The sequence below is a fragment of the Taudactylus pleione genome, unplaced genomic scaffold (genome assembly GCF_031769625.1).
Source record: "Taudactylus pleione unplaced genomic scaffold, aTauple2 ptg000378l, whole genome shotgun sequence".
Classification (NCBI taxonomy): Eukaryota; Metazoa; Chordata; class Amphibia; order Anura; family Myobatrachidae; genus Taudactylus; species Taudactylus pleione.
Window position 1 is genome coordinate 8,780,001 of NW_028284779.1, and position 59,957 is coordinate 8,839,957.

General features: G+C 48.5%; 1 protein-coding gene across 2 annotated transcripts; it reads left to right on the top strand.

Annotated features, from left to right (window-relative positions):
- Nucleotides 1-20,875: 20,875 nt before the first annotated feature.
- NFKBIE (NFKB inhibitor epsilon) lies at nt 20,876-59,516 on the top strand. Of its 2 annotated transcripts, XM_088445385.1 has the most exons (7): nt 20,876-22,166; nt 23,331-23,705; nt 39,170-39,272; nt 40,716-40,917; nt 50,339-50,427; nt 51,004-51,252; nt 58,246-59,516. In XM_088445385.1, the coding sequence occupies exons 2-7, from the start codon at nt 23,353-23,355 to the stop codon at nt 58,309-58,311; spliced, it is 1,062 nt and encodes a 353-aa protein (XP_088301511.1). In that variant the 5' UTR covers nt 20,876-22,166; nt 23,331-23,352; the 3' UTR covers nt 58,312-59,516. The 2 variants fall into 2 exon arrangements, with proteins under 2 accessions (XP_088301511.1, XP_088301512.1); XM_088445386.1 differs by lacking the exon at nt 20,876-22,166 and having other exon boundaries at nt 22,173-23,705.
- Nucleotides 59,517-59,957: the final 441 nt, after the last annotated feature.

Consider the following 59,957-nt stretch of genomic DNA (forward strand, 5'->3'; position numbering starts at 1 on the left):
GGGCGATAAGCCCCATTCGGTTTCTGAACCAGAAATAGATTGGAATAATAACCCCTTCCCTGTTGCAACACAGGAACCAGGATCATTACCCCCGCCTGCAGCAGGGAGTGAATGGCTTCCTGAAGGGCCAAAGCCTTTACTGCATCTGGTGGAGGATCTGAGCGCTCACAACCGACTCAATGTTGCCCCACAGCGCATGCGCACGATGGAGCTGACTACGACGGGCGCTCTGTCGTTAGGGGTCTCATAGCAGACGGGGCGAGCTGTCAATGTTGAGTGACAGCTCGCCCCGTTTTGCTGGGCGGGCCGGGGGCGTGCCCGGCCAAACGGAGGAGTTCCAGACGGAACTCTTGCCGTTTGGGGGCGGTCCCACTGACGACATTGCTGATGTCAGTGGGGAACTTCCAGCTCAAACAGAGCAGGAAGCTCCCTGGGGCTTACGAGTGCCCAGACCCTACCCTAGGGTCTGGTCGTAAGCCCCGATGGTCGCGATGGTCTTGACCATCGTGACCATCACCCATGTCAGTCGTTAGAGCTGTGGGTGTTAACCCACAGCTTAACGATCGGCAAGGAGGCGGCCGTTCAGGATGCAAGCGGCTGCCCTGATTTAGAGCGACCACTTGCATCTAACGACCACCTCTGAATGAGGCCCTATATACCTTAACCAAGGGAGAGGTATACAGGGAGAATGACCCAAACCCTCCTAAAACCAACAGCTACAGGGCGCACTGAGCGTGGACTGCAAGCGACTCATACATGTGGAAGGTAGGCGGAGCAACTTAAACCAAAATACTGGCTAATTTCACTAAACTATAGGGTGCAATTACTTAAAATATTGATGTAGACTAGAACAATTATGCGCACCTAAGCAGTAGGGCGGATCGGTCGAAGGGTTCATTGGTAGATGTATGTGTTTTGGCCAACATGTAACAGGAATTGGGCAGCAAGGGTCCAAAAAGCGAGCGCTTGCTCTGAATCAGGGTGGCCGTATGTATTTTTTAGTTCAGCCTCCTGGCCACTCGCTAAGCTGTGGATGACTACCCACAGTTTTAGCGAGCGGCCAGATGATGGTCGCGATAGTCACGAACATCGGGATTGCGACGAGACCCTTGTGGCAGGGTCTATTAGAGCCGGAAGGTCACCACTGACATCATTCGTGATGTCAATGGGGCCGTCCCCAAACGGCAGGCGTTCCTTCAGGAACGCCTCCGTTTGGCCAGCCACACACCCCGACATGCCTACCAAACGGGACAAGCTGTCAATCAACAGCTGCCACTTTTGGATGCAAGCGCTGGAGTGAGTGATTTCTCGCTCGTTCCGGGGCTCACGCGTGCGCACTGCCCTGCCATCGACCCACTTGCGAGCGGGTCTGAATCAGGTCCCAAGTCCACAGACACTCAAGCATGGTGATCTCCCATGCTGTTCTCCACAGTGTCTGTAGGACACGGGCTATGACCAGAGAGCTGTTCCATGAGCTTGTCATCCAGAAGTGATCAAACTACAAGTCTGGGGTGCTATGTATGTACATTATGGTGTACTATATGGCTTCACCATGATGCTCAATGCACTGTATGACATTCAATGGATGCTGTCTGTTCATTAGGGCAGTCACTGGGATGTTCTTAGTGCTGTATGGTGATCATGGGATACAGTCTTTGCTGAATTTGGTATTAAATGCTGGCGGCTGAATAGCCGCCGGGTCAAATATTGACAGCGGAACCCAAATGGACATAATTCCTGACTGGGGCTGGTAAGTAACCTAACCCTCCCTTCTCCCCTCCTTTAATGGTGCCTAACCCTAACCTCCCCCCCCATTAGTGCCTAAACCTAACCCCCCCCTCTCCGCACCCCAAACCTAACCCTCCCGGGGGGGTGCCTGACCCTAACCCCCGCTAGTGGTGCATAACCCTAACCCCCACTTTCACTGCCCTAAACCTCCAGGGGGGTGCCTAACCCTAAATCCCCACCCCCCTTTCAAATAATTTTGCGGTTTATCCATTATGATTGTAAATCATATTTGCACTATCTGCTTACTTAGCTGACATGCAGGCTTCAGTGAATGGTGATTAGCATATAGTCGTTTTTTTCTTTTTACGTTTTTTTCTTTTTAAATTATATAGTCTCCCTATTTGCATGAGTCCTACCGGGGGGCAGATGGCTCAGCGCTGCGTACTGGATCTGTAACTCACCGCACGTAAGCAGCAGGTGTAACAGACCAGAGACCTTAAGATGCAGTGGATTTCTGGTCTCCTCGTTGCGGTTGCTTTCGGCATCGGCTGGATTGCCAGTGGGTCACCTCACAATGCCGGATGGATGTTTAGCAGAGCTTGTACACACAAAGGGGTATATTTACTAAAGTGCGGGTTTTTAGAAATGGAGATCTTGCCCATAGCAACCAATCAGATTCTAGTTATTATCTTCTAGAATGTGCTAGACAAATGATTAGAATAATCTGATTGGTTGCTATGGGCAACATCTCCATTTCTAAAATCCTGCACTTTACTAAATATACCCCAAAAAGTCAATGCGTTCCGTTCTATATACAATGGGAACTTTTTCAAGACTAGTAACAAGTTGTCCAGATACTGAATTTATACCCTGCAGGATCTCCACCCCAAGTGCTCTGATTAATGGATCTGTCGCACATGATTATACTTATTCTGTAAGTTAAATAGTAACATTAAAAAAAAAAAACTAAAATAATATAAAATACTTACATATACATCATTATAATAATAGTTTTTACTAATAATTGAGCCTTGAAAATAAGTGTAGGTAAGCGAAAGGAAAAACACCAAACGATAGCATGAAACAATTCACCAATTAGGCTGAGCTTACCAAATCTGATACAAATTAACATAACATATTAGAAAGGATACAAAGGAATACAAGAAATAAAAATGTGCCTAGCATAGCTATAGGTCACATCAACCATAACCATCGCTGATATCTTAAATAAATGTCTTGAATTTTAATTAACTTTTTTTATTACAGTAAGCAAGGGAAAGGGGGAAAGAATGTATACAGGTAGCTGATACTTCATCATATATATCGCTGACAATGAGCTAAATGACAAAAAAGAATATCTCACTAAAGTTACAAAGAATTGATGGGTTGGGGTTAGTAGAAATAGTTAATTGTCACAGCGATTGTGCCGATTAGCGCCAGAGTGGTAGTAACTGAGGGCCTAATTCAGACCCGCTCGCAAGCAGGTCGATGTTGGCCAAGTGCGCATGCGCACGACGGAGGCGGCTCGGTCGTGTGCATGCGCGAGAGCCGAATGATGACGGCCAAGCCGTTGTTATGGGTCTCGCATCAAAGGGGGCTTGTTGTCAATGGTGAGTGACAGCACGCCCCCTTTGGTGGGCGTGCCGGGGGAGTGGTCACTCCAGGGCTTGCGGCAGACGAGACCCTACCACAAGGGTCTCGTTGCAAGCCCGATGGTCGCGATGGTCTTGACCATCGCGACCATCATTTTGGCTGCGCGCTATAGCTGTGGGTGGTCACCCACAGCTATGCGAGCGGCCAGGAGGCCGCTCTTAAATTCAGAGGGAGGGCCCTGAGTCATCCCGCTATTACATATGTTGTTGTATTCATCATATTAGATTCAGAATTTGCTTTACCCATTGTTTCTAAATTAAAAACTGCAGACAAACTGGAGGGAGGGGTATGAAGGGATAAGGGTGACATACCAACATCTGATATATACAGTAGTCCTTACCTGAAGGTGATATGCAGATTCTGTTTCTGAAGATGTTGCTGTTCAGGACCTTATTGGAAGATATAATCCAAAATCCATATCAGTAGTGTTATCCAAAGTCGCCTACATAAAGCAGCAACTACTCAGAGAGTATCAATGTAGGTCAAAATGTCAGCACAAAATGGCTGCCAGTAGCTGGGCCTCCTTTATATAGGGCTGTGACCTGCACTGTGACATCACAATGCATTCAGGCAGCAGCTAGAGATGGCTGTAGCTTGGATTAGCTCTGGGCCCACTCTGGTGAGAACAGAAATGCCGGGCTCAGGAGATGGCAGTGTAACTTGCTGCACCTGTTATAGCTACGCCCTTGACTGGGATATTGTTTGTGCTGTATGGCAGGCACAAAGATGCTCTCTGTATTGTATGGCTCTCAAGTTTGCTAGCACCACTTATGTTGGGGTGTCTACAGTTTAAATTTGATTGAGGCCACTCACAGAAGTTTTTCCAGGGTCACTTTAAGTTCCCAATCTGCCCCTGCTACCAGCTATATTCAGCTCTATCACCCTCACTGCCAGCTATAATCAGCTCTATGTCACTCTCACTGCCAGCTATATTCAGCTCTATGTCACGCTCACTGCCAGCTATATTCAGCTCTATGTCACTCTCACTGCCAGCTATATTCAGCTCTGTCACCCTCACTGCCAGCTATATTCAGCTCTATGTCACTCTCACTGCCAGCTATATTCAGCTCTGTCACCCTCACTGCCGGCTATATTCAGCTCTATGTCACCCTCACTGCCAGCTATATTCAGCTCTATGTCACCCTCACTGCCGGCTATACTCAGCTCTATGTCACCCTCACTGCCAGCTATACTCAGCTCTATGTCACCCTCACTGCAGCTATATTCAGCTCTATGTCACCCTCACTGCCACCTATAATCAGCTCTATGTCCCCCTCACTGCAGCTATATTCAGCTCTATGTCGCCCGCACTGCCAGCTATATTCAGCTCTATGTCGCCCTCACTGCCAGCTATATTCAGCTCTGTCACCATCACTGCCAGCTATATTCAGCTCTGTCACCCTCACTGGCAGCTATATTCAGCTCTATGTCACCTTCACTGCCAGCTATAATCAGCTCTATGTCACCCTCACTGCCAGCTATAATCAGCTCTATGTCACCCTCACTGCCAGCTATATTCAGCTCTATGTCACCCTCACTGCCAGCTATAATCAGCTCTATGTCACCCTCACTACCGTCTATATTCAGCTCTGTCACCCTCACTGCCAGCTACATTCAGCTTTGTCACCCTCACTGCCAGCTATATTCAGCTCTATGTCACCCTCACTGCCAGCTATATTCAGCTCTATGTCACCCTCACTGCCACCTATAGTCAGCTCTATATCACCCTCACTGCCAGCTACATTCAGCTTTGTCACCCTCACTGCCAGCTATATTCAGCTCTATGTCACCCTCACTGCCAGCTATATTCAGCTCTATGTTGCCCTCACTGCCAGCTATATTCAGCTCTATGTCACCCTTACTGCCGGCTATATTCGGCTCTATGTCACCCTCACTGCCAACTATATTAAGCTCTGTCACCCTCAGGGCCAGCTATATTCAGTTCTATGTCACCTTCACTACCAGCTATAATCAGCTCTATATCACCCTCACTGCCAGCTATATTCAGCTCTATGTCACCCTCACTGCCAGCTATATTCAGCTCTATGTCACCTTCACTGCAGCTATATTCAGCTTTGTCACCCTCACTACCAGCTCTATGTCACCTTCACTGCCAGCTATATTCAGCTCTATGTCACCGTCACTACCAGCTATAATCAGCTCTTTGTCACCCTCACTGCCAGCTATATTCAGCTCTATGTCACCTTCACTACCAGCTATAATCAGCTCTATATCACCCTCACTGCCAGCTATATTCAGCTCTATGTCACCCTCACTGCCAGCTATATTCAGCTCTATGTCACCTTCACTGCAGCTATATTCAGCTTTGTCACCCTCACTACCAGCTCTATGTCACCTTCACTGCCAGCTATATTCAGCTCTATGTCACCTTCACTACCAGCTATATTCAGCTTTGTCACCCTCACTGCCAGCTATATTCTGCTCTATGTCACATTCACTGTCAGCTATATTCAGCTTTGTCACCCTCACTGCCAGCTATATTCAGCTCTATGTCACCCTCACTGCAAGCTATACTCAGCTCTATGTCACCCTCACTGCCAGCTATATTCATCTCTATGTCACCCTTACTGCCGGCTATATTCGGCTCTATGTCACCTTCACTGCCAGCTATATTCAGCTTTGTCACCCTCACTGCCAGCTATATTCTGCTCTATGTCACCTTCACTGCCAGCTATATTCAGCTTTGTCACTCTCACTGCCAGCTATATTCAGCTATGTCACCCTCACTGCAAGCTATACTCAGCTCTATGTTGCCCTCACTGCCAGCTATATTCAGCTCTATGTCACCCGTACTGCCGGCTATATTCGGCTCTATATCACCATCACTGCCAGCTATATTCAGCTCTGTCACCCTCACTGCCAGCTATATTCAGTTCTATGTCACCCTCACTGCCAGCTATATATAGCTCTATGTCACCTTCACTGCCAGCTATATTCAGCTCTCTGTCACCATCACTACCAGCTATAATCAGCTCTATGTCACCCTCACTGCCAGCTATATTCAGCTCTATATCACCCTCACTGCCAGCTATATTCAGCTCTATGTCACCTTCACTGCAGCTATATACAGCTTTGTCACCCTCACTGCCAGCTCTATGTCACCTTCACTGCCAGCTATATTCAGCTCTATGTCACCTTCACTGCCAGCTATATTCAGCTTTGTCACCCTCACTGCCAGCTATATTCTGCTCTGTCACCCTCACTGCCAGCTATACTCAGCTCTATGTCACCCTCACTGCCAGCTATATTCAGCTCTATGTCACCCTCACTGCCAGCTATATTCAGCTCTATGTCACCCTCACTACCAGCTATATTCAGCTCTGTCACCCTCACTGCCAGCTATATTCAGCTTTGTCACCCTCACTGCCAGCTATATTCAGCTCTATGTCACCCTCACTGCCAGCTGTATTCAGCTCTATGTCACCCTCACTGCCACCTATAGTCAGCTCTATGTCACCCTCACTGCCAGCTATATTCAGCTCTATGTCACCCTCACTGCCAGCTATATTCAGCTCTGTCACCCTCACTGCCAGCTATATTCAGCTCTATGTCACCCTCACTGCCAGCTATATTCAGCTCTGTCACCCTCACTGCCAGCTATATTCAGCTCTATGACACCATCACTACCAGCTATACTCAGCTCTATGTCACCCTCACTGCCAGCTATATTCAGCTCTGTCGCCCTCACTGCCAGCTATATTCAGCTCTATGACACCCTCACTGCCAGCTATATTCAGCTCTGTCACCTTCACTGCCAGCTCTATGTCACCTTCACTGCCAGCTATATTCAGCTTTGTCGCCCTCACTGCCAGCTCTATGTCACCTTCGCTACCAACTATATTCAGCTTTGTCACCCTCACTGCCAGCTATATTCAGCTCTATGTCACACTCACTGCCACCTGTAGTCAGCACTATCTCATCCTCACTATCAGCTATATTCAGCTCTATGACACCCTCACTGCCAGCTATATTCAGCTCTATGTCACCCTCACTGCCAGCTATATTCAGCTGTCACCCTCACTGCCACCTGTAGTCAGCACTTTCTCATCCTCACTAGCAGCTATATTCAGCTCTGTCACCTTCACTGCCAGCTCTATGTCACCTTCACTGCCAGCTATATTCAGATTTGTCGCCCTCACTGCCAGCTCTATGTCACCCTCACCGCCAGCTATATTCAGCTTTGTCACCCTGACTGCCAGCTATATTCAGCTCTATATCACCCTCACTGCCACCTGTAGTCAGCACTATCTCATCCTCACTGCCAGCTATATTCAGCTCTGTCACCCTCACTACCAGCTATACTCAGCTCTATGTCACCCTCACTGCCAGCTATATTCAGCTCTGTCACCCTCACTGCCGGCTATGTTCAGCTCTATGTCACCCTCACTGCCGGCTATATTCAGCTCTGTCACCCTCACTGCCGGCTATATTCAGCTCTATGTCACCGTCTCTGCCAGCTATATTCAGCTCTATGTCACCCTCACTGCTAGCTATATTCAGCTCTATGTCACCCTCACCGAAAGTTATATTCAGCTTTATGTCACCCTCACTGCCAGCTATAGTCAGCTTTATGTCACCGTCACTACCAGCTATATTCAGCACTATCTCATCCTCACTGCCAGCTATATTCAGCTCTATGTCACCCTCACTACCAGCTATATTCAGCTCTATGTCACCTTCACTGCCAGCTATATTCAGCTCTATGTCACCGTCACTACCAGCTATATTCAGCTCTATGTCACCCTCACTACCAGCTATATTCAGCTCTATGTCACCTTCACTGCCAGCTATATTAAGCTCTATGTCACCCTCACTGCCAGCTATATTCAGCTTTATGTCACCATCACTACCAGCTATATTCATCTCTATGTCACCTTCACTGCCAGCTATATTCAGCTCTGTCACCCTCACTGCCAGCTATATTCAGTTCTATGTCACCCTCACTGCCAGCTATATTCAGCTCTGTCAACCTCACTGCCAGCTATATTCAGCTCTATGTCACCCTCACTGTCACCTATATTCAGCTCTATGTTACCCTCACTGCCAGCTATATTCAGCTCTGTTACCCTAACTGCCAGCTATATTCAGCTCTTTGTCACCGTCACTACAGCTATATTCAGCTCTATGTCACCCTCACTGCCAGCTATATTCAGCTTTATGTCACCTTCACTGCCAGCTATATTCAGCTCTATGTCACCCTGACTACCAGCTATAGTCAGCACTATCTCATCCTCACTACCAGCTATATTCAGCTTTATGTCAACTTCACTACCAGCTATATTCAGCTCTGTCACCCTCATTGCCAGCTATATTCAGTTCTATGTCACCCTCACTGCCAGCTATATTCAGCTCTCTCACCCTCTGCCAGCTATATTCAGCTCTATGTCACCTTCACTGCCAGCTATATTCAGCTCTGTCACCTTCACTGCCAGCTATATTCAGCTCTATGTCACCTTCACTGCCAGCTATATTCAGCTCTATGTCACCCTCACTGCCAGCTATATTCAGCTTTGTCACCCTCACTGCCAGCTATATTCAGTTCTATGTCACCCTCACTGACAGCTATATTCAGCTCTGTCACCCTCACTGCCAGCTATATTCAGCTCTGCCACCCTCACTGCCAGCTATATTCAGCTCTTTGTCACCCTCACTGCCAGCTATATTCAGCTCTATATCATCGATTGTCGCTAGCTGATGTCAATTAGTTTTACTATTGATGGTAGCTATCGGTCAGTTGTTTTATTTTTGCTTATGCTTGCGGACAGAGGCTCTGATTCAGAGCCGGACACACTGACAGAGCGCTCACTCTGAATCAGGGCCGGTCTTTTTTTTTGTTAGAACGGCCTCCTGGCCGCTTACGTAGCTGTGGGTGACCACCCACAGCTATAACGAGCGGCCATGATGATGGTCGCGATGGTCAAGACCATCGCGACCATTGGGCTTGCGACGAGACCCTTGTGGTAGGGTCTCGTGGCCGCCAACCCCACAGAGCTTTCGGCTCAAACAGCACATGCACAGAGGGGATCTCCCGTTCTCAATGTGCCATAATTGCATACTTGCCAATTCTCCGATTCTCTGAAATAGTAGCAATCTCCCTGATTGCATTTGACCCCTATTATGAAGCTGTTATACAAAAAAACAAGAGATATGTACATTCAAATGGGATGATTAGTATAATTACCCTGCATTGGAAAGACAGACGACCAAGATCTGGATAAAGGCAGGGACCCTGAGACAACAGGTCCGGATGTTGAGGCAGCAGGAACGGTCTCGACGGAGAGAAGATCTGAGTGCCAAGGACGTCTGGGCCTAGCCGGAGCCACCAGCAGAATCGTGCCGCCGTCCTGCTTGAATTTCCGAAGAATTTGAGGAAGCAGGGAGATTGGAGGGAATAGATACGCAAACTGGAAGGTATACCTCACCGACAGAGCGTCCACCAAGCTTGCTTCGGCATCTCTTGTTATGGACCCGTACACTGACAACTTGTGATTGTGATGGGAGGCCATGAGGTCCACCTCCGGCAGACCCCATTTGTCCACAAGGAGTTGAAACACCTCTTGGTGAAGAGACCATTCCCCGGGATGCACGTTGTGACAGCTGAGGAAGTCCGCTTCCCAATTTAGGACTCCTGGAATGAACACTGCCGAGGTGGCTGTAAGGTGACCCACGGCCCATGGCACTCCACCCAAGATAGGATGTGTGACACCTCTGTCATCACTCCTCGACTGCGAGTGCCCCCTTGATGGTTGATGTACGCCACCGTGGTGGCATTGTCGGACTGAACCTGCATGGCATTTCCTTGAAGAACGTGAACCGCCAACTGGAAGGCCCTGAACAATGCCCGAAGTTCCAGAATGTTGATCGGGAGAATTGCTTTTTGCGTTGTCCAACGGCCCTGAAGTGAAAGTGGACCTGTCACTGCACCCCAACCCTGGAGACTGGCATCTGTGAGAAGAACCCAGTCCAAGATCCAAAAGGGTCGGCCCCTGGTGAGATGAGGGGCCAAATGTAATAGGGTGTCAGATTTGGTAAGTTGCTAGTTTGGTGCTAAACTCGCAATTTTTCACAACTCTCCAATGCAATAGGGTGTCAGTTCACTTAAACTCGCATTTTTCAGAGTTACTAAAACTCCCCATTCTCAAACTCGCATCCAGATGTTTTCACATTGAAAACAATCAACTCGCCCAATGTAATAGGGTGTCTGTTTTAGACTCGCAGAAAAAAGATTACCAAAAGTCCCCAAATATTAGACCTGCTTCAGAATAGCGAGTATATCCTGAGCAGGTCAGATTAACACAGAAACATGCACATATCCATGAGATACGTGCATGTTTCTGTGTGTACTTATGTAAAAGGTTGTAAATATAAAAAAAAATGATGTGCAACCCCTCCCCAAAAGCATAACCAGTTCCGGGCTTTATAAAGCCTGTTCTGGTTCTAAAAATACAGGGGCCAAAATGCATAGGGGGCCCCTGTATATTAAGAACCAGCACAGGGCTTTGTAGAGCTGGTCCTGGTTCTGGAAAATCAGGGGACAAAACGAGTAGAGGTCCCCTGAAAATTCCAAAACCAGCACCGAACTCTTTCTAGTGGGGGGATAATGCCACAGCCAGGGAAAACCTTTCACCGGTTTCCCCGGCCAAAGCATTATCCCTGACCGCTAGTAAGTCCAGGCCGGGGATCCCTGGAGAGTTGGGTACCCCCCCGCCAATAAAGGGGTACCCCCAGTGGCAAACGCAGGATTTTTAGAGGGGGGTTTCCAAATGCTTGATTTTAGAGTGAGTGTGGCCAGTCCATGAATAATTAGCACTTAACCATCTTTAATATGTGTCATACAAAGTGTAATGTGCATCATAATTCCAGCATATCCAAGACCAGCAATCCCAGTAAGCCATTAAATGTGGCAGTAGGGCCATCCTGCCTGAGCTAAATGTTTTTATTTCAGATGGGGGCTCCATTCCAGAGCATTGGAGCAAGTCTGGGAGTCTGGGGGTGCAGCAGAAGAACCTAGCACTACCCTGGGCATATATGTACATATTGGTCTTCTTATGCACTGAATAGTGTATTATACTATATTAATAATTTACTCTATTGGTGGTCTATAGCATTGCACCCCTAACTGCATGTTTTCCAGATCTCCTAGTTGGTGCACAGGTGTATTTAATACTGGCTGACACATATTAAAAGATCAACAGGGGGGTGCTATTTATTTCATTTGTGATTCTGAGAAGAACATGCAGTAAAATTCTATTATTTTACAATTTCTATTGTGGTTATGGGCTGGGGAGGGGGGTTTCCAGGCAACCGGAACCCCCCCCCCCTGCGTGTGCCTATGACCCCTCTCCAGGGCACCCAAGGCCTATGCTGATAGTCCGGGGGTATCCCCGGCACCCTAGTCCAGGGCTAACTCCGGCACCCTAGGTTGTCGCGACATTGTATCAGTGATGTAACCACAAGATTAACCTGAGTTAACCTTGCGGCTACGGTGTAGCGGTTCCCACCATAGACTTCAATGGGGATTTCTCACCATTGAAGTCTATGGGACATTGGCCGCATTCAGCCAAACAGGGAGCTGCTCCGACGGAGATGCTCCCTGATTGGCTGGCGGCCTCTTCAATGGCGGGGCACACGTGTGCCCCGGTCATTTACGTGGAGTAAAGGTATGTGTACACACATACCTTTGCTGTGTCCGGCATGGCTCGGGTTTTTTTGCGATGTTTTTTTTTTAACCCCTGGAATGTCTACTTGGACAAGTGTTCGCGATCTACGCATAGGAGAGGTGAGTATGGATTTTTTTTTCAGGTACCCCTATGGATTACTTCGGATACTAGGTGAGTATGTGTGTATGTGTGAGGGTGCATGAGATGTCTGAAGCCACCAAGACAGAGACAGGTGCACCTCCGGATACAACACCAGCATCCTGATCCGGTGTGGTAACCCATTCCATTTGGATAGAATCAGCCCCTGCAGGGGCCTGGAGTGGAACTGGGCATATTCCACCATGTCGAACGCGGACACCATGGACCCTAGAACCCGCATTGCCGAGTCAACCGACACCCGGCAACTGTACAGGCAACTGCGCACCCGCAATTGTAGGGAGGATATATTTTCTGGGGTTAGAAAAATTCTCTGGTGATGAGAATCTAGAAGGGCTACCAAATGAACCATCCTCTGTGAGGGAATGAGGGAGGACTTTTTCCAATTTATCAGCCACCCGTGCGCTTGCAGACAAGCGATCGTCAGGTGCAGATGTCATAGAAGTACTTCCGGAGAGCCTGCCAGCAGTAGGAGGTCGTTGAGATACGGCAGAAGCCGTATACCTTGGCTCTGTAGATGGGTAGCCATGACAGCCATAATTTTGGTGAATACCCTTGGAGCCGTGGAGAGGCCAAAGGTCAGCGCCTGAAACTGGAAGTGTAGCAAACCGCAGATAATGCTGGTGTGAAGGCACTATGGGAACATGAAGGTAGGCATCCTGGATGTCCAGGGAGACCATGTAGTTCCCAGGTTCCATAGCCAGAATGATGGAACGCAAAGTTTCCATCCTGGATTTGGGCACTCTGAGGAACTTGTTCAGAGACTTTAGATTGAGAATAGGCCGATGAGAACCATTGGGTTTCTGAACCAGAAACAGAGTAGAGTAGTAACCCGTCCCACGCTGAGAAAGTGGAACTGGAACAATGACCCCTGCTTTCAGCAAAGACTCTATGGCTCCCTGAATCTACAAGGCCTTGGTTTCATCCAGAGGAGGACTCGTGCAGAAAAACTGGTGGAGAGGTCTTTGATGAAAGGAGAGGATGTACCCTTGAGAGACCACTTCTCGTACCCAAGCATATATGGGCGATTTGAAGAAGTCGGCCTCCCACTCTGGCTGAGGGTTTATCCTCCAGCTTGGAAGTAGGGCGTCTAGCACTCCAAGCTTGTTTCTTAGGCTTAGGGGTTGACTTGGCCGCCGATTGCCTAGGGAAGGACTGACCTTTGGACTTTCCCTGAGAACGAAAGGACCAAAATGCAGAGGTCCTAGCCTTTGAAGGCGCAGCTGCCAATGGCAGAAAAGCTGACTTAGACTTCGCCAGGGTGTCTACAATTTTGTCCAGGTCTGGGCCAAACAATATCTCCCCACTGAAGGCCAAAGCCTCCAGGCCCTTTTTGGAATCAGCATCCGCTCTCCAGTAGCGTAACCACAAAGAGCGGTGAGCAGACACAGCTGTGGTCGAGACTCTGGAGGTCAGTAGACTGGCATCTGATCCTCAGGAACCTCCTCAGGGAAAGTATACTCCAGCACATTGGCCCAGCTCTCAATGGCCTTAGCAACCCATGGACGGACGGGCCACAGCCCCTGAGAGAATAGATTGACGTCTTCAGAGACTTTTCACTCCATAGCATGGTCTGAAAGGCCAGCCAAACTCTGGACTGAACTAGAGAACACATCCACCCTAGGTGGCTGACAAGCTTGCGGAAGTCCCTGGAAGGGAATGACTGAATGTTGAGTCACCGGAGAAGACTGCATATAAAGCGGTAACCCCAGATAGGGAGTAAAAGTCTCAGGGCCTGATTCGGACCCACTCGCAAGCGCTTGAGCGCTCGCGAGTGGGTTGATGCTCTGCGCACGCGCATCAGCCGCACTGCGCATGCGCAAGCCCCGGAGCGAGAGAGAAAATATCTCGCTCCGTGGCTCACTACAAAAGGGGCGGCTGTCGATGTTGATCGACAGCTCACCCAATTTTGTAGGCATGGTCAGGGGGTGGCTTCACAAACGGAGGCGTTCCCAAGCGAACGCCTGCCGTTTGTGGGCGGCCCCACTGACATCACCAGTGATGTCAGTTAGAGAGCTTCCGGCTCTATTAGAACCAGAAACTCTCTGGGGCTTGCGGCCACGAGACCATACCACAAGAGTCTCGTCGCAAGCCCAGTGGTCGCGATGGTCTTGACCATCGCAACCATCATCCTGGCCGCTCGCTATAGCTGTGGGTGGTCACCCACAGCTATGCAAGCGGCCAGGAGGCCGCACAAAAAAAAAAAAAAAAAAAAACGCCCAGATTCAGAGCGAGCGCTCTGAATCAGGGCCAGAGGCCCAAGAGTAGACTGCAATAATTGCGGGATACCCTGAGAGGGGAGGATGGCTGTTTGGGGTAACCCCATATGGCCGAGGACGGCCGGGACCGCCGGGCGACCTGCGATGGAGGCCAGCACCTGAGAAAACATCGCCCAAGGAGGGTCCTGTCCCATAGTTGGGGGGTTGGAGGGACCAGGCAACTGAAAGCACCTCACACACAGCCCATCCTGTGATAAATCCTCCTTTCCAACCCCTGCAGCGCAGCGCCTGCAGGAGAGCAGAGTGAGAGCAGCGGAGTGCTCGACCTACTTGAAAAACAATGGGAATAGTTCCGCACAGAATTTACATTATGTTCATGTATTTATTCATTTGTATTTACATGAAAAACAAAACCAGGTTCCCTTGTATCTTTTTATACCCTCTATATGTTAATAATATTTATCAACTTACATCCTGGGATACAATCCATTGGATGTATATTTCTTCATATGAGATACTTGGGTGCTACCTTTCTCATGGTATACTAACGTATACCTCTAATGAAGAAAAGGGGGCAAAAAAAACCAAAAGAAAAGACTCTTTATGATTTAATAGAAAGTGAGATTAGTTGGTGCACACTTGGAACCATGAATGTAAGGCTAACATCAAAATTAAAACTTAACTTTTATTTGACGGTTTATAAATTGCATGAAAAGTAGATTAAAATCAATAAAGTAGTGAAAAAGATTGAAAATAAAGTGATATAAAAATCATAACCTCTGTGTCTCTTATTTGTGTTTTTAATAATTATTGTTTGTGTTTGTATGTCAGTATGTTTATTCTGATTTAAAAGAGAAAAACCCCATTGGATTATATTTCCTTCAGAATATTATTATTGTGTTACATATAGCAACAATATAGACTCCATCCAATAATGTGGCAATTGTCTCAAAATTTGTTATATTGTTTGTGAAATCTCAGCTGTCTCAGGCAACACTGTTGCAATCTTCTCTTTTTATTGAGATATATACTGATTCTTCAAGCAAATTTCTTTACTGATCTTCTAGTATTGTGGAGATATATCATTGCTCATATAGCTAAAATATCATGTATATCATGTATAGCCTCCTGTTCTAAATGGATGGCTACTATAAGTCACAGTGTGGTTTTCCTGCACATGTCAGAATCCCTAGTTAGCATGACAGTTTCTCCTGCCTCTATTGTGTCTAACAGCTTTGTCAGGCTTTCAGCATGGTTCACATTCAGGACTCCTGCTGATATAGTGTGTCCCTCCGCAATTACTCTCTGCTGTTATTGCAGTGAGAGTTACCTTGCGGTCAGCTAGCCGATGCTCACGTGGGGCTGACAAGCGCCTACAGTCTCAATTCAATTAGCACTACACACTCTGCCAATACATTGCATTCACTCTGTTATTTTGCACAAATATTGACATATTTAAAACTGACACATTTGTTTTTCAATTTTCACATAAGGAGACACAGTAAGTGCAACTGCCTATGCACATTTCACCGAATGTCCGGCTTCATCAGGGCAAACAGAGCCACACCTGTTACTGGGTTTAAATACCCTATTCCCTAGTTACCATTGTCAAGGGGTGTATCTGAGATTTAATTGGATCTAGAAGGTTTCTTAGGAGAATTAATTTCTTTTACATTTTTAATTTCAGTGTACGTGATTATTTTGCAAATTCACATTATATATATTGGGAAATAATATTCCCTATTGTGTCTAGAATAAAAGGAAATCTAAAAATATGTTAAAATTAGTACTCCAGAAGATATACTGTTTAGCCCTAAGGCAAAGAAAAAAAAATGAATGGGAAAATCATGTTCTCTAGTATACAATAAATGTAGACTATATGAAAAATATATATATGTTAATTATTAGGAGTTATAAACTGTTTCATATGACAACAAAAGTGAATAAATTGTAACATATATAGGAAAGATAATACTTGGGTTATGTAGTTCCATAACAGCTGGAGTGTCAAGGTTAGCCAACACTGGTATAGACTGACAGTATTCAGAAATAAAGCACAGTCAGCCCTAGCAAAGTCACATACCATGCAGAAAGAAATACTCATGGCACCTTGTTACTACACTCAACCTGCCCAGATTCAGTGTCTGGGAGGTCTATAGTGTTGCATACACTGTCCCTGCAGGGGAGATGTATACTGGGGGACTGGTCCACGAAAAGCCTGGGAGATCTGCGCTGCCACTATAGAAAAAGATGGCCGCCGGAGACCTCAGAGGGGGAGTGGCCGTAGGAGGAAAGCAGCTCAGCAACGCCATGACCCGAGCGTAGGGCCCGCCGCCACTGCCAGCACCGGACAGACCGAAGGCGACGGACTGCATTAATACACGGATCACCGCAAGTGGTGACCAGTGACCTTACCTGTCCCTGTAGATCTGTAAGCAGCGGTGTCTGTTGTGGAGGTCTCGTTGGCTTGTGACACTGGGAGCTAAAGCTTTTAACTGAGTGGTGCCCGTGGATCCAGATCCAGCTATACCCCAAGGTCAACCCTGTGGATCCCCTATGGACCTTGAAGAAATAGTTATATAGTGAGTTATATCACTATATATAGTGAGTATATATTGAAATATATAGGAGTGTATAGTGTGGTAATGTATTATATAGTGGGGTGTAATAAGGTATATCTGTACATAGGGGATGTATAGTGGTATATAAGTGGTGTAGTGAAGCATGTTAGTATATAGGGGATTTATAGTGAAATGCAGAGTTGTGACACAGCTACTGTGCAATAATAGGCTAATGCCGCAGGAGGCATCTTGTGTAAATAGACGCCTCCTGACGGCTTCTGTGACCCGCAGCCACGTGCAAGGACACAGCATCAGATCACTCTGCCTGACCAATGGTCATCTGGTAAACTTCAGGTCACTCAGTCTGGCCGGTGGTTTTACACAGCAGAAGCCAGTGAAGATTGCATACAAGGACCCAGCACTGGCTTCAGCACGCCTAAAAAATGGGGCCAACAACCCCCCATTTTCTGGGATGCTGCCTGACGTTGCCCCTGCTCCGCTCCCAAATGGATTGTCAGGCTGTGGAGCCTGGGCACTGTGAGCGAGCGAGCAGGAGACCTGCACATGCACAGTACAGATTCTGCACATACGCAGATCTTCTAACATCGGAGTTGTTCGCAAACCATCGGGTTTGCTACCAACACTGAATCAGGCCCCTCGAGTATTGTGGCTGCTTAGAAGTTGTTCGTTGCTGCGGCCTCTTTAGCGTCATTTGCCTTAGTTGCATCTGAGACTTTATACTAATGCTAGTATCAGTCCTTCTCCAATTCACAAGCCTGCATCTGACTGCGCCAGGACTGAGACGCCTACTTTGAGCCTCTTTAGAAGCAATCATCGGTCGCATCATCAAAACTTGCACCAGGTAGGTGCAGATTCTCCGCTAGACTATGGCCTCCCGTGTGAATGTTTAAGTATCTGAATTTGCATCCAGTTAAGCGACGTTTGCGACACTCCTATACGGTCCATCAGCGTCTGAATAGCCACTTCCCAGGGACGCCTAGCACATTTCTGATAGGGGTGGCCATCGATGATTAAAAATCATTGATGGTTTATGGACAATGTTGAATGCTTTCACCATCGTTAACGGTGAGCCAGATGGTTTCCCGCCAGCGATGGTGGGTGTGGGGCTGATGACGATGTTTTTTTTTTTTTAGTGGTCACCCCACAACACTCACTACTAGTGCTGCTGCCGCGCTAAGTGCTGACAGTCATGGTTTACGGCAGCAGAGCAGACATGCTGAAGGCTGTCTACGTCTTGTGTCAGTCAGCACTCAGTAGCCCCGCCCCTTCCCACCCACTATATTTATCCTCAAAGACAGGGAAGGTGGCCACTTGCTTCTTGCCCTGCCTATGTGGACGTGTGTCAGCCCTGAGGTGAGCGAGGCTGAGCTCACCCAGCTAGCCTGCTGCCTGAGCTGAGGCGCATGCAAAAAAAAATAATCAAACAACCACTGCTGCAGGTGAGCCGAGGTCTGTCCCATTCTACTCAGCAGTGCACGCAGCAACAGCGGCACCAGGGGAGCCACGCCGCACTTGCGCAGAGGAAACTTTTTTCTGCGCGCTTTCTTCAGCAAAGCCTCTTCTGCGCATGAACAGTTATTTGTTAGTGGGAACAATCGACGGTAGAAAAAATTCTAACCATTGATGGTTCCAGTTAAAACACCAATCGATGGGTAAGGTACCGATGGCCATCCCTAATTTCTGATACTGCGTGTCTAAATTGTAACTGCGCCTCACGCTAGGAAACATGCACTGTGCGACTTTTAGTGACATAGGGGTCTATGTACTAAGCCTTGGCGAGAGATAGTGTACGGAGATTAAGGCCTGTATTCAATTAGTTTCGCACCCGCAATACTTTTTCGCATTCCGGACTTTTCTCCTATATATCGCGTATTTTAGCTGCGGAGAGTTATCGTGCGCTCCCCCGCTATTCGCCGTATTCAATTCCAAAAGATGCGAAAACGAAGACACGCGAATTCAGAACAGGCGAAAAGTGGTGTCGGAATCGGGGAAATCAGCCTGAACGCCCCAAAAAGATGCAAAAACTTTGGGGATCAATGTAGTACTGGCTGATTAGCCCTAATAAAACTATTTGGGGTACATAAGTTTGCACAATTGCCACTAATTTGCGTATTTGCACAAGTGGTGAGGAATATCATAAAGCTGTATTTTTAGGCAAAAATAAGTAGTCCTGTTATATTTAGGGTACCTGAAAATAGGTGCAAGCATGTTTAAATGTCTGTAAAGTGAACTTTTAAATAAAGTGAGATTGCACCCCAAAAAATGCACCTGCAATCCCCAAAACTCTTGACCCCTTCCTAGTGCACACCCAGTACCTTATTTAACTAGTTTGCGAACTTGTATCCCCACTTTGCACTTTTTGCCCCCCAAATTCATAGTACTTTATTGGGGTGTTCTTTAGTTTTTTAAGTTTTTTTTTTTTTTACGCAGTTGTCCTTTGGGGGTCTGTCCCAAACGTTCTGAGTGGTTTCCCCACCTTTGTACCCCCAAACAAAAATGTTGGACTTCTTTTCTCCACCTATTCAGAGGCGAATCTTTTTCGCCTATTACATTGCATTGCGTTTTTGCGTACGCAAATGGAATTGAATACAGCGACACTTTTCCGACAGGTGAAAAGTTGCAATCGGCGATACTTTTTTGCGGATCTCGGCTTTTTGAATCTAATTAAATACGGGCCTAAGGCCTCCAATCGTTTCGCACCCGCGATACTTTTTAGCATGCCGGATTCGCCTATATCGCATATTTTAGCCACGGAAACTTATTGTGCGCACCCCCACTATTCGCTGTATGCAATTCCAAGACGCGAAAACGGAGACACGCGAATTCAGAACAGGCGAAAAGTGGTGTCAGAATCAGGAAAATTAGCCTGCACCACCCAAAAAGATGCGGAAACATTGGGGATCAATGTAGTAGTGCCCCATTAGCCCTAATGAAACTGGGGTACTTAAGTTCGCACAATTGCAGTATTTTTAGGAGAAAATAAGTAGCCCAGTCAAATTTGGGGTACCTGAAAGTGGGTTCAAGCATATTTAAAAGTCGCCAAGCTGAAGTTATATGTAACGTAAAAAAAACGCACCTTCAGCAAAACACCTGCAATCAAAAAAACACCTCACCCATACTTGCTGCCCCCCTCCCCCCCAAAAAAGTATATTTCGCTACTTTTTATGTTTGTTACCCCCACTTTGCACTTTTTTGCCCCCTTTTTCAAAGTGCTTTTTTGGGGTGTTCCTCACTTTTTTTAGTGTATTTTTTATGTAGTTATCATTTGGGGGCTGTCCCAAGGGTGCAGAGTGGTTTCCCCACCTTTGCACCCCAAAATAGAGATTTTGCACTTTTTTAGTCCACCTATTCAGAGGCGAATCTTTTTCGCCTGTTACATAGCATTGCGTTTTCGCGTACGCAAAAAGTGGATGGAATTAAATACGGCGTTACTTTTCCGACAGGCAAAAAGTCGAAATCGGTGATACTTTTTCAGGGATCTCGGTTTTTCGCTTCTAATTGAATACGGGCCTAAGTATGAACCTGGACTGTTAGGGGCATATTTAATTGGGCGCGAGGTTTAGCGAAGGAAAAAATCTCATGCCCTTGCGTCCAATTTTGGATTACCGTGGGTATGCGCGCTCCCGATACCCGCGGTATCCAATTTTTAAAAGATGATCGCTGGGTTGCCTGCCACGGGGGTCTCCAGTGGTCTCTGCGGCTCCCGGTGTCCTCCCCTCCATCTTCTCACTGGGGAGGGGGCTGCTAGGAGGCTCTAGGGGCTGCAAGGAGGCACAAGGGCTGCTGGGAGATGTAGTTCTGGGAGTGAGGCTCCCATTACGGGGAGGGGGCATACTTACACTAGGGACACACAGACCGTGGGTCACACACACGCACTGACATACTCACCGCTGCTGCAGGAGACCAGGTCCCGACGCTGGATGCAGAAGACAGCGCTGCGGAAGGTGAGTATTACTGACCAATTAAGCTAATTGGAAACTTCCAATTGCTTAATTAGTTATTAGGAGGGGTGCTGCCAGGGTCTCAGAGCATTTCCCAACCATTTTTTTGTGGAATTGTGGATTTTAGGAAACACTGGTCGTGCTCTTGAGGTGCGCAACCACCCCCCCCGATGCTCAAAAACCCTGCTCCATTTGAATAGCAAAAATCCCGCACCCGCATGCAAAAGTCTGCGGGTGCAGGATTTTTGCTATTGTCGCCCCCAATTGAATATGCCCCTTAGTGTGCCTTGAGGACCGAGGTTGGGAACACTATTATAGAGGCGTAATGAGGAATGTCAGTACTGTACAGTATATTGGAGGTGTAGTGAGGGTTTATTGCGCTGTATATAGGGGATGTATGTAGGTGGGTGTAGTGAGGCATGTCAGTATATAGGAGATCTAGTGAGAGTTTATTGCTCTGTATATAGGGGATGTAGTGAGACATGTCAGTATATAGGGGTATAGTGAGTTTATATCGCTCTGTATATAGGGGATGTAGTGAGGCATGTCAGTATATAGGGGTATAGTGAGAGTTTATCGCTTTGCATATAGGGGATGTAGTGAGGCGTGTCAGTATATAGGGGGTATAGTGAGAGTTTATATTGCTCTGTATATAGGGGATGTAGTGAGGCATATCAGTATATAGGGGGTATAGTGAGAGTTTGTCGCTCTGTATATAGGGGATGTAGTGAGGCATGTCAGTATATAGGGTATAGTGAGAGTCTATCGCTCTGTATATAGGGGATGTAGTGAGGCGTCAGTATATAGGTGGGTATAGTGAGAGTTTATCGCTTTGTATATAAGGGATGTAGTGAGGCATGTCAGTATATAGGGGTATAGTGAGAGTTTATCGCTCTGTATATAGGGGATGTGTATATATAGGAGTATAGTGAGGAATGTCAGTATATAGGGGCCGTACAGTGAGATTATCGCACTGTATATAGGTGATGCATACAGTATATAAGGGCCCGGGTGTTGTAGAGTGTTAGGTAATAATAAAAGAGAAGTACAGCAGTGAGACGGGTAGAATCCGGCCTGTGATTGGCTCAGCTCTCAGTAACGCGCTCTGTGATTGGCCGCAGCTGTGGCTGGGGTTTTCCAGAGGCGGCGGTGTCAGAGTTAGTTAGTTCCTGGGAGATGAAGCTACCGGATCCCCCGATGTAAGAGGTGAGTTGTAACTCGGTACACCTAGGCCGTTACTCTGCTGCATGTATTACACCTGGGGGTATCAACTCTGTCTGACTGTACTACGTACTATGGGGTCACCCCACCCACCCTGTCTGACTGTACTACACACTATGGGGTCAGCACTCTGACTGTACTGCACACTATGGGGTCACCCCCTGTCTGACTGTACACTATGGGGTCACCCCCCTGTCTGACTGTACTGCACACTATGGGGTCACCCCTCTGTCTGACTGTACTGCACACTATGGGGTCACCCCCCTGTCTGACTGTACTACACACTAATGGGTCAGCATTCTGACTGTACTATACACTATGGGGGTCCCCCTCTGCCAGACTGTACTACACACTATGGGGTCAGCACTCTGACTGTACTACACACTATGGGATCACTCCCCCCTGTCTGACTGTACTACACACTATAGGGTCATCCCACCCACTCTGTCTGACTGTACTACACACTATGGGGGTCACCCCTCTGACTGTACTACACACTATGGGGGTCACCCCACCCACCCTGTCTGACTGTACTACACACTATGGGATCACTCCCTCCTGTCTGACTGTACTACACACTATAGGGTCACCCCACCCACCCTGTCTGACTGTACTACACACTATGGGGTCACCCCCCTGTCTGACTGTACTACACACTATGGGGTCACCCCCCTGTCTGACTGTACTGCACACTATGGGGTCACCCCCCTGTCTGACTGTACTGCACACTATGGGGTCACCCCCCTGTCTGACTGTACTGCACACTATGGGGTCACCCCCCCTGTCAGACTGTACTACACACTATGGGGTCAGCACTCTGACGGTACTACACACTATGGGATCACTCCCCCCTGTCTGACTGTACTACACACTATAGGGTAATCCCACCCACCCTGTCTGACTGTACTACACACTATGGGGTCAGCACTCTGACTGTACTACAACTATGGGGGTCCGTGTCTGACTGTACTACACACTATGGGGGTCACCCCTCTGACTGTACTGCACACTATGGGGGTCACCCCTCTGACTGTACTGCACACTATGTCTCCACTGTTACCTGGGGATCATCTTACTGTCTGTGCACCCCATCCCCGTAGACTGTGGTCTCCCCAGTCACTGTAGTGCTGTTTGTCTTTTTGTTTCCAGCTGGTATTTTGCTAAGTTCACCATGGCAGATGAGTGGGATGGGAAGAAACTGAGCCTCCAACCAGAAGAGGGGCGCTATGACTCTGGAATTGCGGAATCTGTACAGTTTCTGAACGAGGATGAGGTTTCTCGACTTCAGTCCTTGCCTGAGGAAGGGACCCCTATGTCTGACGGGTTCCACCCACATGAAGCCAAATCTACGGACAAAATTTGTGAACTCCAGGACCTTGATCGGATAGACTCGTCTTATGGTTCTTCATCTTTAACCGAATCACTGCCACAGAGCTGCCTGCCCTCAAGTGGACCCCCGGAGACTGGCAGCCTGGACATGGAGCACATCAACAGCCTGACATACTTGTCGGAAGAGGGGGACACGTGAGTTATATCCTAAACATTACCCTATGCTCAGATTTGGGATATGGTACTGTATACAGGGGCAGATTCATAGCTGGATGCTAAATAAATTTGGTCGCAATTGACTATAATGTTTTTATATCTGCGCAGGTGCCGATCTGGTCCTGCGTCGTCGGTTAACTATCCGTCTGCAGCTGTTTGGGGGGCGTTTTTGAGACGTGCCGAAGCCAGCAACTGCGTCTCCTGACGCACATTCACTTACTGCCTGCTGCAGTTTAGTTTAGTAGCGTTCGACATGGTCTGAGTTACCTTAGAGTTACTCTGATGGTCTGCGCAGTGTTGCCAACGGTGATCTGGCGCTGCTTCTTGGGACACATGCAGCAGATCTGAGAAGCCGGAGGTGGGCGTCTTATTAGTAAAGATGGCACCTCCAGCATTTGTATATCATCACAGGTCCGCTGCTACCGAAGGCGCAGGACCCACACCACTTGCCTCCACCTCTGAATCAGGCCTACAGTCTCTGTATAGCATCCTGCAGGTGGCTTTTTGTACCAGTTTATACAGTATACACTCTGCCAGTACCATACATGCTGCAGTTTGGAAGTTTGGCGATCTAGTTTTCTGCGACTGTGTACCTATGCTGTGCTGTATGTTCAGGTGTCTAGGAGACTCATCCTTAGTAACTGCCAAGATCTTTGGAGAGTGTATGGGTAATGTGTGAGCTTCTAGAACAGGCAGATTTATTATATTTATCTTTACTTTAATCACTAAACATTTCTGTAACACTGACAATAACTCCACCACCACCTTAAGCTGGCCACACACATGGCGATTTGCACACGATCAGCCGATGTGTACGATTTCCTTCCCGGCAGCTCTGCACACGATCTCCACACGATTTGGTGTCAAAGCTTCAAACGACCTCTCCTGCAGTCAGACTGTCACAGTGCATCGCCTCCTAGATTATCAGATCTGCCCTACTGCACGGCAGATCTGACGATGCGATGTGCGACCAGTGGGGACGCGCATCGTGATCGTGAGTGGGGACTCGCGATTTACTTAGGATTTGGCCATATTTTACACGATCTGTCGTTCCAATGTATCGGAATCATCCAGATCGGGTAAAATATCGCTATGGGTGTGGCCAGCTTTATGAATTCTCAGTTGACCCTTAGCTGGTCATTCAGTGTTCAGGATAGAAATCTCATGTGTTATCTGGCACATTACACTTTGGGAGCTATTCAGTTGTTTTGGGCACCCAGCCCCGAGGCTGTCCTTACTGAGCAGAAATCCGCCTAAAGTAGGGCTTTGGGGCTGCAGCTCACCTGGTGCTTAGCATGGGAGTAGCCGCTTTACGTGGCTAATCCCGTGCCCTTGGTCACTATATTGCAGCTAAACTGACCAATTCGGGGCTGGTCGCGCAAACAATTGATTAGCTACTGTCCTAAGTGCGCTCGAAATGATTCAGTCGCCCCTTTTGTGCCTTAGTGTTTATACAAGACTATATTAAAATAGTCTTTTGGAAGAACCATGTTCTAAGTCACTTCAGTACCAGGACATAACTCAGAGAGCTGTAGGTGGAGAGTATCCTTATTTCGGGGTTACACAATAGTGCATGGAAATAAGTCACCCATCTCCAGTAAACCTCGCACCTAAATCGCCCCCAAACTCAGACCTCTGTAACCTGAGAAAAACCCATATCCCGTGCGTGTGGAGGTGTCTGCTGCTGAGGAGGGGATGCCCTGTATTCTGATATGCGTAGGTGTCTGTTGTAGAGATGTGGATCCCCTGTATAATAATGTGTATGGTGGCTGCTGCAGTGATGGGCATCCCCTGTATGATGATGTGTATGAGGTCTGCTGCAGTGATGGGCATCCCCTGTATGATGATGTGTATGAGGTCTGCTGCAGTGATGGGCACCCCCTGTATGATGTGTATGGGGACCGCTGCAGTCATGGGGATCCTCTGTATGATAATGTGTATGGGGACTGCTGCAGAGATGGGAATCCCCTGTATGATAATGTGTATGGGGACTGCTGCAGAGATGGGAATCCCCTGTATGATAATGTGTATGGGGACTGCTGCAGAGATGGGAATCCCCTGTATGATAATGTGTATGGGGACTGCTGCAGAGATGGGGATCCCCTGTATGATGTGTATGGGGACCGTTGCAGTGATGGGGATCCTCTGTATGATAATGTGTATGGGGACCGCTGCAGAGATGGGAATCCCCTGTATGATAATGTGTATGGGGACTGCTGCAGAGATGGGAATCCCATGTATGATAATGTGTATGGGGACTGCTGCAGAGATGGGAATCCCCTGTATGATAATGTGTATGGGGACTGCTGCAGAGATGGGAATCCCCTGTATGATAATGTGTATGGGGACTGCTGCAGAGATGGGAATCCCCTGTATAATAATGTGTATGAGGTCTGCTGCAGTGATGGGGATCCCCTGTATGATGTGTATGGGGACCGCTGCAGTGATGGGGATCCTCTGTATGATAATGTGTATGGGGACTGCTGCAGAGATGGGAATCCCCTGTATAATGTGTGATGTCCGCTACAATGATGGGGATCCCCTGTATAATAATATGTATGGGGTTTGCTGCAGTGATAGGGATCCCCTATAAAATAATGTGTGGTGTCTGCTGCAGTGATGGAGATCCTCAGTATTATAATATATTTTATTTCTGCTGCAGTTATGGGGATCCCCCACATATAATGCGGGGTAAGTACTGCACTGATGGTGATCCCCTGTATAACAGTGGGGTGTGTGCTGCATCTTACACAGGGGATCCCCAACTGTGCAGCATCTACCCCGCATCTTACACAGATGTATAAAATGTGGTATGGGAGCCGCGCTATTGGGGATCTCCTGTGTAAGATGCGGGGTGGGTGCTGCACTGTTGGGGATCTCCTGTGTAATATGCGGGTTGTGTGCTGCACTGTTGGGCATCCTCTGTGTAAGATGCGGGGTGGGTGCTGTACTGTTGGGGATCCCCTGTGTAAGATGAAGGATGGGAACTGCGCTGTTGGGGATCCCCTGTGTAAGATGTGGGATGGGAGCCGCGCTGTTGGGGATCCCCTGTGTAAGATGCGGGGTGGGTGCTGTACTGATGGGGATCCCCTGTGTAAGATGCGGGGTGGGTGCTGTACTGTTGGTGATCCCCTGTGTAAGATGCGGGGTGTGTACTGCACTGTAGGGGATCCTCTGTGAAAGATGCGGGGTGTATACTGCACTGTTGGTGATCCCCTGTGTAAGATGCGGGGTGTGTACTGCACTGTTGGGGATCTCCTGTGTAAGATGCGGGGTGGGTGCTGCACTGTTGGGGTTCCCCTGTGTAAGATGCGGGGTGGGAGACACTGTTGGGGATACCCTGTGTAAGATGCGGGGTGGGTGCTGCACTGTTGGGGATCCCCTGTGTAAGATGCGGGGTGGGTGCTGCACTGTTGGGGATCTCCTGTGTAAGATGCGGGGTGGGTGCTGCACTGTTGGGGATCCTCTGTGTAAGATGCGGGGTGTGTACTGAACTGTTGGGGATACCCTGTGTAAGATGCGGGGTGGGTGCTGCACTGTTGGGGATCTCCTGTGTAAGATGCGGGGTGGGTGCTGCACTGTTGGGGATCCTCTGTGTAAGATGCGGGGTGGGTGCTGCACTGTTGGGGATCCCCTGTGTAAGATGCGGGGTGGGTGCTGCACTGTTGGGGATCCTCTGTGTAAGATGCGGGGTGGGTGCTGAACTGTTGGGGATCCCCTGTGTAAGATGCGGGGTGTGTACTGCACTGTTGGGGATCCCCTGTGTAAGATGCGGGATGGGTGCTGCACTGTTGGGGATCCCCTGTGTAAGATGCGGGGTGGGAGACACTGTTGGGGATACCCTGTGTAAGATGCGGGGTGGGTGCTGCGCTGTTGGGGATCCCCTGTGTAAGATGAGGGGTGGGTGCTGCGCTGTTGGGGATCCCCTGTGTAAGATGAGGGGTGGGTGCTGCGCTGTTGGGGATCCCCTGTGTCAGATGCGGGGTGGGTGCTGCACCGATGGGGATCCCCTGTGTAAGATGCGGGGTGGGTGCTGCACCGATGGGGATCCCCTGTGTAAGATGCGGGGTGGGTGCTGCACCGATGGGGATCCCCTGTGTAAGATGCGGGGTGGGTGCTGCACCGATGGGGATCCCCTGTGTAAGATGCGGGGTGGGTGCTGCGCCGATGGGGATCCCCTGTGTAAGATGAGGGGTGGGTGCTGCGCTGTTGGGGATCCCCTGTGTAAGATGAGGGGTGGGTGCTGCGCTGTTGGGGATCCCCTGTGTAAGATGCGGGGTGGGTGCTGCGCTGTTGGGGATCCCCTGTGTAAGATGTGGGGTGGGTGCTGCACTGTATAACAGTACAGTTGGTCCCATGCTGAACATGCTTTTTCTATGTCTGAGGAAAGGAAGGCGTGGACTGAGGGTCGAGAGTTGTATTATTACACTGCGGGTGAATATAGGTCATCATGCTGGGTTTCCATTGAGCAAGAATGTCTGTGCGCTCGCTCATGTAACACCTGACCACTTGTTTCAGTGTGTTCTGTGGGTTATTCATGTTCCACTATGCACAGGCTGGGGAACATCACATATAAGCATGACAAACTGGGGTTTTCTACTTCAGGGTCCATAGGGGGTCCACAGGGTTGACCTTGGGGTATAGCTGGATCTGGATCCATGGGCACCACGCAGTTAAAGCTTTGCTGCTCCCAGGATGCACTTGGGTCCGTCCTCCTCTATACCCCGCCCCGGCCACAGGCACCTCAGTTTTAGTTGGTGCCCGGCCGGAGTCGGGTCACCCTGCGCAGTGGGGCTGCATTATTTTTACTGTCTTCAGAGCGGCAGCATCAGACTGTCCATCTGGACGTCTACGCTGCCGCTCCAACAGCCCCGCTGGCGCTGCGACGCCGGTACTGATCCGGGGATCGCAGCGGGACCCCGGAGTCAGTACTAGCGTGGCTCCGGGACCTCCCAAGGACTGCTGCCGGACTGAAGGGGCCAGGTAAGCCGCGTGCAGCGCTGTCAGCACTGCACGCGGGGAAAATGCAGTCTTCATGCCGCCGGTCTCTGGGGACAGACCGGCGGCGCTAGTAGCGGCGGCGGGCTCCCCCTCTTCAGGAATTGTCCGCGTGTCCGCTGGCCCCCGGGGTGTAAGTACTGGCGGGGAACCGGCTTCCCCGGGGGTTTAGTGCTAGCAGGGGAGGCAGCCTTCCCTGCTTCAGCGCTCCTCCCCTCAGCCCAGCGCGCCTTCTCTCATGTGTGCTGGCGTCGCTGGGCTGTTATCTCCTGGCCACTCCTCCTCAGAGCTCTCCGGCGGCCATCTTCAGGCAGCATCGCAGAGCTCCCAGGCAGGCTTCCAGTGGACCAGTCCCCCTGCGTACCTCTCCCCCTGCAAAGGACAGTGTTCACAGCGCTATAGCCCTCCCAGACACTGAATCTGGGAGGTTGATTGTAGCGGAAGGTGCAGTGAGTATAACTTCTCTGCATGGTATGTGACTTTTTGCTAGTGCTGCTGTCTGTGCTTATTTTCTACTTACTGTCAGCTTTTTACCTATCCCTTTCCTTCTCCTACGCCCGCAGGTGTGTGGGGGAGGGGTGTTCTTTCTGTGTACCTCACTTATATAAATCTACGTATTTGTGAGGTCCGTCACATACTGCGGTGTGCTCCTCAGTACCATATTGTGGGCTGTTTGGGTTGCATACTTGGGAGTGCGTGGGTGTTATACGCCTTACCTCGTTTCGGTGAGACACTTTTTTTGCAAAAAAGTTTGTGTCATGTCTGATGAGGGGAATGAGCGCTCCGAGGCTCCTGTGTTGTTTTCCTGCCGACGCTGTTCGGCAGGGGTTGACGGGGCAGATTTGTCTCAGGACGGTCTGTGCGGGCGGTGCCAGTTGGTACCTGGACCCTCTAAACCCCCGGTGGCGCAGGATCCTCCGTGGGCAATGTTTACGCAAGTGCTGGCGTCAATCGCGGACCGACTTGCGGTCCCGACTGCGGCCCCTTCTAGGGCGTTGCCCCAGCCTACCATGCCCCGTTCCCCGGGTGTGACTCGTCTGGTGCAGTCTCCTCCCGGGTCTCAGACTGTAGGTCCTTATGCGGGTTTGCCGGTATACGTGCAAACCCCCACGGTGCCGCAGCAGTCGATGGTACCTTTTCAGGGGTATCCTCAGGCAGTACCCCCGCCTTGGGTGGACGTCCTCTCCAGCTCTGTTCAGAGTCTGCCGGCTTCGTCATCGGCTTTTCAACATATGTTGCACAGTGATTTGCCCCCACGGGCGTCCAAGCGTTCCGTTCCGGCTTCACTGGCGGCTCAGTTCACGGACACGGACGTGTCTTCGGATGACGGGGAGATCCATGAAGACTCTGACTCGGATGCCGGGGCCCAGGAGATGGAGGCTAAGTCTTCCATTAATGTCCCAGCATTGGTTAGGGCGGTGCGGGCCATGCTTCACATTGAGGAGGATGTGCCCGCCCCCAGGTCAAAATACCCAAATTTTAAAAAGGCCAAGGTAGCTTCGACGGTTTTTCCCCTGTCCGATCAATTGACTGATCATATGGCAGGGGCCTGGCAGTTGCCCAGCAAGAGGTTCCAACCGCAGAAGCGGTTGGCTTCGAACTATCCGTTTCCGGAGGCTCATTGCAGGAAGTGGGAAACTCCTCCAGCGGTGGATTCCCACGTTACCCGCTTAATCAAAAGCGCTACGCTGCCTTTGCCGTCGATCTCCTCCCTGAAGGATCCCACGGACAGGAAGGTGGAGACTTGTTTGAAGTCTATCTACTCTCTCTCGGGGGCGGTGGCCCGTCCGTCCATGGCCATCTCTTGGGTGGCTAAGGCCATCGAGAGCTGGGCCAATGCTTTGGAGGATACCTTTCCGGAAGATGCTCCGGAGATCCAGAGAGCGTTGATAGGTCAAATGAGGGATGCGGCTTCCTACATTGGGGAAGCATCGTTAGACGCAAGCCTGCTAACCTCTCGGGTGTCGGCTGCAGCTGTGTCGGCGCGTCGGTCCTTGTGGCTGAGGTCTTGGAGAGCTGACGCTGACTCTAAAAAGGGACTGGAGGCCTTACCTTTTAATGGGGAGTTGCTTTTTGGTCCAGACTTGGACAAAATTGTGGACACTCTGGCTAAGTCTAAATCAGCCTTCCTCCCTTCGGCTTCTGCTCCTACCAAGGTACGGAGCTCTGCTTTTCGGTCCTTTCGGGTTCAGGGCAAGGCAAAAGGTCAGTCCTTCCCGAGGCAGTCGACGACCAAGGCCGCTTCTAAGCCCAAGAAGCAGCCCTGGAGTGCCAGGCGCCCGTCTTCCAAGCAGGAAGATAAACCTTCTGCCTGATGGGACGGGCCTCCCTCTGGGGGACCCCAGAGTGGGAGGCCGACTTCTTCTATTTGCCCAGTGCTGGCACAATACCACCACGGATGCCTGGGTTCGAGAAGTGGTCTCCCAGGGGTACGCCCTGTCTTTTCGGCACAGACCGCCCCACCAGTTTTTCTGCACGAGTCCTTCTCAGGATACGACCAAGTCTTTACAGATTCAGGAAGCTATAGAGTCCTTGCTGACAGCAGGGGTCATTGTTCCCGTTCCTCAATTACAACGAGGGACGGGGTTCTATTCTTCTCTGTTTCTGGTGCGGAAACCCAATGGTTCTCATCGCCCTATCCTCAACTTGAAGTCTCTGAACAAATTCCCCAGAGTTCCCAAGTTCAGGATGGAAACGTTACGTTCCATCGTTCTGGCGATGGAACCGGGGGATTACATGGTGTCCCTGGATATCCAGGACGCCTACCTCCATGTTCCGATAGCACCTTCGCACCAGCGGTTTCTGATGTTCGCTATCCTTCAACACCATTACCAGTTCCGGGCGCTACCTGTCGGTCCATTCGGCTATGAGGGTTTTGGGCTCCATGGTGTCAACATTCGACATGGTGGAATTTGCCCAGTTCCATTCCCGGCCTCTGCAGGGGCTGATTCTATCGGAATGGAACGGGTTACCTCACCGGATCCGCTCTCAGTTGCTGGTGTTGTCCCCGGAGGTTCAGCAGTCTTTGGCTTGGTGGCTTCAGACAGCTCATCTGGTCGAGGGGCGTCCCTTTTGGATCCCGGACTGGGTCCTGCTCACGACGGATGCCAGTCTTCGGGGTTGGGGGGCAGTGACCGGCTCGTTGTCGCTTCAGGGTTGTTGGTCTGCGGAAGAAGCTCTTCTTCCCATCAACATTCTGGAACTGCGGGCGGTTTATCGGGCCCTGCAGTCGTCCGGTCCCGCTCTTTACGGACGGGCGGTTCAGGTGCAGTCCGACAACGCCACCACGGTGGCGTATATCAACCACCAAGGAGGAACTCGAAGTCGGGCAGCAATGTCGGAGGTGTCTCGCATCCTTGCTTGGGCGGAGTGTCACATTCCAGCGATCTCGGCAGTCTTCATTCCCGGAGTCCTCAATTGGGAGGCGGACTTCCTCAGCCGTCACGACGTGCATCCCGGGGAATGGTCGCTTCACCCAGAGGTGTTTCAGCTACTCGTGGACAGGTGGGGGCTGCCGGAGCTGGACTTGATGGCCTCCCGTCACAATCACAAGTTGCCCGTTTACGGGTCAAGGACAAGAGACGCAGGCGCCAGTCTGGTAGACGCGCTGTCGGTGAAATGGACGTTTCACCTGGCGTATGTTTCCTCCGATATCCTTACTTCCTCGGGTTCTGCGGAAATTCAAGCAGGACGGCGGCATGCTCGTGCTGGTTGCTCCGGCGTGGCCCAGACGTCCTTGGTACTCCGATCTGAGGTGTCTCTCCATCGACGCTCCGTACCTTCTTCCTCAGCGTCGGGACCTGTTGTCTCAAGGGCCCTGCCTGTACCCGGATCTGGGTCAGCTGTCTTTGATGGCGTGGCTCTTGAGACAGCCGTCTTGAGGTCTAGGGGTTTCTCCAGTTCAGTCATTGGTACCATGCTTAGGGCACGCAAGCCTGCCTCCGCACGGATTTACCACAGGGTGTGGCGCACTTACTTTCAGTGGTGTGAATCCAGAAACTATGATCCTCGGGTGTTCCGGGTTTCCAGAATCTTGGAGTTCCTTCAATCAGGTTTGGACCTCGGCTTACGCCTGGCCTCTCTGAAGGTTCATGTGTCTGCTTTGTCCGTGTGGTTTCAGCGACGGATTGCTACACTACCGGATGTTCACACCTTTTTCCATGGTGTTCTCAGGATCCAGCCTCCCTTCGTGCCTCCTGTGGCTCCTTGGGACTTGGCGGTGGTGCTACGGGTCTTGCAGGGTCATCCTTTTGAGCCTCTTGAGGTGGTGGACCTCAAGTGGCTGACGTTCAAGACCATTTTTCTCCTAGCAATTGCTTCTGCCAGGAGGGTGTCAGAGTTGGGGGCGCTTTCCTGTCGCCCTCCTTTTCTGATTTTTCATCAGGACAGAGCGGTGCTCCGCACTCGTCCTGAGTTTTTGCCCAAAGAGGTCTCGAAGTTCCACATTAATCAGGAACTTGTTGTGCCAGCTTTTCAGTCGCCTGATCTTTCAGCTGGTGAGGCTTCCTTAGATGTAGTCCGGGCACTTAGAATCTAGGTGGATCGGACTGCTTCGGTTAGGAAGTCGGATTCTTTGTTTGTCCTCTTCGGTTTTCACAAGAGGGGTTGGCCTGCCAACAAGCAAACGTTAGCCCGTTGGCTTCGTTCCGTTATTTGTGAGGCTTATGCACAGGAGGGTTTACCTGTGCCAGCCTCTGTTAAGGCTCATTCCACTCGTTCTGTGGGTCCCTCTTGGGCTGCTAGACGTGGCGCCTCCGCTGTTCAGCTGTGTAAGGCGGCCACTTGGTCTTCAATTCAAACGTTTTTGAGGTTCTATGCGTTTGACACCTTCGCCTCTCAGGATGCATCCTTCGGGCGCCGGGTACTCCTTTCAGCACAGGAGCGTCCCCGCCCTTAGTTGAACTGCTTTGGGACATCCCCAAGGTCAACCCTGTGGACCCCCTATGGACCCTGAAGTAGAAAACAAGAGATATGGTAAGAACTTACCTTTGTTATCTCTGTTTCTACGAAGTCCATAGGGTCCACAGGGCGCCCGCCCTGACGCACCTGGCTTCAAATGGGCTGTGTGGCTGGTCACCGGTTTTCCGTCTCCCATTTCTGTGAGTATGGTTTCTTGTGTGTTCCAGTCTTCCTTCTCTCTGTTTAGTCTCCTCCTCCGGCCTTAGCTGCTTACCAACTGAGGTGCCTGTGGCCGGGGCGGGGTATAGAGGAGGACGGACCCAAGTGCATCCTGGGAGCAGCAAAGCTTTAACTGCGTGGTGCCCATGGATCCAGATCCAGCTATACCCCAAGGTCAACCCTGTGGACCCTATGGACTTCGTAGAAACAGAGATAACAAAGGTAAGTTCTTACCATATCTCTTGTTTTCTCCATTAAATAGCAGCTTTTAGAACAAATAGGGCAAACCCTTCATACACTACATTCCAGGTTTTCTGTATGTCCATTTCCGTTACACATCTGTGTTCCCCACATATACCATTTCCTCCATGCCCTCAGCACATTGGTGATTGAGGGTACTAGAATCCCCCAGCAAAGCGTTAGGTAACATTGCTCTTCAGCTTCTGGGGAATTGCAAGTCCCAGCATGCCCTGCTCGTTGTTGCCCGGTTCATGCTGTGATTTGTAGTTCCACAAGGCAGAGCGGTTTTTGGTAAGAACCTATAGCTTTTGGCCATCAGAATGTGCCTGCTTTGTATATTTAGTACATGTGTGTTTCCTGCTTAATTATTGCATGCGGATTGGGGCTGGGACTGAATTCTGCAGTCACGTTCACCTGCAGAGTCTACGGATGAACCCTAACACATGGAATTAGGGCATCCCTAAATAGAACTGCAATACTGAAATGAATGTTACATCCGGGCCCCGATCCGCCACTCTGCTTCAACTGGCGAAGGGTCTCGGAGACCGTGGCTCAGACATTTCAGTCTGACAGATGTGACACTTTTTTTTTTTTTCCCCTGGTGTCTGAGTGGTTTAAGATTCGGAAGTGCTTAGCGCGTGCTCTACACAGGGGAAGTAAGCTATCACTCAGGGAGGTGCGCTGGGTCTCAGAGACCTCCATGTGCGTCTCCTACAGCAATTTCTCTCCTGACACTGACTGGTAACTAGACTGTAAGCTCTTATGACCTATGTTGTCCCCTACATGTGAGCCAGTAATAACCCTCCTATTGTATGGCATTGGGGGCTGTTTATGTGTGACGGTGGTTTCCCCAGGTGACATTCCGATGCGCTGTTGTCACTCTGTCAGCGCTGCAGCACATTCCTCATTGTATGGCTGAGACCAGAAACTTGGGTTTTCTTTATGTGTTCTTTATAGACTCGTAGCCCTGACTTCTGTCATCTCAAGCTGAAATAAAGAATATTTCTTCCATGCTGGGAGTCCACTCTGTGCATCCCTGTAACACGTGACGCAGAGATTACATACAGGTCACATACGATGTTACCGGTATCGGTTATGTCTCATGGTGCTGTGCGCTTACCCGGCGTCCGTTATGGGCCCTCACCATGGCGGTGACTCCAGCAGGTGCTGAGAAACTGTCATAGTGACCTACAGGGGGGCATTGTTGGGTGCAGCCTTTGGTCCTGTGAATGGTACAGTAAAAACTGGTCTGATCTGTGCTGGAACGTGAAATGGCACAAGGATGTGGTGAGTGTTATTTCAGGCTGAGGAAATCCCCTGTGCTGGGGAGGTGTGCGTGCCTCAGCCCAGTGCCTCTGAGCCCTGTTCTCGCTCTCCTGCAGCCACCGTACCTCCACCTGTGTCCAAGGGAGCAGCCTGTAGAATTCCAGAATAAGGAAATCACCTTTTGGGGCATGTAACTACTGAAGTCCCTGTCCTATACTGTCTAACACAAGGGGGGTAGTCTGCCCACTCCCTCCCCCTCCCCGGGAACTGGCTCATATTTGCACTGCAGCCTGTGACCATTGTACTCTTAGGCTGTGAAAAGTTGCTTTTAGCAGTGTTTGCAGCACATGATTGGTGATACCGCAGCAGAATAACTGGGGGCCTGATTCAGCACGGATCGCTATTCTGCTTATACGCACGCAACTGCGTTGCTAATATCAGCGGTGCTATTTAAATGTTTGCATTCGCATTGCGGACGCAGCCTGACATAAGGACACCCACTTCCCCTTACTCACATCCGTATACTTGGCCAACATAGCGAAACAATCGGTAACATCGGATCCAGACGCAGAGTTAAGGAAGCCCAGAACTCACTCAGGAATTGCTAACTTCTGCACACGTTATGCGGCCTCAGGAGGCGTATAGTATCGCAAGTGGATAATTTATGCACGCCCATGCAACGGCGTTGAAATGCAGTGGCACGCCTGCGTTCGCACGGCCACCCCCTCCCGTCACCACAAGCAAACGGCGCTTCCTGTCAATCACTCTGTCCATCTGCGTAGCCTTTGCATACAGAGTTCTGACCGCAGCGTCTAGCACGTGCACAGCGATGCATGTGCAGTGCGAATTAATACGTTCCTTGCTGAATCAGACCCTGGGACACTTGTGTGCATAGGTGCTAGACCATCGATGGACAACTTCTAGCCTTTCATCTTCCTAATAAAGTAAAACAATGATCGGTGGCATTGACTGATGGCTTTAAATCTGCTACAGCAATAAATACTAAACCAGCATAGAGCACAGGTTCTCAAACTCTGTCTTCAGGACCCCAAACAGTTCATGTTTTCCAGGTATCCTCACAGAATCACAAGTGAAATATTTACCTCTAAAGGCGGATATCCACTTAAAATAAGCGATTGAACGATAACTATATCGTTCAATCGCTCATTAATCGTGCACAAATCGGGCATGAAAATGTTGGAAATGACCAGCGATTGCCGCTCCCCCTGGTCATTTCCGACATCTATCATCGCCTGGACATGCTGGTCAATCTGCCGATAACGACAGATTGACAATGTTCAGGGATGAATATCGTTCAGTGTAGGCACTGCAGAGGAAGAGGAACGACTGTACGATTACAATGTTGTAATCATACTGTTGTTCCACTATCTGCTAGTGGATATGCACCTTAACTGTTGATCTTTTAAAATGTGTCAGTGAGTAATGAATATACCTGTGCACATGTTAGATGACCAGGAAGAACTGTTTTGGGTTCCTGAGGACCGAGTATGAGAACCACTGTGATAGAGCATTTATTTCTGTTGCCGATGGAAATCCATCGGCTAAAGCTTCCAGTCATTGGTGGCTTTGACAAACCGCAGGTTGGATGGGGATTGAAAGATCTACAGTAAAAAGGTAGACAATATCTAGATAGACACCAGATGTTAGACAGGCAAAATGTCGACACCCTAAAGGTCGTCATGTGCAAATGGTCGACGGGGTCAAAAGGTCAATATGAAAATGGTCGACACATGTTGTTGTTTTTTTTTCTAACCCTAATCTTCACCCTAACCCTAGCCGTTTGGATAGGTGCCTGATATAACCGTCCCTTCTAGTGCCTAACCCTAACCATTGGGGTAAGTGGCTAATCCTAAACCTAACAAAACCAAAAAATAATGTTTCAACTATTTGCAAGTCGACCATTTGACCCTGTCGACCTATTGCCTGTCTAACATCCGGTGTCTTTTTACTGTAGATCATTATACCGTATACCCCGCAGGTTAGTTACAGATGTGTCCTTGTACATCTTCGCTGCCATCGCGCTAAAAAGCCCCTCAGCGTATCAGGTCCCATGAGACTCTGCTAGCGCTGGGTGTCTCTCTTTTTGCTGAAACTGCGTGTAAGGCGTAATGTGATGCAACTAGGATGCACCAGCAGACTATGCTGATGAATTTGATATGATCTTTTGCCAGTTATTTATATAACGCACACATATTCCGCAGCGCTTTACAGAGAATATTTGGCCATTCACATCAGTCCCTGCCCCAGTGGAGCTTACACTCTATTAGTGTTCACTCTAGCTCCGGCGGCAGGGTGCCGGAGCTAGAGAGGGCAACCTTATGCGTGCGCCCGCAAAAGGGGGCGTGGTCATGAAAAGGGGGCGTGTCTATAAGACGCATCTCCTTTTCGTCATACTTGGGGGCATGCCCGGCGCTTACGGACATGCCGGGCAGCCCCCAAGCGCTGCAGAAAGGGAGAATGACGGTGACCGGGACGTCACCGCGACACTGCATGTTTCTCCACCCGCGGAACACTGCGTCCCGCGGGTGAGAACAGCACCCGCAGGCTGTGAGGGCAGGGCGCTTTTTGTCCTCCTTCTATCGTTTTGCCCTCCAGAAGGAGGGCGGGGCGCTGCGCCCTGCTAAAACAGCCTAGCGGGAACGCTACTCTATATTCCCTATCACATGCACACACATACACACAAGGGTTAATTTGTGTTGGCAGCCAGTTAACCTACCAGTATATTTTTGGAATGTGAGAGGAAACTGGAGTACCCGGAGGAAACCCACGCAAGCACAGGGAGAATATACAAACTCCGCACAGGTAGGGCCGTGGTGGGAATCGAACCCATGACCTCAGTGCTATGAGGCAGTAACGCTAACCATTACACCGACTGTGCTGCCCATGCAACACTTGTATCTGACTGAATCTGTATACGTAGTACAACAATGTATCAGCCGCAGCTTTTTTTTATGCCAAGTTCTGTTGTGTTTCAAATGGTGCATACACACGGTCAGATTTACCTTGTCGATTTGCATGATAACGATATTGATCATATCATTATCTGTCAAATCGACCAGTTTCTGGTCCCTTCAAACGATGGTCGATGAGCGGGCAGGGATGACCCATATCGATACTGACCATCGCCCGTGCATGCAGGCCAACCTGGTCGACATCGAACAGGTTATCCTGGTTACTATAGGTACCCGCGATCGTTAATCGCGTGACGTTATAGTCGATGGGAGGGGGGGGGGGTTGGTGCATATGCTAGATGTTCAATATCGACCAATCTGGACAATCGGACTACGATTGGTATCGTTATCTGATCGACCAGAAGTCTGACTGTGTCTATACACCAATATACAGACTCGGGTGCACACAGATATACAAGTGTCACATATCACATTATTCAGAACAGTCTGCTGTTGCGTCCAAGTCACATTACATTTTCAGCGAATAAAGATGCCCGCTAGCACTGCGTGGCGTATTGGGGCTAGATGTATGAGGACACATCTGTGAATTGCCCCTAAGCCAGGGTTGTCAGCTGACTGCGGGGAGGTGGAAGTGCTGGCTGTTTGCAAGCTAAATGTTGCACTGTCAGTGTCTCGTGCGGGGCAGGGGTGCATTACATCCGGAATGCTGCTATCGCTTTTGTGTAAATGACCTATAGAGAGTATATGAGAACATGGGAATGAATAGGAAGACAGCGATGGATACCAGCAGGAGCCATGCCAGGGCTAATTGTACTATTGTATGGATTGTATACATGGTAGAGCCATAGGAAGTCATACACTATAGTGACGTAGCTTCTCTCCCTGCAGGCTCCTGCACCTGTCTATAATTCACTTACTCCCAGAACTCTCTCTATACATCATCTTTCTGGCTCCCATTGAAGTCTTGGACATCCAGAACGACCTTTATCAGGTATTCTATTTGTGGGAGGTGATTGGGGGCACCACAGTTATTTATTATCTTTTATTATCACAAGCTTTCAGCAGCGCAATACACATTGCAGGAACATGGCAATACTGCAAAGTACAAGGGTTTTCAGACATAGTGGTTACATACAAGAACACTACTTTACACCTCTACATAATTAAAACATGATTATTAAAATATGTAGTGATACAGAGGGAGAGAGGGCCCAAGAGCTTACATACTAGAGGATCTGTGGGAGGACACAAGGGGGATTGGGGGACAGAGTTGGGTATTGTCAAGGCCGGAGAGTTAGGAGATGGGGTGGTGGGTTTGGCTAAAGACATGAGCTTTAAGGGCACATTTGAAGACAGGGAAGCTGGGTGAATGTTTGATGGAGCGTGTAAGGGCAGTCCAGAGGATTAGAGCAGCAAAGGAGAAATCCTGGAGTCTGGAATGTGAGGAGGTGATCATGGAGGAGGTGAGCCAGTATTCGTGGGAAGAAGTCTGGGTGGGAATGAGGCTAGAGATGTAAGAGGGGTGGTCTAAAGAACAGAGCTTTGGGAAACACTGACAGAAGGAGGAAGGTTAAATGAGGTAGTTACAGAGGGAATAGTTGGGCAGTGAAGGAAGTGAACCATGTGAGTGCAGGGACCAACGGGGATGGCAGGGGGGAGTCAACTGTGTTTGACTTCTGCCATGAGGTTGAGATGGATCACTATAGAGAGGTGTCCCTTGGATTTTGCAAAGGGGTGGCTTTGGGGGCAGTTTCAGTTGAGTGGCGGGGATGAAAACCTAGATTGGAGAGGGTGGAGGTGGGAGTGGGTGTAAAGAAAGACCCTTGTATAAAGGACAGCAGAGTGTATTGATGCAGGCCTCTGCCCACAGCACGAATGAGAACACAGTGACCATGATATGGCAGAACAGTATTACTTTGAAACCACTCGGATAAGTTAATAACCTTATTGTCAATGGAAATATAGATTCAAGTATGTTGAATTTTAAGTGTCATTGTTTTTTACTTTTTTGTGTTTTTTGGGGGTTTTTTTTCTTTAAAATTCAGGATGCAGAAAATTTGATTTTTTTTTTTTTTTTATAAATCAAAAACATATATTTGATTTAAATCAGATTTGTTTTGGATTTAAATAGGATTATTTAGTACATTTTTTTTTTTAAAGCAAAAGTTTTACATTTGTAAACGTTTATTTAAAAAAAAAAAAAAAAATTAATAGCAAATCCTATTTAAATCAAATAAATCCAGTTTTGATTTTTTTTTTTTTTAAATCTAATTTTATGCAACCATGCTCTAAATTACTGTGTGTATTCCATTGATGGCTGTAGGAATTGACAGCTGGTAAAGCACATATATGGTAGCGTTCCCCTCAGGAGAATGTGCGTGTAGAGAGAAGAACTCATTTACCCCTCATAATAGATCTTGTGTCTCCTGTACAGTCTGCTCTGCACCTGGCTGTCTACCTGGGACAGGTGGATATCGTTGAGGCTCTGGTGGGGAAACGCGTCAGTCTGGAGCTACAAGACAGGAAAGGTGACACCGCTCTACATCTGGCCTGTGAGAACCAAGACCTGGACTGTGCCAGGATTCTGCTCCGGGGCCCAAGAGGACCACAGAACCTGCAGTTACAGAACTGGAAAGGTGATGGAGAGAGAGCTGCTGTGTACAGCGATCGGGGGATGCTGCTCCATCATCACCCTACCGCTTGTTGTAATTGTTCCGGCAGGTCGTTAATAATGGCATGAGATTGGCTACTAACGCCAATGTGTGCTGCCCGCTTAGTCTGTATAAGGGACATTAACTTATTTTATACTAGCGACCCGCCCCAGGCTTCCCACGGGACAATTTGGGATTTATGGCAATAGTCTTTTTTTTTTTTTTTTACCGAGGTCTTCTAAGATCGCCTTGTAAATTACATTAAACGTTTTTGCTCCTGACGTCAACACGAAAAGATTTAGTTTTGACGTGACACGCGAAAGGGCCACATAAAGTTGTCCATGAGAAAAATCCACTTCGGTCAACTACAGCCACGTTAGGTGTCTGTCCCTGAGCTTTACTTATTGCCGTGCCAAAGCCGACTCTAACCGGGAATCGGACTCGTTTGAAATTAATGAATCGTTTTTCACATAACTGAAATAGGAACGGCAAAAAAAGGGAAAAACTGACATTTTGTATCAGTAATACAGGGTTTACATCAATTTTTCTGGAGAAACCGGATAATACGTATCAGTCTCTACATGGTATAAAGTAAAGACCATCGCTGTGATACATCTTTTTTTTTTTTTTTTTCAAAACAATTGTTTATTTTTCATTTTATATGCTCATAAGTGCAAACATACATGTATATGATTATCTATACAAACATACAGACATATTACATACATCCATATACACATATATACAGAACTGCAATCTGTGCAAACAAATACATTTCAAGTGCAACATCAAACAAATACATTCTGTCTGTAGGATATAGCTAGTCAAAAATGACTGTTAAACATAAGCACAGAGACAAAATATATAATTCAAATAGAACCATAATAACAAAAAACAAAAACAAATTATATATGTATAAAGTAAAATAAATACATACACCCCCCTCCCCCTCCCTCCGAACCCTGGTGCAGCTCGTTCCCCTTCCATTGATCGGATATGCCTAAACTGGCGGAAATATCATTGTTCCTCTACAGGAGACAAAGAATCTTATCCCCCGACCCTTAAATATAAGATTTAAAGATCTAAATATACAACATCACTCCAAATTACGAAGTAGAGACCAATTCGTAGTCTCAAATAATCTCATTATATGGGTTCTACCATCAGAATCCAGTGAATCGATATATATACCCCATTTAGCATAAAAGCGAACCACCCCCTTCTCAACATCAGGTATAGTTGCTCTTCTATCGAAATAAAGTATTTGTAGTAATATGGTTTTAACTGCTTGAAGAGATGGTGCTGTGGAAACTGTCCAGTTACGGAGGAAAGCTTTCTTCGCCACAGTTACCACTATCGTAAGAAAGGGCAATAATTCCATCTTACGACCTTGCAGGTCCCAATTTATAAAATTAGCACATAACATAGCCAATGGGTCTTTCATAAGATGTAATGCGCATATCTTATTTATAAATACCATAATCTTATCCCAAAATTTTCTAATTTTCCCACATATTATGGAAGAAAGTAGCTCGTGAGAATTTACACTTCGGGCAGCAGCCTGACTCCTCCTCAACAACATGCCTCCTCTGACTCTGAGACATATATGCACTATGAATGGTCCTAATATGCACTTCCTACCAAATAGCTGAATGGAGAATTCTTAAGGTCTTCTCAGTATGCTTTAATAAAACATTGGGGGAATCTACTTGTGGTATTTCTGTAGACCAACTTTGGATGCAACTCTCCCATAGAGCCTCAACTGTCGTGGGAAGCAAGTAGGGGTATAACAATCGCGTCTTGTAATACCCAGTATTGGATAAATTAAACATGGGCCGTAAAATATCATCATCTCCCTCCTTCAACATAGGAGAGGGTAAAGATTGTATAAAGTGACGAAGTTGCAAAAACATAAAAAAATCTCTATTAGTAAGAAAAAATTTAGATTTCAAATCTTGAAAAGAATACATTTGACCCCCTGGATCAAACACATCAGGAATGGCAGCGATACCCCTCACCTTCCTGACCAGGTATTCAGCGTATTCCAGGCCAGGAATAAACATAGGATTACCCCAAAACGTATTATACTGAGATACAGTGTGGCGCCTGTAAAGCTTTCGGTTTATTTGCAACCAGACTAGGTAAGTGTCAAAAAATAGAATATTATTTCGCATCAATGGTGGGAGATGTGATCTGGGAGTATGAAGTAGAGTAGACAAAGAATAGGGAGAAGCTATTTCTTCCTCCAGGGATTTATGGGTATATGTTTCACAACCCATCAACCAATCACGTATATATCGAAAAAATACTGCAATAGCGAATGCAGAGACATGCGGAACAGCTAATCCACCATCAGATTTCCCCAAATACATCTTAGCTCTAGATATACGTGGTTTCCCACCCCTCCATAAAAACTTAGAGTAATTTGAGTAATATCGAAACGGGTTAATCGTATTGGCAACATTTGTATAGTATAGGCCAGTTTAGGAAATATAATAGATTTCAACAATGCAACTCTGCCCAGGAGAGATAATGGAAGGTGTCTCCAAATGTCCAATAGTTTAGTTATGTCAGCTATCACTGGGGTGAAATTAACCGTATACAACTTAGAGATATTAGCCAGGATATAGATTCCAAGATATTTTATAGCTTGCTGAGCCAGTCGAAAATGATCCAAGCATATAGCAGAAAGAGACAAAGGCGGGGACCTTGAATCATGCATATAAAGGACCTCCGATTTATGTAGGTTAATCTTATACCCAGCAAAAGAACCAAATCGCGACAGTAATTCCGAAATAGCAGGAACAGAGTTTGTGAGATCTGACACAAACAAAAGCATGTCATCCGCAAAGAGACACACCTTCAACATTACTTTTCCAATAGAAATCCCTCATGCTGACAAAGGGCTATCGCAAGAGGCTCCAGGGCCAGTGCAAATAACAGGGGTGAGAGAGGACAACCTTGTCGAGTGCCTTTCTGAACTTCAAAAGGGGTAGACAAGTAACCATTTGTAGAAACCTGCGTAAGTGGATCACGATACAAAGTTTGTAATATTGACACAAATTCATCAGGGAATCCAAATCTCTTCAATGTTTCAAACAGGTGGTCCCAAGTGACAAGATCAAAAGCCTTTTCGGCATCCATAGAAATTATAGCCTGAGACCTAGGACCACCCGAGAAACCAAGAGCTTGTACGGCTGCCAGCACTTTCCGAATATTAACTACCGAATGGCGACCCATGATAAATCCTGTCTGGTCATTGGAAACAATAGTAGGTAAAATGTATTTCAAACGATCCGACAAGATTTTAGTTAACAATTTGTAGTCGACATCCAGCAGTGATATTGGGCGATATGATCCCGGATCCTCCGGATCTCGATTGGGTTTGGGCAGAACTCTGACAACTGCAGAATTACAATATAAGGGTAATCTACGCTCTTTCAAGATGGAATTGAAGACCAAACACAATGTGTCACTTACTCTATTAGCTAATAATTAGTAGATTTCCCCGGAAAGACCGTCCGGCCCCGGGGCATTAAGAGGTTTCAATCCCACAATAGTCTTAAGGATCTCTTCCTTAGTAATAGGAGCAAGCAAGGATTCAGCCTGTTCTTCAGAAATACGAGGAGTGGAAATATCTGTCCAAAAAGTAGCTTTTTGGAGTTCATCAATAGGACCTTGTGAGTAAAGAGAGGCATAGAAGTCTCTAAAAGCTTCATTTATATCTTTCCCTTTATAAATTAGAGTACCATCCGGCTTTTTCAAAGCAGAGACTACGGTGGAAGATCGTGTGGTCCTCACTAAATTATACAAAAGTCGACCCGATTTGTTCCCATGCTTATAAAATTGAAAATTAGTAGAGAAGGTATGTCGAGTCGACTGTTGTGCCAACACCTCCTCAAACTGAGTCTTCGCCTGTATATAAGCGTCTTTATTACTAGGGGATGGGGAGGATTTAAAATTTACATAAGCGTCAGTTAATCTTTCCTGGGATTGCAGATATAAAGCTGAAATATCTTTCCTAAATTTGGAAACATAAGAAATAATTTCCCCACGCAAAACAGACTTTGCCGTCTGCCAAAACAATAAAGGGTCAGAAACATGTTCCCGGTTATCATGAGCATATTCCTGCCACTTCGCTTCTATCATATTCCGGAATTTTATGGAGGAAGAAAGGTATGATGGGAAGCGCCACTGGCGACAAGATCCCACATCTACTGATGTCGCAACAGTGCACCATATAAGTGCATGATCAGATAAACATATAGGTGCAATCCCTGTATCTAACACTTTAGAAAATAAAAATTTGGTCGGCAAAATATAGTCGATACGGGACAAGGTACCATGTGCTGCGGACATGCACGTGAAGTCCCTTTCAGTAGGATGATGCATTCTCCAACTATCCACTAAACCCAGTTGAGAAATAAAAAATTGTAAACCTAATTTCGGAGGAGTGGGAATCCGTTTAGGGTTATGAGATTTATCCATAGCAGGTAATACCGTTAAATTAAAATCCCCGCCCACCGATAACTGCGAATCAGTGAATGGGTATAACTTTGCTAACAATCTCCGGAAGAAAACTTTAGAATAAACTGTGGGAGCATAAATGTTACAAAGCACCAGAGTCTCAGACAAAATAGATATATTGCTAATAACATACCGGCCTTCAGGGTCTACTATATTAGATTGAACCTGGGGAGATAAATCTTTCCTGACCAGTATCGCTACCCCTCTGGCCTTGGAATTGTAAGACGCATGCGCCACCAATGTAAAACCCAGTGAAGACAATTTAACAACCTCGCTATCTGTCAGGTGCGTCTCCTGCAGTAATGCTATATCTATTTGCATTTTTTTAAGATACAAAAGTATTTTCTTCCGTTTCACAGGAGAGTTAATCCCCCCCACATTCCAGGAACACAATTTAAGTTCCGACATAATTCAATTTGGACAGGATATAAATCTGAAAAAGTATACATATTCCACATCTAATGGTGAGCAGAAATAGACCATACACTGCACCAGGGCCCTCAACAAAAACATCAAACATTTTGGAAATAAAAAAACTGAGAAAAATAAAAACGGACAAAAAAGAAAATAAGAAACACAGAAATAGAAAACATGTAATTGAAAAATAGAAGCATCGTCAACATCTAGTGGACATAGTTATAGAACATGACAACCAATAGACCAATATTAAATCGGAACAGCAAAATTATGCAAGAATACACTTCAAAAGAAGATAAAGGTTACAATCAATAATATATTCAAAACCAATATGTTAGATTCGTGTAATGTAAAAGACATAATGCTGATAAATAGAAGTATATATGTAAGCATATACCTATACTTGGACAGACGTATCTGTGAAGGAAATCTAGGTACAGTGAGCCAAAAAAAACGCTCAATTGAGGACTGTACAAGGAAAAATGTCATCTAAATAAATGAGGGATCGAATGCCGACCAACCATTTAAATATTGGGCTATAAAAGCAAGGCATATACATTACGTAACAATATACTCAAGTATTTTGATCCATATCGGAGGACGGTGCGGCGCCATCCTCTTCCTGGAGATAAGCCTGTGCATCAGCTACATTGGTAAAGTCTCTAGGACCTTGTGAAGTAAATACTCGTAGCCGAGCCGGATATAGCAGAGCAAATCGTTTACCAGCTTGAATAAGTTGAGAACAAACCGGAGACATCTCTCTGCGAGCTCTAGAGACCTCTGCAGAGTAGTCTTGGAAAATATAGATACGCTTGCCATCCCAGGAAAGAGGGCTCTTCTTTTTGGCTGTAGACCAAATGAGTTCCTTATGTCGAAAATTTAGACACTTGAAGATGACTGCACGTGGCCTGGTGTTATGAGAGTCACGAAAAGGGCCTAAACGATGTGCTCGTTCAATCTCCATATGCTGTAATTCTTCTGAAATGCCAAGGAGCTCAGGAAGGTCCGATAGTAGAAATTTACAATATCCGGGCCTCTGATAGATTCACTCAGGACTATCAAACGTAGATTATTACGTCGCGACCTATTTTCAAGATCATCGACCTTGGAGAGCAACTGTTTCTGTGTGGTAGTAAGTGAGGACACTTGCTGTTTTAACTCCGCAATGTCATGAAAATTGGCCCCTTTTCATTTTTAGAGATTTGATGGGACATAGAGGACAATTGAGATTTTATGTCCGCTACAGCGCCCATAAATTTGTCAGCTTGTGTTTGTAATAACGGTCCAACAGTTTCTTGAATGGCTCTGACCACCTCCGCATACCATAAAGGAGCGGGAGATACTAGAGAGTCCGAAGCTGAAGGGGTGGCATTAGAGTCAGGAGTCGTAGGAACGTTTTCAGTACTCTGCAAGTTGGTGTCCACACGTTTGGCTCCACTTTTACCCCGCTGATTTTTAGGAGCGGGCGTTGAAGCCACGTATTTATCCATTCTTCAGAATAAAGTGTCAAAGGGCCAAAATCACAACCGAGGATCTTCAAATCACTTTGGTCTTGCAATATATACTACGACCACTAGATGTCTTGTAATTCACATTATATCAAAGAACATATTCTTTATAATATTTAACCAAGTCCAGCAAAATTAGTATTCCGCGTGGTTCAATATGAGGACTGCAATCACACAGGAGAGTATTCCAAAATTAGTGACCTGACCAGCAGTGTCACCAATAAAGTAAGCTGACAGGTGATGGTGATGGTGCCTGTCACAACAAAATAAATCACTCCAGCTTTGAAGCATGAACCACGGGTTTGGGGGGAGGCAAGATGTTGATGCCTGTGTAGCAGGCTGAGTGAGGAGTCTGGCAGGATGACAGCTACAGCCCCAGTAGACAGAAGGGAAGCAGCACAGCCCAGCAGAAGTCTGTGCTTGGTGAGCTGAACTAGACAGCCCTAGGCTATCACGTTCAGGGCTAATTAGAGGAGCAGGTCCAGCAGGGGGGAGGCTGCACAGCAGGGAGAGGGTGGACCGGTTATATTACAGGAAGCCCAGCTTGCTCCTGGACGCAGACCTGCATCCAAGATGGCGACACTCGCGGCACCAGCCGCGATTGTTTCAACAGGCCCTCGGGGGTATGGGGCACCCCTCCCCAGACCTTCACGCTATCAGCGGGTTCCAGAGGGCGGACAGGGGGGCCGCGATGTCGTCTGGCCGCGGCGTGGCCGATCCGCGGGGCTCCGAAATTGAGTCCCCGGCTTCTGGAGCTGGTGTAGGCCGCGGCACCGTTAGAGGCGGGAAACGTTCCCGGAGTTTAATGAGGTACCCAGCACAACAGCAGGAGGCAAGGGGAGGACAATGGGGCCTACTTGTACAATAATAACGGCCCAGTGGGGTACTTTAGAAGGGGATCTTGAGGAGCTGCAAAAAAAAAAGGCGTCCACTCTACTCAGCAGCCGAGCCACGCCCCCCGCTGTGATACATCTTTAACGGTTTAGGCAGCGTAAGCCAAGAAAACGCTCAGATGTCAGGTTTTTCATGGACTTGCTTCACTTTATAGTCACTGCTCAGCTCCCTTCTGTCATACATTAATGTGTCATACACCTAAACCTTCCTCTACATATGGTCTATACACTAGTGACAGCTGTATCACTAATATCATCACTGCTCAGCTCCCTTCTGTCATACATTAATGTGTCATACACCTAAACCTTCCTCTACATATGGTCTATACACTAGTGACAGCTGTATCACTAATATCATCACTGCTCAGCTCCCTTCTGTCATACATTAATGTGTCATACACCTAAACCTTCCTCTACATATGGTCTATATAATAGTGACAGCTGTATCACTAATATCATCACTGCTCAGCTCCCTTCTGTCATACGGTAATGTGTCATACATCTAAACCTTCCTCTACATATGGTCTATATAATAGTGACAGCTGTATCACTAATATCATCACTGCTCAGCTCCCTTCTGTCATACATTAATGTGTCATACACCTAAACCTTCCTCTTCATATGGTCTATACACTAGTGACAGCTGTATCACTAATATCATCACTGCTCAGCTCTCTTCTGTCATACATTAATGTGTCATACACCTAAACCTTCCTCTACATATGGTCTATATAATAGTGACAGCTGTATCACTAATATCATCACTGCTCAGCTCCCTTCTGTCATACATTAATGTGTCATACACCTAAACCTTCCTCTTCATATGGTCTATACACTAGTGACACCTGTATCACTAATATCATCACTGCTCAGCTCCCTTCTGTCATACATTAATGTGTCATACACCTAAACCTTCCTCTACATATGGTCTATATAATAGTGACAGCTGTATCACTAATATCATCACTGCTCAGCTCCCTTCTGTCATACATTAATGTGTCATACACCTAAACCTTCCTCTTCATATGGTCTATACACTAGTGACAGCTGTATCACTAATATCATCACTGCTCAGCTCCCTTCTGTCATACATTAATGTGTCATACACCTAAACCTTCCTCTACATATGGTCTATACACTAGTGACAGCTGTATCACTAATATCATCACTGCTCAGCTCCCTTCTGTCATACATTAATGTGTCATACACCTAAACCTTCCTCTACATATGGTCTATATAATAGTGACAGCTGTATCACTAATATCATCACTGCTCAGCTCCCTTCTGTCATACACCTAAACCTTCCTCACCAAATGCTCTATAGAGTATGTATGTATGTGTATTTTTATTTATTTATTATTTACTGGCAGTTATTTGTATAGCGCACACACATTCCGCAGCGCTTCACAGACAATATTTGTGTATGTGTATATATATATATAGCACGGAAGGTGGTGGCACTCTGAGGCTTAGGAGCGTTTAACAGACGTATAACGTCACCTTGACAAAGGTGCGGTGTTGCCCCGAAACGTTGGTCTATGTTTTTGCATATGGAATAAACGTTATACGTCTGTTAAACGCTCCTAAGCCTCAGAGTGCCACCAGCTTCCGTGCTGCATATTTTCTCTACAGTGGGGAGCACCTGAGCACATAAAGACTTTGGATTGCCGTGAGTGCCGGACTATTTGTGTGTGTGTGTGTGTGTGTGTGTGTGTGTATGTGTGTGTGTGTGTGTATATATATATATATATATATATATATATATATATATATATATATATATATATCACACACACACGTAATTATATATGTGGGCGCATTTTTATTTTATTTCATTCCACTTGTTTGTGTAGAGGGGCAGGAAGGATGATGTGAGATGGGGTACAGAGAAGATACATGAGGTACAGGATGGCGTGTGCTGGGCGAGGGGAGCTGTATGTCACGGGCTGGTTTATCTGGCTGTCCCTTTTACAGTGTGTACGTGTCCCACTTCTCCAGCAGTCACATCTGTCTATCATGTTACAGTCCCTTCATGTCCCCTATGTTCCTCTCCATCCACAGGACTGTGCTGCTTACACATCGCCACCCTGAAGAGGAACCATGATCTCATCTCTCTCCTCCTGGAAAGTGGAGCCGACATCAATAGTCAGGTTGCAGATCTGGTTTTTCCTTTTGATGATGTCTTGGTCCGGCCTGTATACATGTACAAGTCAGCACTGTATTCTATTTATCTGTCCATTACCCCACTCCTAAAGGAGGAGGCCAGACCTTGGCAAGTACTCTGTATAGGAGCACTATGCAAATATTAGGTTCAAATATAACTTTTATTGTTCTACACTAACAATGAGTTATAGTTTAACCTAATAATTGCACTTAGCATTAGTGCACCTATACCGAGTACCTGTCATCTTCTGCCCTTCACCGTTAAGGTCGGGTACACATCAGAACGATATGTTGCTCCAGTCCACGAGAGCGTCTGATGTGTACAGGCCCCAAGTCATTGACTCTACTCTTGGGAGTACATCCCCCAACAATTTGACTCAAGTCATTGAAATCTTTTTATTATGTGTATGCAGATATACATACATACTGATCTCATAACCTGTGCTTAGAGTCAAAATTCTTATGCCACTCTGTAACGTGCTCCTGGTTATGTGCTGCTATTACGCTATACTTTGGTCACACCCTGGCTTCAATGCTGCCATTCTCCCCCTCTCACCATCTAGGATGGCACCAGTGGTAAGACCCCACTGCACCTTGCTGTGGAGCTGCTAGACCGGCCACTACTACTTCATCTGCTGCAACATCGCCCTCAGGTGGACGCTTTCATGTATAATGGCTGCACCCCTTTGCACTTGGCAGTTGGTAGAAAAGATGCTGGACTTGCCAGGATTCTGTGCCAAGCTGGGGCAGATGTCTTGCAGCGGAATCGAGAAGGAGACACCCCACAAGATCTTGCAGAAGGGAATAACCAGGTAAAAGCAATGCAATTACGTTTGAAAACCTTATTTCTACTTCAGGGTCCATAGGGTATCCACAGGATACCTTGGGGTATAGGTGTGATGTCAGTCGCAGGGCACCAAAGAGTTAAGCTTTCAGCCTCCCAGGATGCACTAGGTCCCCCTCCTATACCCCGCCCCCGGGCCAAGGCACCTCAGTTTAGTTTGGTGCCCGGCCGGCGTCGGGTGCACCTGTCGGAGTGGGGGCTAGAAGAGCACCTGAAGCTTTCTTCAGTGCAGCTGTGCTGTCTTCCCTACACCCCCGCCGGTACCAGAACGCCGGTACCGATCCGGGGATGCTGGTGAGCATCTGGGGTCACAGCTAGCGGTGACCCCAGATGTTCCGGACCATGGCCGGATCCAAGGGGGACAAAGGTAAGCAGCGGGGTCCCGCGGTGGGTCCCCGCTGGTCACATGGTCCTAAGTCCCCAGGCAGGGGGCTCCCTGGGGACTGGCTGCAGCGTGGAGCCAGGTACTGAACCTGCGCTTTCCACTACCCCCTGGGACAGCGGACCGCAGCAGAGCGGTAGCGCTGCAGCGTCCCAGGGGTTAAATGCATGCCAGGGGAGCGCGCCTTCCCTGTCTCACAGCCGGCGCCTCCCCCACTGCACACAGCCCTCTCTGCACTGTGCTGACTGGTCCTGTGTCAGCGCTCCTCCCCCAGGCCAGCTTCTCTCTGCTCCTCGGCGGCCATCTTCTCTGCAACGCATGGTGAACGCTGCTGGAAGCCTGGAAGGAAGCATCGTGGTCAGGGTCCCCCCGCATACCTCTCCTCCGCTGTGGCTCAGGTCTGTGTATGCAGCGCTGTGTCCTACCAGGCCCTGTGTCTGTGTAGTTGAGTGATCAGCGCTGTTAGTGCAGGAATTGTTATTTCTCTGCATTGTATGTGACTGTGCTAGCGCTGCTGCCTGTAACTTTATCTTCCCAAAACTGTCAGCTTTATTACTGTCCCTGTTCTTTCTGCTAAAGCCCTTGCGGTGCGGTGCTGCAGGGTGGTCTCTCGCCTATTTAATACTTAATTGGTGAGAGAGGTCACATACGTGGTGCCATCATGTCTGAAAGTGATTTTCCCCTCCGGCTACAGTGTACCACGTGCAAAGTACCGTTAGCGGAGGGGGAGGGTAGCGCGGAGGGCCGTTGCCAGCAGTGTTTGTCCATGGCGCGGCCTATTACGGTTACAGCACCGGTACAGGAGCCGCCCTGGGCTTGTTTCGCTCAGGCGTTAACAGCTTTAGTGGGCCAGTTAGCTCCGCAGCCCGCGTTTACTCCGATGGGTTTGTCCCAGCAGTCTGTGGTGTCGTCACCCATGCAGGGGTTCCCACGACAATTGGTGGTACCCCACAGTCTCCCTATTTCCCCGCTCCCGGGTTCTCAGGAGCCAGCGTGGGTTAACTCCCTGACGAGTTCTGTACAGCACTTGTCGGATGTGTTGCAAGGGGAGTCTGTGTTGCGGCCTCATAAAAGGCCTGTGGCGTCTCTGTCCGCTCCTTATGAGGATGACGAAGGGACGTCTGATGATGGGGAGATTCTGGATCCTTACGATCAGGAACCTCTCCATACTAAGGACGCTGATGCTAAGTCCAAAGTATATATTCCTGGACTTATTCGGGCGGTCCGCACAGCCTTGGTGATTGAGGACGAAGTTCCCCCAGCGGCTAAATCGAAGTATGCCTTTTTCAAAGATGTGAAGGGCGATGCCACAGTCTTTCCTCTTTCGGGTCAGTTGGTGGACCATTTAGAGGAGGCATGGAAACAACCTGGCAAAAGATACCAGCCGCAGAGACGCCTGGCGGTGGCTTATCCGTTCGCGGATAATTATTTTGCTAAGTGGGAATCCCCTCCACAGGTGGATTCTCACGTGACCCGTCTTGTCCGTAGTGCCCCATTGCCGATGCCATCCATGTCCTCCCTTAAGGATGCTACGGACCGCAAGGTAGAAATCTGCCTGAAGTCCGCTTATTCCCTTGCAGGGGGGGCAGCACGGCCAGCTATGGCCATTTGCTGGGTTGCCAGAGCGATGGAGCGCTGGGCAGATTCATTAGAGGCTTCTTTTGAATCCGACTGTCCGGCCGAACAGGCGGAGTTGATTGGTTGATCTCCGTGATTCGGCCACCTACATCAACGAGGCAGCTCTAGACATTAGTACTCTGGTGTCTAGAATTTCTTCAGCAGCGGTAGCTGCTCGTCGCACCTTGTGGCTGCGATCCTGGAAGGCGGACGCAGATTCCAAGAAAGGTCTGGAAGCGTTGCCGTTTACCGGAGAAGTTCTCTTCGGTCCGGATCTGGATAAGATTGTGGCCACGCTGGCGGCAGCCAAATCTGCTTGTCTCCCGTCGGCCGCTGCTCCTTCTGGTTCTGGACCATCGTCCTTTCGGTCATCTAGGGCCCAGGGCAGGCCCAAACCACAGTCGTTTCCTCGACAGGCTGGCCCTAAGAAATCGGTCAAGCCCCGGAAACAGGCATGGAGTACCAGACGTCCGGCCCCCAAGCCAGATGACAAGCCTGCGGCCTGACGGTCCGGGCCTCCCTTTGGGGGATCCCAGGGTGGGAGGCCGCCTGCTGCAGTTCTCCCGGTGTTGGTCGTTCACTACGACAGACACTTGGGTTCTGGAGGTGGTCTCCCACGGGTACGCCCTCTCCTTCCGGCACAGACCCCCGGCTCGATTCTTCACCACGGGTCTACCATCAGACCGGAACAAGGCTACGGAGCTGCGGAAGGTATTGCACACTATGCTCCAGGCTGGAGTTATAGTGCCTGTTCCATTCTCCCAGAGGGGCCAGGGTTTCTATTCAAATCTATTTTTGGTACAGAAACCCAATGGGTCATATCGTCCGATTCTCAACCTCAAAGCACTCAACAAGTCTTTGCGGGTCCCGAAGTTTCGGATGGAGACCCTACGGTCCATCATTCTGGCGCTGGAGCCTGGGGACTACATGGTGTCATTGGACATACAGGACGCTTACCTGCATGTCCCTATTCTTTTGCGCCATCAAGAGTTCCTTCGGTTTGCAATCCGCAGCGACCACTTCCAGTTTCGGGCGTTACCTTTTGGCCTGGCGACAGAACCACGTGTTTTCACCAAGGTGATGGCGGTCATGGCGGCTTCTCTGCGGCTGCAAGGAGTCCGCATGTTGCCGTACTTGGACGACCTGTTATTGGTGGCAGGATCTCCAGAGCTCCTGTTACACCACTTGGACCTGACCATTGCACTGCTGCAACGGCACGGCTGGCTAATCAACTGGCAGAAGTCCACTCTAATCCCATCTCGGAGGATTCTGCATCTTGGAGCCTTATTGGACTCAGGACAGCAAAGGATCTTCGTGACGGAGGACAAGATCTCTGCTTTACAGTCAAGGGTGCGCAGTTGTCTGCACAGCCGCCGGGTGTCCTTACACTCGGCGATGAGGTTACTGGGCTCCATGGTGTCGGTGTTCGACATGGTGGAATACGCCCAGTTTCACTCCAGACCTCTGCAGCACCTGATCCTGTCCAAGTGGAACGGGCTGCCTCAGTCTCTGAAGTTCCAGACGATTGTGCTCACCCCGGAGGTTCGCCTGTCCTTTGCGTGGTGGTTAAAGACGACCCACCTCAACAAGGGACGTCCGTTCTGGGTTCCAAATTGGGTCCTGTTGACAACGGACGCCAGTCTTCGGGTCTGGGGAGCAGTTTCGGGTCCACACTTGTTCCAGGGCAGGTGGACGCCGACAGAAGCGGAGCTTCCAATAAATATCTTGGAACTCCGTGCGGTCTTCAATGCTCTCCTGCAGGCACAGCGGTTTCTCCAGGGTCACCCGGTGCAGGTCCAGTCGGATAACGCTACCACCGTGGCCTACATAAACAGGCAAGGAGGAACTCGCAGTCGGGCGGCTCTCGTAGAGGTCTCTCGAATCCTGGTTTGGGCGGAGCGCAATCTTCCGGCCATATCAGCGGTCTTCATCCCGGGAGTGCTAAATTGGGAGGCGGACTTTCTAAGTCGCCAGGACGTTCATCCAGGGGAATGGTCCCTGCACCCGGACGTTTTTCAACTACTGGTGGACAGGTGGGGTCTTCCAGAAATCGACCTCATGGCGTCCCGGCACAACAACAAGTTGCCGGTGTACGGGTCTCGCACAAGAGACGAAGGGGCGTCTCTGGTGGATGCTCTGTCCGTCCGGTGGACGTTCCGGTTCGCATACCTGTTCCCTCCGGTCTCCCTTCTTCCACGGGTAATCCGGAAATTCAAACAGGAAGGAGGGACGCTCCTGTTGATAGCTCCCGCGTGGCCCAGACGGCACTGGTTCTCAGACCTTCAGGGTCTGTCCGTGGACCGTCCTCTGCGGTTGCCGCTACGACCGGACCTTCTGTCTCAGGGTCCTTGCCTTCACCCGGACCTGACTCGGCTGTCTTTGACGGCGTGGCTGTTGAGACGGCCATGCTGAGGTCCCGGGGGTTTTCCAGCTCTGTGGTGCGTACCATGTTACGAGCTCGGAAACCGTCTTCCTCGAGGATATACCATCGCGTGTGGCATACGTTCTTCCAGTGGTGTCGACCGAGAGGTTATGCACCGCGGGAGTTTCGTCTGTCTCGGATTCTCGCCTTCCTGCAAGCGGGACTAGATCATGGGCTTCGCCTTGCTTCTTTGAAGGTACAGGTTTCGGCCCTATCTGTCTGGTTTCACCGTAGGATTGCTACAATCCCGGATGTGCGCACCTTTATGCAAGGTGTTCTCCGTATTCAGCCGCCCTTTGTTCCACCTGTGGCGCCTTGGGATTTGGCTGTGGTCCTGAGGGCTCTCCAAGGACCGCCGTTTGAACCACTGGGCTCAGTGGATATTAAATGGCTAACAGCTAAGACTGTTTTCCTTCTGGCCATTGCTTCGGCCAGACGTGTTTCTGAGTTAGGGGCTCTTTCTTGTAGACCCCCTTTCTTGGTTTTTCATGGGAACAGGGCAGTGCTCCGCACTCGGCCCGAGTTTCTTCCCAAAGTTGTTTCTCAGTTTCATGTTAACGAGGAAATCGTTGTTCCGGCCTTTAACTCACCGGGTCTTTCCGTGGGTGAGGCCTCTTTGGATGTTGTGCGGGCCTTAAGGACTTATGTTGACCGCACTTCTTCGTTTAGGAAGTCGGACGCTTTGTTTGTCCTCTATGGCTTCCGTAAAAAGGGTTGGCCTGCTTCTAAGCAAACTTTGGCAGCCTGGATCCGTATGGCTATTTCTGAAGCTTATCTTCATGAAGGCCTACCGGTCCCTCCTTCTCTGAAGGCTCATTCCACTAGGTCTGTGGGTCCTTCGTGGGCAGCTCGACGTGGTGCCTCGGCAGTTCAGATCTGCAAGGCTGCTACGTGGTCTTCTGTCCATACCTTCGTGAGGTATTACAGGTTTGACACCTTCGCCTCTCAGGATGCTTCCTTCGGGCGGCGGATTCTCCTTTCTGCACAGGAGCGTCCCCACCCTTAAAGGATACTGCTTTGGGACATCCCCAAGGTATCCTGTGGATACCCTATGGACCCTGAAGTAGAAAATATGAGATATGGTAAGAACTTACCCTTGTTATCTCTATTTCTACGAAGTCCATAGGGTTCCACAGGACTCCCGCCCTGTCGCACCTGTGCTGCAGATGGGCTTTGCTCTGGTCACCGGTTTTCCATCTCCCTCTGGTGAGAATGTGATTCTTGTATGTGTCCAGATCTTTGTTCTCTCTCTTCCTTCTCCTCCTCCGGCCTATGGCTTGGTAACTAACTGAGGTGCCTTGGCCCGGGGGCGGGGTATAGGAGGGGGACCTAGTGCATCCTGGGAGGCTGAAAGCTTAACTCTTTGGTGCCCTGCGACTGACGTCACACCTATACCCCAAGGTATCCTGTGGAACCCTATGGACTTCGTTGAAATAGAGATAACAAGGGTAAGTTCTTACCATATCTCATATTTTTTAAAGTTGTTTTTGTGGAGAGGAGATAGAGGTGTAAGTGGTGGTGCAGGATATTCGGAAGACTCTAGTCAAGGGCTTCTAGGTGCAGGTACATGGAGTAGCCAGGGTATCTGGAGGAGGCTTTAGGGATGGGGTAAGGTGGTGGAGGAGATGACTGAGGGCCTGATTCAGAGCCGCTCGTAGGCGGCCGCTCGTTCGCTCTGAGCGATGTTCGCACAACAGCGTGCATGCGTATGGTTCGTAATGCGCAAACTAGTCATTACGGTCGGAAATCGTGCACTCGCAAAACAGCGAGGGGCTGCTAATTTGATTGACAGAATGCACCGTTTGTGGATGGTAACAGGGGAAGGTGCTTGAAAACGGGGGAGTGGAGATCCGAACGCAGGCGTGCCTAACGGTAAGGAGGGCGTTTAATGGGAATGCATAATTGGTAAAGGAGCGTCATCGACCACGTCACTTGGTTGTCTTTTAGCCTGAACTGCTCGCAGTGATAGCGGTAAGAAAAACCTACCACAAGCACTGCGAGCAGTTCAGATGCCTTTCAGTGTACCCAATTAATCTAATAAATACCCGAGATGACTTGTGATGTGAACGGCAAAGGGGCGTCTTTACAAAATAGCGAGCGCATTTTTCGCTCGCTCGCTCAGACATAGAGGCGTCAACAAACCGCAAGGAGCGAGCGCTCAATTTAAATAGCCGGCTCCTTTTTGGAACGACCGCCCGCAAATAGCGTCCGGCTCTGAATCAGGCCCTGAGGCTGTACAAGATACTCCCAGGAGGCTTCAGGGAGGGGACTACCTGGGGAGGGGGCGGAGGCTTCAGGGAGGGGACTACCTGGGGAGGGGGAGGAGGCTTCAGGGAGGGGACTACCTGCGGAGGGGGAGGAGGCTTCAGGGAGCGGACTATCTGGGGAGGGGGAGGAGGCTTCAGGGAGGGGACTACCTGGGGAGGGGGAGGAGGCTTGTGTAGCTTGCTGTGTTGCATATAAACTGTTATTGAATGCATTAACAATACATAGATGAGGCAATGACGTAACCGATTCTTCTGTGCTCCGCTTTCCTTCAGCTTCTCGCTCTTCTCCCCTTCGATGACCTGATGATTTCAGGAAAACCTGTGGTGACGTCAGCCTGACAAGTGAACTACAGTAATATCTGTCACCCCAAAACAAGTTGTTGCTCCCTCTACAGTCAGTCAGTAGAATTACATGACACTCACCCCGAACTTGGCCAATCGCAGAGGACATAATGAGCCTGCTAGGCCAATCAGCTAAAGTCACAAGGGCCGTGTTATTGAGCCAATTCCAGCTCTGCCACCAGGTATTGAGTGGAAGAAGGACTGATGAAGATTGGACAGATGGTTATAGCCCCATGTAAAAAACAAAAAAAATCCTTTTTTCTGTGTGAGCCATAATCTGCACCGATGATAAACTGGACTATTGAGGGCCATGAATGTTACTGCGTCTCAGACTTTATCGCTTTACTGATCACATTATATCCAGCGTTTCTGGAAATGTGACCTTGCTGGGAGGCTAAGAGGATCTCTAGTTGGAAAATGTCCTGCGTTATGCTGGTGTACAGTATGTGCAAGGTTACTAGGCTGCAGATTGTCCCTCTCATTGTCTTCCACATCTCACAGTTCCCTGCCTGCCTCTCCCCCACACTCTCTACCTTGTGCTCTTATGTCTGTGAGCTCCGCCTGCCTCCTCTTCCCTGCTGCAATGTAGATTATTGTACTGTTCACTCTTATACAGTCCAGTGCAGCAGCTTTTTACAGTTATCCCGGTGTCTGCTTTATAATAATGACAATAGACCTCCATAGTAACTGCCGCCTTAGCGGTGCACAGACACTTAGTGCACAGACACTTAGTGCACAGACACTTAGTGCACAGACACTTAGTGCACAGACACTTTTGTAAAAAAAAAAAAAAAAAAAAAAAAAAGATCTCTTTTGTCCGAGCTATTTGGCCCTTCTGAAACGGGAAAGTAACGAGTAGGCCTTCCCTGTTGACCGTTGCTCCCAGCTCCACCGAATACCTTACTTATCTGCGCCCACCTCCGCCAAATACACAATCTGTGCCCACTGCCACCAAATACACTATCTGTGCCCGCCTCTCTACCAAATAGCCTTCCATTTTCTCTGTTCCATAGAACACTGCAATACACTGGTAAGTAGGTGTCTTATTTGTTGCCCATGCACTGCGTGTAACATATTATTTGCGAGCGATCCAGCCGTCTTGTTATACAGTATACTGAATGAAATTAAATCGTGCAGATTTTTTTTTTTGTCCATTAGCATAAATTGTGGTCTACCATTAAATAAATAATTATTCGAGTTTATTTTTGCCGCTGTCATCCTTTCAGTGGTTGTGATTCGTGCTGCTGCCCCTGGGTAGTGAGGTCCTGTTACTCATCTGCCTTTCTATAGGTCATTGGCGGTGTGTATAGCTGTAGGTGCCCGCGTGTGCCATTATCCTATCTTCTTTCCTCCATACCCTGTGCACTTTCTCCAGTGGAACAATACTGATAATACTCAAGTGCTGACCACGACATCTACACATGTATGAAACCAGGATTTACTCAGTAGCTTACATTTCGCTACCATGAGAACGGGTGTGATACAAACGGTCGACGCAGGGAAAAAGGAGTCGACATGACAAGAGTTAGACCGTACAAAATGTTGACATACAAATGGTCAACATGTGTTTTATTTTTTATTTTTATCCCTAATCTTCACCTTAACCCTCCTCCTGGTGCCTAACCGTCTGGCTAACCCTAAAA

Coding starts and splice junctions, on each gene's coding strand:
- NFKBIE (XM_088445385.1), top strand. CDS start 23,353: ATGGCAGATGAGTGGGATGGGAAGAAACTGAGCCTCCAACCAGAAGAG. Junction 39,273..40,715: donor TCCAGAACGACCTTTATCAG/GTATTCTATTTG, acceptor TCTCCTGTACAG/TCTGCTCTGCACCTGGCTGT. Junction 51,253..58,245: donor TTGCAGAAGGGAATAACCAG/GTAAAAGCAATG, acceptor GCTTTCCTTCAG/CTTCTCGCTCTTCTCCCCTT.